Here is a 72,089-nt window from a genome sequence, read left to right on the forward strand (position 1 = left end):
GTCAGAAATACTTCCTGATTGGGGGACATTGGAAGAAAAATGAGCTCAGAAGGGATGATTTAAGAATAGAGTCATGGGGTTGGGGTTGTGGCTCAGTGGTAGAGCGCTTGCCTTGCATGTGTGAGGCACTGGGTTCAACCTCAGCACAGGTAAGAATAAATAAATAAAACAAAGGTATGTGTCCATATACAACTAAAAAAATTGAAAAACAAAACAAAAAAATGGGTACAATCATGGACCCACTGAATCTGAGGAGACTTTGAGACATCTAACTCCAAGAAGATGAGTTGGTTGACCTATTAGACATACAGGACTAAAGCTCTGGGCTGAAGGTATATATTTAGGAGTTACTATGATGAGGATAATAATGAAGCCTTGAGACTGAAGAGATGGTCAAATTTTGCATGAGTTCCCATTAAGCCATATTGTTACAATTCTGTACTTGCATAGAGAACCTTTTTTTTTTTTTTTTTTTTTTTTTTTTGTGGTGCTGGGGATTGATCCCAGGGCCTTGTGATTGCAAGGCAAGCACTCTACCAACTGAGTTTATCCCCAGCCCTGCACAGATAACTTTTAAGACAAAAGTCCATGATTATAATTTCATTTTTATTCAATTTCATCATGTTAGAGGATCAGGAGATGAATGGCATCTTTTTTTTTTTTTTTAAGGATTTTCATTCTCCTTTACTTTCCTTCTCCTGTTTCCAGTCTCATATCTTCCAGGAGAAACTGATTAGCATGTCATGAATCTCTCTAACTGATCCATTAAGAACAACTTGAAACCAACCAAGATACGGAATGTGTCCTTAATACCCCACTTGTGACCTCTCTCAAGAGTGGCATTGATAGAGGCAAGCCCACTTCATGTCAATGATATCAACGGTTAAAAGTTCATTCAATTTTACTATTCAACAGTCCATCTTGTCTCCTAAGGAGAGCAAAAAGAACTTTTAAAATTGCTTATGTCGGGAAACTTAAGAAACATGACAAGAATAACACTTAAATCCTGTGTTCAAATTGTAGTTCTATTACTTACCTGGCTTGTGACTTTTGGTAAGTTGCTTAAACTCTCTGGATTACAGTTTCCATTTGTAGTTGTAAAATATTGATCACAATATCTGCCCAACAGATTTATAGAAAGGAGTAAATGAAATGATATATGAAAAATATCTGGCATACATGAAATAAATGCTAAATTATGTTTGTCTTTTCCAAATCCATGTGCATCTAATTTGCTACCAGAGTTTATTTATTTATTATTTATTTCTTTGCAGTATTGGGGATCAAATCTAGGGTCTTCCACATGCCAGGCTAATGCTATACAAGTAAGCTACATCCCCAGTCCCAAACTTCTCTCTTTTGATAGATAGTGGGCCTAAGAAAGGACTGTTATCTCATTCCAGCCAATAATAGGGATGCAGGTAATTGTGTATATGTGAAATTGGTCATGAGATGGACCAAAAGAGTTGTTCAGGGATAAACTTTCAGAATATTAAGGGCAGCAATAAGGCAATAGGAAAAATATTGGTTGAGAGTAAAACTAAACTTAACAAAGTTTATTCTTGTTCAAATATTAGGAAATTAATAGACACGTACCTTTATTATCAGTTTGATGCTGAAATAGTTATCAAGCTAAATGTCTTAGGCACCAAGAAAAATAAGTCACTTATGAAAATTTGCACAACAGTATATATGGATAGGAAGCTTCAGCTGGAATTTTACTAAAATCTAGTCTTTTTCTTAGAATGTAGGCTCTGGGGAAAACAAGGTGTAAGAAAATAAAGAGCATATACAATCTTTGGAATCAGAAAGACCTGAAGTGGAAGTGTAACTTTTTCAAAACAGGGTTGCCTTTAGCAAGCTTCATCATGTATCTGCCCTCAGTTTTCTCATCTATCCAATGTGGAAATGAATGCCAATTTCCTAAGGTTGTTGAGCAGGTTAAGTGGTTTCCCATATGCAAACTACTTAATACAATATAAGCATTCAATAAATGCTGGCTCCACTTCCCAGAACCTACTGGCAAAGCACGATAAACAATGGGGAAAGGAAAGCATTATCTTGTCCAACCGAACTGCACTCAATTTGCTTTTAAAACACACTCAGATTCCTTTCTATCTTTCCTGTCCAGCCTGGGCTTTCACAAACCCATTATTTTGCCTCACTATTCACTCTAGTCAAAAGAAGATACAAAATGGTATCTATTTTTAAACACTTACTAAAAGGTGTAGAAAGGAAAATCCATTTCTAGTGATGTCATGCCTAATCCAATGACACTTGTAAATAAAACATGGGTCTCATTCTTTGATTGCAGTTGTTCTTAGAAGTCACTTAATTTAAATATACATTCATATTAATCAATGTGATACATGCATGTGGTAACAAAGCAAATAGGATCTAGGATGAAAAGCAAACATGATTCTCCCATTCTCTTCTCACCCTCAACCCTATATCCTGGAGGCAAACTCTCACAATTGTTTCTGTTTTAATTTTTGGTGACCATTTCCCAAACTCTAGCTATTATCTATGTTTCAATTCATTAACATTAGACAGTGTCTAATGAATCTCTTATATGAGTGCTTGAAACTTAGATCATTTACCTCTACTCTTCTGAATATATATTATTATTATTAGTTGTATAAGTCATCTTTATTTTTAAATTTGTGGGGGGGCAGTCCCAGGGATTGAACTCAGAGGCCCTCCACCACTGAGCCACATCCTCAGCCCTATTTTGTATTTTATTTGGAGACAGTGTCTCACTGAGTTGTTTAGCACCTTGCTTTTGCTGAGGCTGGCTTTGAACTTGCAATACTCCTGCCTCAGCCTCCTGAGCCTCTGAGATTACAGATATAAATTATCTTTAAATACTATGTTTAAACCTTTATTTCTTATTCCATTAGCTCTTGGAGTATTTCTTGCAGTCTTACTTGCTAATGACATAATGTAACATAAGCTCCAAAAGGTTCAGACTTTTGTCTGTTTGTTCCTTTCTGTTTCCCAAGAGCATAGAACAACACCTGCATCCAGTAGCTTCTCAGTATATATTTGTCAAGTGAATGAATGAAATCACATTACTGATATCATTCTATATGCTATACTTTTAATTTTTCATAATGTAGTCGTTGATATTCGCATATTGTCCTGCAAATACAATGAAGGCTTCCATGTTTTGTCTGCATTCAAGGTAGGACTAGGAGTCTTTGCTTTCCACAAACATTGTTCTGTTTAAAGAGGGACCAGCTGGTGTTTCACTTTATATGTCGGTTTGGGGCAGAGGAACTGAAGAGCAACATCAACAGCAGCAGCAGTTCATTAGACACCTCAAGCAATTATGATTTTTTTAGGGCAGACTATATAATTTTATTCATTTTTTTTTTTGTTCTTTTTATATATACATGACAGCAGAGTATATTTTAACATATTATACATACGTGGAGTAGAACTTATTTTAATTAGGATTCCATTCTTGTGGCTATATATGATGTGGGGTTACAAATTCTAGTTTTCATTCCTTGCTTTTGACTCTGAAGCCAGAGACTTTCTGGGATTCTGTAGAGCAGATCAGTTCTTGTCTTCCTGTAGCTCCTTATTATTTATAAAACTGACTTCCTTAGCCTGTTTCATTTGCTAAGATATTCTTGTTCATTTTCATTCTCCCAGAAGTTTACTAAAACCATTTGTTTGCTGATTCATCCTGAATTTTATTTACTATAATGTTATTGGTTTATCTTTGAGTTTCTTTAACTTTTATTTTAGTAGATGTTAAAATGAAAACTTGTACCTCATCTGCCATCTTGAACCAAAAATAGAACTAATTTTTAAAATGTTTTATTCAATTTTTATGTATGGGACAGGAACTGATGGGATACATGTGATTGTTATAGAAATGTTTTTGCCTTATTACTCAGAATCTAATTTCTCACATAAACTATAATACATTCAATAAGGTATTGTTGATTCTCTTAACTTTTCTTTCTTGTTTTTAACTCAATTCTGAGATTTTCGTTAATTCCATGTTGCATATTTTAAGTCACATTACATTCTTGTTTTAACCAAAATTCAGTTAAAAAGAAGAAGATAATAAAAAGTAAAATCTTTCACTGCTATGAACACACACACACACACACACACACACACACACTCACACACTGTGGATGAGCACAGATCCTCATAGAGAATGAAGAAGAGAAAGGAAGAGAGAGGCGAGAGTGTTGAACAGGAAACTATGTCCTGGCTTCTTCCCTATCTGGACACAGAGTTAGTGTATTGATCCAGGCAATATGTTTCAAAGGGAATGGGTCTAGAGGATTCTAGAAAAAATATCCACAGACTACAAGCAATCATCATTATATTTGTATCTGAAGAAAAAAAGCAGTTCTCTTACTCTACTCACTCATCTAACAAGCATTACTCTGGAAGAAGTAATGTGATTGATTCTGCCACATCCTCTTTTGCCTGTATTACATCTTCTGAGGACTACAACAAATCTAAGAAGTAGGTAATACAGGATACTCTTGTCATTTGAAGATTTAACATTGGAGAATTGGGCCATTTTCCAATAACCCCAGAAGTACAAGACTTGTAATTTTCTAAAGCATTTATTTGAAGCTGACGCCAATTTGGAAGCTGAAGTAATGGAGCAAATTATTAACCAGTGAGCAAGATGGAACCTCTATTTCAAATTGAGTGTGCTCTATTTTATCTTTTTTTTTTTTTTTTGTGGTGCTGGGGATTGAACCCTTGGCCTTGTGCTTCCTAGGCAAGCACGCTACCAACTGAGCTTATCCCCAGACCCTCTATTTATCTTTCTTTCCATCTCTGGTAAACTTCCAGAAATTCTCCAGTACTATTTCTTGCATTTCAGGATTTCCATGTTTCAGTATTAACCTGTAAGTATTTCAAGGGTCTGTTATATCAAGAAATAAAGTAATGCAACATTGTTCACCAGAGGAAAAAAAAAATGGCAACCTGGGATTTACTACCATTGTTCTGGTCTCCAAAACTTCTTTCTCTCTTAGCTCACATACTGAACTTCCTCTAATACTGAAGCCAGAACTGCAATGAAAACTGCTATCCCTCAGAAACCTAAGCCTCCATGAGGAAGTTGCACACCTCCGGAGGGCTAAACATGCTTCAGGCTATCAAAGAATTCCTCCAGTCAGTCTGGTAACTAAGAGGCATAGTTACAAAGCGAACTCCTGATGCCACATGGGATGAGAAGAGCAAACACAGACCATTCAATCATATCAAACGATTAACTTAATAACTGGTGGAGAGGTGCAACCTTAAGATAATATGAATTCATTGTGAAAACTTGAAAAAGAAACCAAAATTGAGTTGAGAAACAATGATGTAAGTTTTGCCAAACTCAGAGTTCATGACTCAGGCAGCCCATGGTTTGCCAACTTCATAATAACTTGGAGGAGTTTTACACAACTCTATTGTTCTAGTTCATAAGGCAAAATTAGAAGTGTTCCAGATGTTTTCAGCAACCAGTAAACCAGTAACTTTGTGCCTGGGCAATATTTAGTCCATGACCAAATCTGCCTCTCCCTTCAAAATTTCTCACCAATGTGTTTCCATCAAAACCAGTGAACTCTGTTTTAGTAACAGGAAGTTTCCTCATAATATTTTTAATGATCTTTATAAGAATAATCCTTCCATAAAACCACAAACATACAAAAATTTGCTTTCTCTAATTGAGACTCCTACTTTGTGTCACATAGTTTGTATGATATGGATGTGGACTTAGTTCTGTTCTTTTTTCTAAGAAAAGAGGTTCAAAACATTTTTTTTTTTAAAAACTAAATCTGGGTCCTGAGCAGGTGAATTAACCTTTAAATAAAAATTATAATTATTTTGAAGATACCTAGGCCAGAGAATTCATGGGATAACATGCTAGTGTTTTCTCCTAAAGAAAACAGTACAAAGAAAAAATAAAATTGAATTCAAATCATATATAACATCTCATTAGCTTTATATGACACCTCAGAGTTACCAAGTATCTTCACATCCTTATCTTCACATCAAGTATCTTCATTTAATCCTTAAAGGGTATTCTAAGATATTATTCTCTTATTTAATCTATTGAATAACTTGCCTGGGGTTACACAGATGTGTTATGACCAAAGCCATCTCCAGGAACATACTATTCCTTCACTGAGGACAAACCTGGTGCCCACACTAAGTGCCGGAATTAAAACCATGAAGAAGGCAATATATTTCTTCACACTGTGTTTTCAATGTGTGTACACATATTCTCAGTAAAATATTTAATGCTTGGAGCAAGATAGAAAACAATCTTTTTGCCAGCAGACAAGAATCTCCATCCAGGCATGATTCCAATTCAGCCTATCTGACCTGCTTCAGCTTTGACCTGTACAGATCATAAATCATGGTGAAAAGACTGCCGTCATTGTGCCAATTCTTTCTTTGCCAGATCTATTAAAGTTGCCAACACAACTGAAATGCAACCCGCTCCATCAGATTGTTGCCATGAGGACAGTTAATGTCACTTTCATTGTGCCAGGTTGCATCTGTGCCCAAACTCCTCTTAGGAAAAAGCAGAGACACCTTGAAGTTGCAGTAACCAATAGGAAAACATGGCATGAAAGAGGTCACATGTGACCACAGATGGGTTAGACATCAATGAAAAATTATTCTGCTCATTTATGAAATGGAGTATAATGAGATAAACTAGTATTTACTCTGATAACCCCCAAGTCCAAATATTGTTAAAGACAAATTTGGCAAAGACAAATTAAGTTGTTTGATTAGTGAAGAGGTATTCCAGCAGACATGAAAAATGTTACAGATGACCTAATCTGTGTCACCTTTGTTTCTCCACATCCCCCACCTGCCTGTCTCTGCATGGAGACACCTCCCTCTAGGTGTATTCAGGCATAGGCTTAGGGCTTACCTTTCCTGAACTATATACCCAGGAGTTTCTCTTCCTACTCCTTTGAGCTCTGGCATCTGGCATGGCTCACTGTGAAGCTGGGAACCATCTAGAACATACAATCACAGTCCTCTTTGATGGACTGGGAGACAATCCTGGAGTACTCAAGTGGGCCTCTTATAATCACAAGGGTCTTCAATAAGGGAAAGGAAGCGGGGAAGTCAGAGAAAGAGATGGGACCAAGGAAAGAGAGGGTAAAAGAGATTTGAAACGGCCATGCTGATGGCTTTGAAAGTGAAACCATAAGCCAAGGAATACAGGCAGCCTCTAGAAAGCAGAAAAGGTAAGAAGTTGTGTTCTCTCCTTGAGAAGTGAAGCCCTGTCAATGCCTTGATTTTAACACAGTTGAAATTATGAACTTCTGACCTTAAGAACTGTTAAGATCATTAATTTGTGTTGCTTAAGCCTTGTCTTATAATTTGTTACAAGTCATAGGAAGCTAATAGTTTCCAAAGTTTAAAATAAGAAGATCTGATTTCTTTCTTAAAATCTAATTTTCTGGCTTCTCGGAATATTGAGAAACCTGTCCATCTTGGCTCACTTTCAATGGCAAAAATTGGCTGGGCAGCAGCTACTCTTTTAGAAAGAGAACAGCATCTATAGTCTTCCACCATTCCTACCTTCCCTGTGGGCTGAGCTGCATAAGGGAGAGGGGTGGGCTATTATCAGTTGCACTGTTGTGACTTATGGCTGACTGACATCACTCAATACTCTCTCATCACTAGCAGCCACACCACCCTTCCCTACCCTTTGGCTGATTTGAACAGTTGCCTAAATGGAGAGCCATTTGAAATTTAAAAACCTACCAATGGAAGGCCATTGCCCTTATCTCCACTTCTGAAAATCATTGGACAGAGAATTGGAATGAATCAGGGAGATGAGTGTGTCCATAGACAAATGGGAAGAACAGACAGGATGTGCATATATGAGGCACCATATGTGCTTGGTTCAGACAATTTATCAGTGTTTCATAGATTATTTGTAGTAGTCATCCACACAAATTTGAAATCTATAGAATATCATCCATTTGAAAGCCCTGGATTTTTGTTTTTCATTTTGTTTTAGTTTGAGGAAAAAGGAGCAATATTTGGCCAGTAAGAAAACTCCATAATGTTTCATAAAATTATATTTTAAGTCCAGTGGATTTAAAAACCAGGATCTGGGTTGTTTGTTCAAGGAAGAAAATCTTTGGCCATAGAACAGCCTCTAGAACACACCTCCTAAAGGTCTTGTAAATAGAGATGCATACTGCTGAAAGCACTTAAAGGGGGCTGAAAATAAGAAATTTCTGCCATGGAAACCACCCACTCAGCAACTTGACTATTAAAAAATATTTCCACTGCATAGAGAGAATCATTTGCCAAGCCAAAAACACCAATGCTGATTTATAAATGTCTACAGTTATACAAAAAGCCACTTTATAAAATAGCAGCTGGAATTTGTTCCCAATAACATTGAATATCAAAAGACAGCACTAACAGTCCGTTTCCAGAAATCATAATCATTTCCTCAGTTAAAAACACTTATTCAGAGTCTTCACTTGTTAATAGGCACTTTTACCTGGCTTTACTTTTATGAAACTCCTTGATGGTCCAATGGTACAACCTGCCAATCCTTGTGGATGGGCCAATTCTATTATTAGATTTGTTTAAAAGACTAAGCATCCAGAAGAGCAGCAGAATTTATTCTAAACTGTCTTTCAATGTATATTTTAGTCAAAGAACTGCTTTCTCTGGGAAATGAAGTAGATTGGAAAATGAGGCAATTTTAAATTGTTTACATGAATACATTTTTTCTAAGAGTGAGCTGTTACTGTCCTTCTGTGGTACATGAGATTGTGTTTTGCTCCAGCTGAGGAAACACACTGGGAATTGATTGTTTAGGGACATTATTTTGCCTGGGCCACTGCCATCACAAAGTAACACAACTTGGTGGTTTACAGAACAGAAATTTACTGCCTTTCAGTTCTAGGGGCTATAAGTTCAAGATTAAAAAGTCAGCAGAGTTGGGTTCTTGTTGGGTTCTTCTGAGGGTTGTGAAAGAGAATCTACTTCATACTTGTCTGTTAGCTTCTGGTGGTTTGCTGGACACCTTGGGCATTCCTTGGCTGCTACTGCACCCCAGTCTCTGATTTCATCTTCACTTGGTGACCTACTGGGTGCTCCTGTGTCTAAATCCACCATTTTTATAAGGACACTAGTAATAATGCTTTAGAAGTCGACCCTGCTCCAGCATGACCTAGTCTTAACTAATTACATCTGCCACATTGCTATTTTTTAATTAGGTCACATCTGAGCTCCAGCAGAGTAGTACATCAACATGTGAATTTTGTGGGGACACAAGTCAGCTTTGTTAGAACTAAATCTGTGTTTGGTATCACTTGGACTAAACCCAGACTATAAGAAAAAAAAGTTGTAAACTTATGTTTTTCTCTTATTTTTCCCTTTTAGGCAATGCATATACCATTCTATCCTTGAAATTTGGAGGAAGGATGCCTACTTACAAATGGTAGCTATGGAAACTTTGTTCAATTTTAGACATTGTAATTAGATTTTAATACAACCTGATTTCCAAGAATCAGAAATGGATCAAGAAATATTATTTATTAAGAGCTAAAATAAAAAGATGAGAGCCTTTTGGGTAGGTTAATATTTCTTAAAATAGAAATACCTTGGTTCAGGAGAGGTGTAGCCCTTCTCCCCCATTGCCTTGTAACCCTTGCTATTGTTGGTTTCCTCCTTGAAGGCTTTGATTCCTGTGCCCATTTGGGATTCTCCTCCTGCTTTATTCTCACCTTCCGTGACCTTCAGAGACCGTACTTCTTTTTTCAACCACGATCAGCTTTCCTCCATCTTATACACCAAAACCAGTTCACTTTTCCTGCTCTCTCCAGGGCAGTTGATTCTAAGTTACTATATCTAGCCTTGATTTCTTGACCTAGTTACAAACTCATGTTTTGGTTTTGTTTTGTTTTTTGTTTGTTTGTTTTTTTCAATTATTTGCCCCAGAAATTCAGTAGAACTAAAACTGAATGCTGGTCATCCTTCTTGAACCATTTTCTCTCTACCACATTGTTTCTGTTCATTTGTTCTTGTGCTGTCCTTGGCTTGGGAACCTTGTGGCCGTCACGTCTTTTCCCTGGTTCTCTTAATCCAGTCTTTCTAGAAAGTTCATTGTCTCTACTTCCAATAAGCAAATTGTATTTCTTTGACTTCTTATCTAAAGTTCCCCTTCGTTTTCACCAGGGTGGCTTCAATTATTCCCTGTTACCCTAGCTTCTCTCTGCTCCATTCCAAAGTATACCCTGTTTTCATCCACTTTTGGCTTCCAAATGTTCAGGTGGAAAACCATTGGTTCCCCCATTCTCTATAAAGTTAAGCTAAGACATAAATTTTCAACTGATGTTTGGGAGCTCTATATTATGGTTCTCCTTAGCTTTCCTTTTCTCCTGTCAGAGCTCTACAGGTATCCTCTTCTTTGACCAAACTAGACTGCTTTCTTTCTTTCTGTTTCTTGCTTTTCTTTTTCCTTTTCCTAAGGGATTTGACAGAAATTATTTTTTTCAAACTGTGCTTTCTTTAAGTGTGAAGACAACAAGATCTAGGATGTTTAGCCTTTTACTTCGTTCTTTTTATCCCACTTAACACAAGCCCTAATAGGAGGATGGTTCTTAGTGTCTTTTCAACAAATGTCCTAATTGCCTTTCCTAGTGAGGTTGCTTTAGATTTATCAGTATTTGTTTTGCTCACCACATTCCACACTCCAAAAAAGTAAGGATTCTACTTTATTCATCTCTATAGACCCTGCCAATGGTTTGTTCTTGACCTTGATTAGTCAATAAAACAAATACTATTAATTTAAAATTTGTATTTGAAGAACCAATTTAACATACCAAGAAATTATGCTATATATCCTTCTGTGGTACATGAGATTGTGAGGTGCACCAGCTGAGGAACATTGGGAACTATAAACTTCCCAGCTAATTTATGAGCAGAAGGTTGGAAATATTAATTGATATTAAATACCTATGTTGTTAAGTTTACATTAATCACTAGATTACATAACCTTATCTTTGAAACATCATAACTCTTACAGATGTTGCATGGACTGAATATTTGGGAAGGGATGGAAAACAGCAGAAGGAAATTTAGCACACCCATCAGCTCTGTTGTGAAGGGAAGGGGAAGAAAAAAATCCCAAATCTTAATCTCATGAACTTTCTCATAGACAAAATTTTCATACATAGCTATTTCTATTGTTCTTTAGTACAAGATTTCTTACAAGAGACAAAGGTTTAGTTTTGTCTCCTAATTACTTAAATTGAATATCCAATAGTTGGTCATCTTAGATTTCATAAGCTTATAAGCTCATAAATTGATAATAAATCATCCCCATCTATTTTTATTTATCTTGGAGACTGAGATCACCTACTACAGAGGAATGGCATACTCCTTTCTCTAACATATTAATATATTTTGGATCTTCTCTCAACTTGTGTGATAGGCATGTTCAATGATGATCACACTAAACTGTGCCTTTTTTTTTTTTTTTTGTCCTGAGAATGGAACCCAGGGATGCTTTATGTCTGAACTACATCCCCAGCTCTCTTTATTTTTTATTTTGGGTCAGGGTCTCCCTAAGTTCTTGAGGGCCTCACTACGTTGCTGAGACTGTGCTCAAACTTGTGATGCTCTTGCCTCAGCCTCCTGAGTTGCCAGGATTACGGTTGTGCACCCAGCTCATGCTGATAAATTCAGAAAAACTTGAAACTGTAATAGTGTTTTCAGAATATCCTACTTGATACAAATGCAGTTTTTAAATATGGGGTTTTTGCCTTGCAACTGTTAGAAGAAAACAGAGTTGATGCTGCATCACATAGGTGTAGGTATCAACTTCCTCAACAAGACCTCTAAAGTTCAAGAAATAAAACCAAGAATCAACAAGTGGGATGCCATCAAGTTCAAAAACTTCTGTACAGCAAAGGAAACTATTAAAAACATGAAAAGTGAGCCTATAGAATGGGAGAAAATCTTTGCCAGCTGTTCCTCTGTTAGAGGATGAATACCCAGAACATATAAAGAACTCAAAAAAACTCAATACCAAAACAAAACAAAACAAAACCCAAATAACCCAATCAATAAGTGGGCAAAAAAACTAAATAGACATTTCTCAAAAGAAGAAACACAAATGGCCCACAAGTACATGAAAAAATTTTCAGCATCTCTAGCAATCAGGGAAATGCAAATCAAAACTACACTCAGATTTCATCTCACTCCAGTCAGAATGGCAATTATCAAGAACACAATAATAAATGCTGGCAAGGATGTTGAGGAAAAGGTACACTTATACATTGGTGGGACTGCAAATTAGTACAATCATTCTGGAAAGCAGTATGGAGATTCCTCAAAAAACTAGGAATGGAACCACCATATGACCCAGCTATCCCACTCTTTGGTATTTATCCAAAATAATTAAAATCAGTATACTATAGTAATAGAGTCACTACAATGTTTACAGCAGCACAATTCACAATAGCCAATTTATGGACTCATCTGAGGTGCCCATCAATAGATGAATAGAGCCGGAAGATGTGGTATACAGACACAGTGGAGTTTTATTCAGCCCGCTCGTCGGGCCACAAGAGCAAGAAGCAGCGCGAGCCGCTTGAAGCAAACCAGGCTAGGAAGCGGCGGTTTTCGGTAGACTCAAAATCAAAGGGCAAATGTTTTCTTTCATATGTGGAAACTAAAGCAAAATAAGGGAAAGGAAATTTCACCTTTATGTGTATAAAGAAAGTACCAACCGAAATCCATAAATATATAAAGAATGCAAGGAAGATCTGTAGAATAGAGGGAGGAGAATAGTGGGAAGAGAAGAGGAGAGGAAAAGGGCAGGAGGAATAGGAATTGATAAATATCATTTTCAGGAAATGTCCATTAAATTAGAGATTATTGAGAATTTATTATGGAAAGAACAATTTTGTAGATCCTACTGCATAAATTGAAGTCACCACTAGATGAAAGGACTTTTTGGTTCTTTGGAGATGATATTGACATTCAGGGCACCTGCTGTTTTTCATGAAGGGCAGTCAAAACCAAACCAGTTCTGGGCGCTCAGATTAGCTCAAGGTTTCAGAGGCAGAGCTATGGAGGCAGATGCCTAGGCTCAAATCCCAGGTCCACCCACTATTAGCTGCGTAACCTCTCAGAGGTGTTTAACCCTTCCAGTATCACGTTCTCATCTGTGAAAATAAAGATGAAAGTGTTTATCAAGCAGAGGCCTACAGGTAGAAAGTACAGACTGTTTGTTTACCAGACATTCTTGTATTTTTTGCATAATTTTGTGAGAGTTATTTATCAAAATTATTCTAACTTCCAAAAAGTAATGATAATATAATTACATATGCATTCTGTAATATTATATAATGATATTATATTTTTAAAATATCCTATACTCTTCAATAAGAATCTATGTATTTTAATAGGTAAATCTTTAAGTCTGTTTCCTTTTTTAAAAAGGAAACATTATGATCTGATAGAATACATGGTAGTGTCTCTGTCTTCTTGTATTTGCTAACATTAGCTTTGTGGCATAATATATGGTCTATTTTAGAGAAGGATCCATGTGCTGCTGAGAAGAAAGTGTATTTGCTCTTGGTTGGATGGTATATTCTATAAATGTCCGTTAAGTCTAAATTATTGATTGTGTTATTGAGATCTATGGTTTCTTTGTTCAATTTTTGTCTGGAAGATCTGTCCAGTGGTGAGAGAGGCGTGTTAAAATCACCTAGTATTATTGTGTTATGGTCTATTTGGTTTCTGAAATTGAGAAGGATTTGTTTGACATACATGGATGAGCCACTGTTTGGGGCATAGATGTTTATGATTGTTATATCTTGCTGATTTATGCTTCCCTTAAGCAGTATGAAATGACCTTCTTTATCCCTTCTGACTAACTTTGGCTTGAAATCCACATTATCTGAAATGAGGATGGATACTCCAGCTTTTTTGCTGAGTCCATGTGCATGGTATGTTTTTCCCCATCCTTTCACCTTTAGTCTATGGGTATCTTTTTCTATGAGGTGAGTCTCTTGCAGGCAACATATTGTTGGATCTTTCTTTTTAATCCAATCTGCCAGTCTATGTCTTTTGATTGATGAATTCAGGCCATTAACATTCAGGGTTATTATAGAGATATGATTTGGTTTCCCGGTCATTTGGTTCATTTTTTAAATTTTATTTATTTATTTGTTTGACACAACTTGTACTTCAGATAGAGCACTAATCTCCAGAATCTATAAAGAACTCAAAAAACTTTACTCCAAGAATTCTAATAATCCAGTGGACAAATGGGCTAAGGAAATGAATAGACACTTCACAGAAGAAGATCTACAAGCAATCAACAAACATATGGAAAAATGTTCAACATCTCTAGTAATAAGAGAAATGCAAATCAAAACCACCCTAAGATTCCATCTCACCCCAATTAGAATGGCGATTATCAAGAATACGAGCAACAACAGGTGTTGGCGAGGATGTGGGGAGAAAGGTACACTCATACATTGCTGGTGGGGCTGCAAATTAGTGCAGCCACTCTGGAAAGCAGTGTGCAGATTCCTTAGAAAACTTGGAATGGACCCTCCATTTGACCCAGCTATCCCACTCCTTGGCCTATACCCAAAGGACTTAAAATCAGCATACTACAGAGACACAGCCACATCAATGTTCATAGCTGCTCAATTCACAATAGCCAGACTGTGGAACCAACCTAGATGCCCTTCAATTGATGAGTGGATAAAGAAACTGTGGTATATATATACAATGGAATATTACTCAGCCATAGAGAATGATAAAATTATGGCATTTGCAGGCAAATGGATGAAATTGGAGAATATCATGCTAAGTGAGACAAGCCAATCTCAAAAAGCCAAAGGACGAATGATATCGCTAATAAGTGGAGGATGACACATAATGGGGGGGAGGGAAGGGTTAGTGTTAGGGTTAGAGTTAGGGTTAGGGAGGGGGGCAAGTATGGAGGAAGGAAGTACTGTATAGAGGGTAAAGAGGGGTGGGAGGGGTGGGGGGAAGGGAAAAAATAACAGAATGAATCAAACAACATTACTCTATGTAAATTTATGATTACACAAATGGTATGCCTTTATGCCATGTACAAACAGAGAAACAACATGTATCCCATTTGTTTACAATAAAAAAAATAAATAAATAAATAAAATAAAAATAAAAATAAAAAAATAAAAAGGAAACAGTTGTAGGTACACATAATACCTTTATTTTTTTATTTTTATGTGGTGCTGAGGATCACAAAATCAGGGCCTCATGCATGCTAGGTAAGCACTCTACCACTGAGCTGCAACCCCAGCCAAAGCCTGTTCCCTTCTAATTATGTATCACACATTGCTTTTGTAGAAATAAATGTCCATTTATTTCATTACTTTTGGGATGTACTCATTGATACTTACATGATAAATATCCTGTTGGTATCATTCTCAGCTTTTATCAGTAGATACTGAACATGATTAGAATGCTTTTGAAATTTCCCTCATTTTGATTTGCCTTAGACAATTATTCTGAGATGTCAGAGTCGGATCTTTGCAGTTTTGAGAGGGAATATTTTGTTCTTCAGAATCATTTACTATTTTCTAATATTCTTTGTTTTAATCTAAGCATTGTCCTGTTTCTCATTTAAACCAAATGGTTGTTAGATAACTCAAAACAGTATGATTTGGTTGTTGTTTTCTTCCTGATTATAGAAGCATCATCATTCTTTTGTCTTCATGGTGACTTATGTGATAACAGTACATACAATCTGTTAAAATAATCACTTATTTCCAGTGGAGGGAGATACAAATATCTTCTCAACTTGGTTTTTGAGTTTGTAATCTTGTCTTAAACTCTTGTGTTGATTCTAAATGAAACATGCCCATATGTGATTTCAAGAATTTCTGTCTAAGGAAATATTGTATGAAAATTTTCAAAATGAAGAAAGTTCATCTAGACTTGAATATGTAAGCAAGATAACACAGAGTGTACTAAGTGATTATTAACTTTGCTTTTTTATAAAGGTGTGTGAACTTGAGTGTTGCCTATTACTATACAAGTACAAATAAAAGTGGCTTAGATTTGTGGGGAAAAAAGATGGAAACGTTTTTTTCTCATAAATTTATTGTGAACATTAAGTAATACTGTACATAAACTTCCAGCTCCAAAGGTATCACTCAAGCTATTTTAGTATTTACTCATAGCAGTCAGTTATTCTGTCAAATTTAGCTTAACAACTATGCTTTCCCCAAATCCCAACTAAGTTATTTGGATTTCTGTGACTTCTTAAAAGCAGTTTCATTGAGATAGAATTTGCATACCAAACATTTCACCCATTTAAGTTGTATAGGTTAATGACTTTCACTATATTCTCAGAGTTGTAACCATTGCCACAATTTTGTTTTACAGCACTTTTTTTCTTCTTTTTTTTTTTTTTTTTTTTTTTTTTTTTTTTTTGCATAGTAATTTCTTTTTATGGTATTCCATTTCCCTTTTAGAATTCTCCCTACCGTTCCTATAAGGCTATGCTGAATACCATAAGAAACTTTATTACTGGAAATGCCAGTTTTGGGGAAGTGCATTCATTTATGTAACAGGACGATGATACCAGATGAACTCTGTCTTCCTACCTGTTTCCAGGAAGTCTAATCAAGCAGGCTAGTAGGACAGAGAAAAAGCAATAGCTTCATTATTATTTCAACAGCTAATTATATTTTGTTGTCTGCCCTGAAAATGGAATAAGTCTCCTTACCCAAATACATGTAAGTTTTCTAGAGGCTTGGAAGAAGAGCAGGTGCAACCCTATTCTCCTAGATAGGGTAGAAAATAGTAATAGAAAATAATAATAAAAACCATGAATCTCTAATACCCTGAAGAACTCTGGATTAAAAGTACCTTGAGGTCCATTCTGGGAGGAGTGAGGAGTGTATTGATAGTTATTTTTTCCACTAGCTAAGCACAGATTGACTAAATCCAGCTATTCATGACTTGACATTTGAGGGAGAGGGCTCTGTTTCATGTTAGCTTGGACAGGGCACAGAATCTGAGCACCTGGACAGGAAACTAAACCCTAGCAATGGTATTCCAAGGCCACAATCTTGAAGTTGAGGTGGGATGGGTTGAAAAAAGATTAAATGGCAAATGAAGGAAACTGGAATTCCTTAAACTTGCTCAGTTCAAACCAGCCACAAACACTTATGTATCCACATTCAACTTCTTTGGTTCTTATATATGGATTGAAAACACAGTAGACTTTGGATTTTTTTAAGTCAATAGGTTCATAACGAACTGAATACACATATTATAAACAATCACCAGAATTTCTTTGGACTAATTCAGGCAACAGCTGTATAAATATTTCTTGCATTGGCTGCCTGCCCTGCTCAAGTTCTTCACACACACACAAAAAAGACCACATTTTTTTTCTAGTTTAGTTCACTCCTTGTATCTCATGTGGATTGACTAAAAAACATTATTTCTAAAACAAGGAATGTTCCAAGCATAACTATGACTACTGGCAGCTAAAGATACATCTCTAAATTATTTTTCTTTTCTGTCTAGCTGATTCCTATTCATCTTTCACGATTTAGCTTAGAATACTCAGCATCTACTTCACACTCATTAGGATGGCCATTATCAAAACACAGAAAACGAGAAGCATTGGCAAGGATGTGGAAAAATTAGAATCCTTTTACATCTCTTTTGAGAATATAAAATGATGCAGTTGCTTTGGAAAACAGGATGGTGATTCCTCAAACAAGACTTACCATATAATTTGGCAATCCCACTTCCAGTTATACTCACAAAAGAATTTAAATAACTGTTCAAATATACATGCACACCCACGTTTATATATAGAAACATTATTCATAATAACCAAAAGGTGAAAGCAGCACAAGTGTTCACTGAGTAAAGAACAGATTAACAAAATCAGCGTATGCATGGTACAGAATAAATAATCAGCCGCAAAAGGAAGGAAATTCTGACCTATGCTACAACATGAATGGACCATGGAGAATCATGCCAGTGAAAAATTCATTTCTAAGAGGACATACTGCATTGTTCCTCTTATATAGGGTAACTATGGTATTCACATTCATAGAGACAAAAATGAAAATGGTGATCACCAGGGTCTAGGAGTTGAGGAAACTGGAGCACTGGTATTGAATGGACACAAAGTTTCAGTTTTAGAAGTTGAAAAGTTTTAGAAGTGGATGGTGGTGATGGTTGCACAACAATATGGACAAGGCCACTGCATTATATACTTTCAAAAAAATGGTTAAAGTAGTAATTTTATGTCACATACATTTTGCTACAACTAATACATTTTTAGAAAGATAAAAAATTCAGTATCAAGGAATAATCTTTTAAACAAACCTTAAATCTTTATTAATGTTTAAATTATTAAAATTTGAATTTGAATAAACAGTAAAACATACTATTTAGTGGAAAGAAAAGTTAAAAATCATGAAGTCAAGTTTTCCTAATAGGATCTTTCCTCTAAAAGGGCAATTCAAAATCTCAATGGGCTTGTTAAGAAGTGACAAAATGGCAAGTGAAGGAAAGCTCTGGAAGAATTAAAATGCTAGGAGAATGAAGAAAATCCTGAATAATTAAAAGAACTTGTCCACACATATGTCACAAAGCTAGGACTGGTACTGACCTATGAATTTCTAGACTCTAGTGGTTACAGCAGAATAAAGGTTAGAAATGATTCCACATGTGAATTTTGTGTCCAATAATAGCTACTATTTAGTAAGTTTCTATTGTTTGCAATATATTATTTTAAGCCCTTACATATGCTAATGTGTAAGTACTGAAAACAGTTCCAAGAGATGGATACCGTTACCCCTGTTTTACATATGGGAAAACATTTTTGGCTAGTTCATAAGCAATAAAAACAGAATTTGGACCTACAAAGCCTAACTCCATGATTTTTCTTTTCTGTTAATTGATGTACAGTATTTTAAGTCAACAGGAGAACACAGGTGACTAACAGAAACCCTACTTCACCTTTATATCACAGTTAATTCTAGGTGCTTAAATAATATGAATAAAATGGTGAAAGTACCAGAGAAAAACACTGACTTAAAACATTTTAATGTGGAGAAGTCTTTTTACAGCCCATGCAAAAGTCAAAATCAAAGTTGAAAATACTGCTAGACCTGACTCAGAGAGCATTTTAAAACCACAGGTAAAGTCAATAAACAAAGAGGTAAAATAATCATAGTGCATATGACAGGAAGATGTTAACACCCCAATTGATAAAGATCTTTTCTTTATATATCAATCAGATGGTGATAAACTTGCCAACAGAAAGCATGCACGGGTAATTCATAAAAACAAGAAAAGTAGTAAAAAATGTGAAAAGATGTTTAAACTTTACTATTGATTAAAGAAATGCACGTTGGAATAGAAACAATTTTTTATCCCAAAAATATAATAAATTGATAAAAATCCAGTGTTGACAAAGATGAAGAAAGACATGGATTGGAATTGGCACAGAACTTCTGGAGAGCAAGTTAGCATTTGTGCCTCAAAATTTCACATGCATATAATGTGTGGTCTAGCCATCCTCCTAGGGACTTACCTGTGAAGATCATTGACAGCTACATATGTACAAAAAGATGTACATAATTATGTTAATCACAGTATTATTTACAATGGCACAAAGTTGAAAACAACCTTCTTATCCTTTTATAAGGGACTAACTAAATAAAGGACAAAATGTAATAGAATACCATATAGCCTTGAAAATTGTGACATAATTAAAAATTCAGGTCACCACATGACAAAGTCAAGAAATGTTTTCATGTGTTTGCCCATCCTCAATAAATACCAATAAATGTCCCAAATATCTGATTTATTTTGTTTTTCCTGTTCCATGTTCAGTGACTGGTGTATAGCAGGCACTTGATGACACACACTATTTGGGAATTCAAATGAACATTTTCTAGAAAGATATGCTGTAGGGGACAATATCTGTGAACTTATTTATTTATTTACAGTACTGAGAATTGAAACCAGGGGTTCTGTACTACTGAACTACATCCTCATTCCCTTTTATTTTATTTTGAGACAGAGTCTCAAGTTGCCCAGGCTAGCCTCAAACTTGGGATCCCCCTGCCTGAGCCTTCCATCATGTGGATTTTATAATAAGATATGTCTTATTCCAATGGTTTTAAGATCTGTGGAGAAATGCAAAGTAATCATCTTTTTATGGATCTATCTACCTCCAAGCAAGATACAGAAGCTCAATCAATAAATGCCCCTCTGAATCCATTTGCAAGTAGTACTTCTAAGTCTGGCCTTGACAAAGACACTTTTTTGCTACTGGGAACATGTCTTCTTTTCTGGAACTCTCATTTCCTACATCTGCAAGATGGAAATGAGAATAATTCATCAAGCAATAAGCATTACATCCAATGTCTATGCTGATGAGGAATAGCTAGCAGAGGATTCACTCAAGGGCTCTGCTTTAGGTCTGCTTCATTTCAGCTCTCAACTTTCCAGTGAACTCTGTTTTCACAGAAAAAAAGAATGTTTTGCACTGAACTATACTAAGAATATTTCACAATAAGCTCCTCTTATCAGTTCATTAACTTCTCATGTGATGTTTTCTTTTAGCCACATCACAAATTATATTCTCGGGTAAGTGCTTTTGAACTGTGTAGTAACAGACATGAATGTGGTAGAAATGGTCTCTAATTAGTAACTATTAGATATTAACATGAAATATAAAATAACATGAGAAAGGAACCCTTTCAATGAAAAAAGTTGGCAGACCTAACTTCCATAGCTAAACTGTTAATATATTCATAAACATCTTAGGGCCCAGTACTAGTTTTGTGGTATTAATGGTTGTACTGCTGCTTTTAAAAATTCAAATAGGCAGAATGGTATTAAATGAAAAGTTTCCCCCTCCTCACACCAACTAGAGATATCACTTGGCGTTATTTCCATTTTTAGATTTTTGGGCAGTTGCCTTATCTTTAGATTGTCTCCCTGTGTTTTAAGGTAGGGTGTGATTTCCACATGCTCCTCCAGCCAATGAAAGCACTAGCTTGTAACGATCTCATGAAAACTGTGACTCTTATTCTATAAATGTCGACACTGACAGGTCAGTTCATGTCTTTCTGAATGTTTATTTAGTTAATCTTTTGAAATTAAGCTTAAAAGTTCTATAAAATGTTACATTACACGTCACCATTTTGAATTCAATATATTGTCTAAAACTGTTTCTAAGACCTGTGTGCATTGCTAAGCATTTATTTACTAAAAAAAAAAAAAAAAAAAAAATTAAAAATACCAAAAGTCCAAAAGTTTAAGAAATGTAGGACCTGGGAGAGACGAAAGGGAGATAAAACAAAGAGAATAATTAGAATTGAGAAGAGTGAAAAAAGAAGATTTAAATAACCTACAAGCTACAGTCAATGTATTTGTGTATGACAAAAAAGTATGATTTATAATACATTCACACATGTTTATATTATACTTAAATGAACATATATATGTTCTAAGACAATACAATCTTTTCCTTCCTCTGTAAGCAAATACACTTCACTTTCTAAAGAAAGCAAACTTACATTTTTAGTCAATCCAATGACCATTAACACATCACAATAGTAGATCATGAAAAAGTCTCCTCATACCTTCTAAAACCTGTATTGTTGCAAATTAACATTATAAGTTGTTCTCTCAATACTGAATCATTGGGCTCATTAAGAATTACATTGAAGAAGAAATAGCTTGTTAATAAACATATAGAAACAAACTAAGATCTGCTAGAGTGGTTTGTGGTCAACAAACTACATCTAATTTTCAGTACTGAAAATACATATTTCATGATTTAGCAACCTAAGAGCCCAAAGATAGATAGTAATTCATGTCAATTATTCCCTGCTTTCTCCCTACCCCTCTCCCAAGTTGTGCTGGTTACTGTATACTTTTTAGTTTCTTTATTGCCTTTCATCATTTCGAATAATAAGCCTAAATTTTCTTAAATATTTTCATTAATTTTAGACAGTGTCCTTTCTTCTCTATTAAACTGGAAAATAAGAACCCCACCATATCCTTCACCTCCAATTGCCAGGTTTTGTCAACTATGACTTTTTTTTTTCTCCTCTATCAATTATATATTTATTTATTTTTATTATTTAAACAAGTGGGATACATGTTGTTTCTCTATTTGTGCACGGAGTCAAGGCATACCATTTGTGTAATCATAAATTTACATAGGGTAATGTTGTTTGATTAATTCTGTTGTTAATTTTCCCTTCCCCCCACCCCTCCCACCCCTCTTTTCCCTCTATACAGTCCTTCCTTCCTCCATTCTTACCATCCTCCTTATCCCTAACCATAAACCTAACCCTAACCCTAACGCTAACCCCTCCCACCCCCCATTATATGTCCTCATCTGCTTATCAGCGAGATCATTCGTCCTTTAGTTTTTTGAGATTGGCTTATCTCACTTAGCATGATATTCTCCAATTTTATCCATTTGCCTGCAAATGCCATAATTTTATCATTCTTCGTGGCGGAGTAATATTCCATTGTATATATATGCCACAGTTTCTTTATCCATTCATCAACTGAAGGGCATCTAGGTTGGTTCCACAATCTGGCTATGGTGAATTGAGCAGCTATGAACATTGATGTGGCTATATCTCTGTAGTATGCTGATTTTAAGTCCTTTGGGTATAGGCCAGGGAGTGGGATAGCTGGGTCAAATGGTGGTTCTATTCCAAGCTTTCTGAGGAATCTCCATACTGCTTTCCAGAGTGGCTGCACTAATTTGCAAACCCACCAGCAATATATGAGTGTACCTTTTTCCCCACATCCTCTCCAACACCTATTGTTGCTTGTGTTCTTGATAATCGCCATTCTAATTGGGGAGAGATGGAATCTTAGGGTAGTTTTGATTTGCATTTCTCTTATTACTAGAGATGTTGAACATTTTTTCATATACCTGTTGATTGCTTGTACATCTTCTTCTGTGAAGTGTCTGTTCATTTCCTTAGCCCATTTGTTGATTGGATTATTTGTATTCTTGGTGTAGAGATTTTTGAGTTCTTTATAGATTCTGGAAATTAGCGCTCTATCTGAAGTATGAGTGGCAAAGATTTTCTCCCACTCTGTAGGCTCTCTCTTCATGTTACTGATAGTTTCCTTTGCTGAGAGAAAGCTTTTTAGTTTGAATCTATCCCAGTTGTTGATTCTTGCTTTTATTTCTTGTGCTATGGGAGTTCTGTTAAGGAAGTCTGATCTTAAGCCAACAAGTTGAAGATTTGGACCTACTTTTTATTCTATAAGATGCAGGGTCTCTGGTCTGATTCCGAGGTTCTTGATCCATTTTAAGTTGAGTTTTGTGCAGGGTGAGAGATAGGGGTTTAATTTCATTCTATTGCATATGGTTTTCCAGTTTTCCCAGCACCATTTGTTGAAGAGGCTATCTTTTCTCCATTGCACATTTTTGGCCCCTTTGTCTAGTATGAGAAAATTGTATTTATTTGGGTTTGTGTCCAGGTCCTCTATTCTGTACCATTGATCTACCTTTCTATTTTGGTACCAATACCATGCCGTTTTTGTTACTATTGCTTTGTAGTAGAGTTGAAGATCTGGTATTGCAATAGCCCCTGCTTCGCTCTTTCTACTGAGGATTGCTTTAGCTATTTTGGGTTTCTTATTCTTCCAGATGAATTTCATAATTGCTTGCTCTATTTCTATAAGGTACATCATTGGGATTTTAATTGGAATTGCATTGAATCTGTATAGCACTTTTGGTAGTATGGCCATTTTGACAATATTAATTCTGCCTATCCAAGAACATGGGAGATCTTTCCATCTTCTAAGGTTTTCTTTAATTTCTTTCTTTAGTGTTCTGTAGTTCTCATTGTAGAGGTCTTTCACCTCTTTTGTGAGATTGATTCCCAAGTATTTTATTTTTTTCGATGCTGTTGTGAATGGGGTAGTTTTCCTAATTTCTCTTTCTGAAGATTCATCACTTATGTATAAAAATGCATTGGATTTATGAGCATTGATCTTGTAACCTGCTACTTTACTGAATTCACATATGAGTTCTAAGAGTTTTCTAGTGGAATTTCCAGGTTCCTCTAAATATATAATCATTTCATCAGCGAAGAGGAATAGTTTGAGTTCTTCTTTTCCTATTTGTATCCCTTTAATTTCTTTGGTTTGTCTAATTGCTCTGGCTAGAGTCTCAAGAATGATGTTGAATAGAAGTGGTGAAAGAGGGCATCCCTGCCTTGTTCCAGTTTTTAGGGGGAATTCTTTAAGTTTTTCACCATTAAGAATGATATTGGCCATGGGCTTTGCGTAGATGGCCTTTACAATGTTAAGGAATGTTCCCACTACCCCAATTTTTTCCAGTGTTTTGAGCATGAAGGGGTGCTGTATTTTATTGAATGCTTTTACTGCATCCATTGAAATAATCATGTGATTCTTAACTTTAAGTCTGTTGATATGGTGAATGACATTTATTGATTTACAGATGTTGAACCAACCTTGCATCCCTGGGATAAAACCCACTTGATCGTGGTGCATTATCTTTTTAATATATTTTTGTATGCGATTTGCTAAAATTTTGTTGAGAATTTTTGCGTCGATGTTCATTAAGGATATTGGTCTGAAATTTTCTTTCCTCTGTGTCTTTTTCCTTTTGATGTGTCTCTGTCTGGTTTAGGTATCAGGGTGATATTGGCTTCATAGAATGAGTTTGGGAGGGTTCCCTCCTCTACTATTTCATGGAATACTTTGAGGAGTATTGGAATGAGCTCTTCTTTAAAGGTTTTGTAGAACTCGACTGAGAACCCATCTGGTCCCGGACGTTTCTTTGTTGGTAGGCTTTTGATAACCTCTTCTATTTCATTGCTTGAAATTGATTTATTTAAGTTGTATATATCCTCCTGGTTCAGTTTAGGTAATTCATATGTCTCTAGAAACTTGTTGATGGCTTTGAGGTTTTCTATTTTGTTGGAGTATAGATTTTCAAAATAGCTTGTAATTATGTTTTGTATTTTACTCGTGTCTGTTGTGATATTTCCTTGTTCATTCCAAATTTTAGTTATTTGAGTTTTCTCCCTCTTTTTCTTTGTTAGTGTGGCTAAAGGTTTATCAATTTTGTTTATTTTTTCAAAAAACCAACTATTTATTTTGTTAATTTTTCCGATTGTTTCTTTTGTTTCAATTTCATTGATTTCGGCTCTGATTTTAACTATTTCCTGTCTTCTACTACTTTTGGTGTTGGTCTGCTCCTCTTTTTCTAGGGCTTTGAGCTATAATGTTAAGTTGTTTATTTGTTGATTTCTACTTCTTTTGTTGAATGCACCCCATGAAATAAATCTTCCTCTAAGTACTGCTTTCATAGTGTCCCAGAGACTTTGATATGATGTGTCTTTGCTCTCGTTTACTTCTAAGAATTTTCTTATTTCCCTCCTGGTGTCTTCAGTTATCCATTCATCATATAATAGTGTGTTATTTAATCTCCAGGTATTGGAGAAGTTTCTGTTTTTTATTCTGTCATTTATTTCTAATTTCAATCCATTATGATCTGATAGAGTACAAGGTAGTATCTCTGTCTTCTTGTATTTGCTAACAGTAGCTTTGTGGCATAAAATATGGTCTATTTTAGAGAAGGATTCATGTGCTGCCGAGAAGAAAGTGTATTCGTTCTTTGTTGGATGGTATATTCTATATAGGTCGGTCAAGTCTAAATTGTTGATTGTGTTATTGAGATCTATGGTTTCTTTATTCAATTTTTGTTTGGACGATCTATCCAGCGGTGAGAGAGGTGTGTTAAAATCACCTAGTATTATTGTGTTGTGGTAAATTTGATTTCTGGAATTGAGAAGGATTTGTTTGATGTACATGAATGAGCCAATGTTCGGGGCATAGATATTTATGATAGTTATGTCTTGCTGATTTATGCTTCCCTTAAGCAGTATGTAATGTCCTTCTTTATCCCTTCTGACTAGTTTTGGCTTGAAGTCCACATTATCTGAAATGAGGATGGATACTTCAGCTTTTTTTGCCATGTCCATATGCATGGTATGTTTTTTCCCATCCTTTCACCCTTAGTCTATGGGTATCTCTTTCTATGAGATGAGTCTCTTGCAGGCAGCATATTGTTGGATCTTTCTTTTTAATCCAATCTGCCAGTCTATGTCTTTTGATTGATGAGTTCAGGCCATTAACATTCAGAGTTATTATTGTGATATGATTTGTATTCCCAGTCATTTGACTCATTTTTGTTTTTTGACATTATTTGGTTTCTCCTTTATTTGGCTATTCCTTTAGGCTAGTTCCTCCCGTTGCTGATTTGCATCGTTGTTTTTCCTCTCTTCCTCATGGAATATTTTGCTGAGAATGTTCTGTAATGCTGCCTTTCTTTTTGTAAATTCCTTTAGCTTTTGTTTATCATGGAAGGATCTTATTTCATCATCAAATCTGAAAGTAAGTTTTGCTGGGTATAAGATTCTTGGTTGGCATCCGTTTTCTTTCAGGGCTTGGTAAATGTTGTTCCAGGCCCTTCTACCTTTTAGAGTCTGGATTGAAAAATCTGCTGATATTCTTATTTTTCTCCCCCGAATGTAATTTGATTCTTTTGTCTTGCGGCCTTTAAAATTCTGTCTTTATTTTGCATGTTAGGTATTTTCATAATAATGTGCCTTGGTGTGGGTCTGTTGTAATTTTGTATATTTGGAGTCCTATAAGCCTCTTGTACTTGGTTTTTCATTTCATTCTTCAGATTTGGGAAATTTTCTGATATTATTTCATTGAATAGATTGTTCATTCCTTTGGTTTGTTTCTCTAAGCCTTCCTCAATCCCAATAATTCTTAAATTTGGCCTTTTCATGATATCCCATAATTCTTGTAGATTCTGTTCATGATTTCTTACCATCTTCTCTGTTTGGTCAACTTTGGTTTCAAGATTAAATATTTTTTCTTCAATATCTGAGGTTTTGTCTTCCAGGTGTTCTATCCTATTGGTTATGCTTTCTATGGAGTTTTTAACTTGGTTTATTGTTTCCTTCATTTCAAGGATTTCTGTTTGTTTGTTTGTTTGTTTGTTTTTTTTCAGTATCTCTAACTCTTTATTGAAATGATCTCTTGCTTCCCGTATTTGGTCTTTTAACTGTTGATTGATGCGGTCATTTAATGCCTGCATTTGCTCTTTCATCTCCTTGTTTGCTTCCCTGATTGTTTTAATTATGTACATTCTGAACTCCCTTTCTGACATTTCTTCTGCTGTGCTGTCATTGGGTTTTATTGATATAGCATCTGGGTTTGTTTGGGACATTTTCTTCCCTTGTTTTCTCATATTGGTCAGATGTCAGTGGGACTCTGTGATATTGCAGATTTCCTCTATTGGCTTATAGTGTCCCTGTAGTTTTCCAGTGTATCACCTCCCAGCCTTCAGTAGCCTGAAGTCTTGGAGTAACTTGATAATGCAGTGCTTCCGAAGGAAGCTACCCCTAGCTCACTACTGGTTCCAGGGTTTGGAGCTGGCTCTGTGTGGAAAGGCTCTCACTGGAGGGCCTGCTCTGAGAAGCAGTGCCGTGTGGGAGGAGGCCACCTCCGGGGTGCGCAGGGCTGCCTGGGGAAGACTGTAGCTGCCCTGCCCTACTCTAATAAACCGCCCGAATCCGGGCCTGCCACCTGGGCCGAGCTTCACCAAGTGGGGAAGACTCACCCCGTGGCTCTGTTTTAGTCTGAGTCTCTCAATGCCTCCCCTTCTTGAATCCTGGATTCTGGAGTGACTGGAGATGCAGTCACCCTCTAGTCCGCCATCTTGGATCGCCCTGTGGAAAAAGCCTGGGGCCAGAGGGGGCAAGGCCGCCTGGTGAGGTCTCTGGCTGCCCTGCCCTGGTCTCAGAGGCTGCTTGCGGGTCGGAGGTCTCCACTGGCTTGGGGACTTGTGGCTGGCTCTGTGTAGAAAGGTTCTCACTGGGCGGTCTGCTCCGAGAAGCTAGCCTAGAAAGGCGCTTCCCACCAGAGGGAGCCGGGCTGCTTGGGGAAGTCCCTGGCTGCCCTGTTCTGGTCCCTGAAGCAACCTGTGGGCCAGAGCTCGCCGTGCTGGCTCAGGGACTTGGAGCTGGTTCTGTGCAGAAAGGCTCTCACTGGGGGGCCTGCTCCATGAAGCTGGACAGGCTTGCCGTGTGGGAGGAGCCCACCGCTGGAGTGCTCAGGGCTGCCTGGGGGAGACTCTAGCTGCCCTGACTTACTCTAATAAGCCGCCTGAATCTGGGCCTGCCGCCAGGGCCGAGCTTCACCAAGTGGGGGAGACTCACCCGTGGCTCTATTTTAGTCTGAGTCTCTCAATGCCTCCCCTTCTTGAATCCTGGGTTCTGGAGCGACTGGAGATGCAGTCACCCTCTAGTCCGCCATCTTGGATCCTCAACTATGACTTTTAAGCCATCAGTGTTGATAGCATTTACAGCATAAAAGTTTTATGAAGTCTCAAGGTTTTTTTTTTTTTTTAATAATTAAAGCCTTGTTTTTTTTTTTTTCATTTTTTTTTTTTTTTAAATAAAGTCCTGCCTCTTAGTAAAGTCTTATTATTTTTAGGCATGGGTTTTTTTTTAGTCTCTTTTTATAAAGACTCATCTTAGTTTTATTAAGTATTTTGAACTTGGTTTAGAAGTCAATTATAAAAATTAGAAACAATCAGAACATATACTGTTATTACGTTGATATTATTCATTGCAAAATCAAGCACAATCATCCCTCAGTATGCACAAAGTATTGAAAACCCCTGAAAATATCAAATGCATGGATGCGCAAGTCCCTTATACAAAATAGTATAGTTCTGTGTTTGCATATAACATACACAATCCTTTTCTATATTTTGTGTAAATGCTGTGTAAAAAGTTGTTATACTTCATTGCTTAGGGAATGGCAAGAAAAAAGTCTGTACATGTTCAGTAGAGATGAAAGTCCCCCACCCTGAACATTTTCAATCCACAGTCACAGATGACCAACTGTAGCTTGATTGAACTTCAGGAGAAAGAAATGTAACCCTTGTAAATTAGTACAACCACTGTGGAAATCAGTATGGAGTTTCCTCAAAAGATGAGGCACGGAACCACCATATGACCCTGCTATACCACTCATTGGTGTTTATCCTAAAGAATTAGTCATCTTAGTACAGCAATGTACACATAATAACCAAACTATGTAACCAATCGAGATACCCATCAATTCATGAATGGATAGATAAAAAGTGGCATTTATGTACGATGGAGTTTTGTTCAGCCATAAAAAAGAAGGAAATTTGACATTTGCCGGAAGATGGGTGGAATTTGTGTTAAGTGAAACAAGCCAAACTAAGAAAGTCAAAGGTTGTATGTTTTCCCTCATATGTGGAAGCCAAAGGGGAGAAAGGAAAAGAAAGTTTGTGGTGGTGAAGAAATCTCATGAAAATCAAAGGGAGATCAGTAGAGTAGAGGAGGTAGGAGGGTAGGAAAAGGGGAAATACTGGGGAGTGATATTGGTTAAATTATATTGTTACATTGTGTGCAGGTACAAACATGTGACAACAAATTCCACCATTGGGTACAACTAGATTGCACCAATAAGAAAATGGGAAAAAAGAAAAGTAATCCTGTTCAAGGTAAACTGTGCCACTCAAAGGAAATGATTTAAGCATTGAAATAAACCTGTCTTTCTTTCACTTCAACAATCCCTCAGCATCAAGTTTGTTTCATATATGTAATATAATTTTCTTGTACAAGTTTGTGGGTTTTCCCCTGAAGTTTTCAGTTGTTTTTCTTCCCCCATTAAGAAAGAGACACATGAACCTCTTGTCATATCATCAAAGCAATCCAGCTCCTCCTCCTCCTGTACGCCTTTCCAATTCTTCTTGGTTTCTTACTTCCTCTGCTTGATTTCTCAATAGAAAGATAATTTGATACCCTAGATTGATCTTTAAGATTATTTTTTTCCCGCTCAGTTTATCTTTGTCTTTTATTCTAAGTCCAAACTTTTATTGACTATGAAGAGGCATTGATATTTTAATTTCTACTTTATCTTTTTTCATAAAACCTCATACTTAATTTATATGTTCCATCCCTTTTTGATCTCTGAGAATAAGAGCTAGAACTTTTAATTTTTTTTCTTCCATGGGTTATCTTTTTATTATTATTGTTAATTTTTGGTCTATCACTTTGTTCACCTTAGTTCCACTCTCTGGTGCTGTGGGTTTCCCAAGATATCTGACTATCTTTTATTAGCTTGTCCATATTTATGAAAGGACTGGGTTGATGAATTCAGTTAGCTCATATGAATTTCCTCCACTGCTGAGTGTGTTGTATTTTTTAACAGATCTCACTCAGGGAGGGCTTCTGTTTAAATGAGCAAGTCATGCCACCAGAAAGGCTTTTAAGATGGGCAGACAACACACAGGTGATCAGATTTCCACTTTCGGTATCCGAACAGGAAAGCTTTGCTCTGGTGGACCACACTCTAACTAGGAGTATTAGCTCCCTCCAGACTAATTATTCACTTTCCATCGTCGCCATGTCAGATGCATTGCACACAAGTCTGCATGAGTCTGCATGGAGAGACGGGACCAACCATTCTGTATACGATAATTCTGCTCGCTTCCCCAACTAGTTCACTAGTTTAAGCTTCTCCAGGAAGGCTGGTTTGCCCCTGTGTTGAGAATTTGTACTAGGGTTTAAAGGTCAATATCCTCTCATCTGCTTTCAAACATGACACATTTGCATAAGAATAAATCAGGTAATAAGTTATATTGGAAGATAGTAAGTTGGAACATAAGTTATATTGGAATAATAAGTTATATTGGAACAACGAATATCTACCTTGGAATTTAAGAAACAATGTTTATTGGGGCTATATGTTAGGTGTACTGGGCTAAAAATGCTAATCCTCTATGCGATGTTACTATTTCCACTGTATAAATGGAGAACAGAAGTTCAGAGAAGTTCCACAGTTTGCCCTAAAGCAGTAATTGACAAGACTAAATTTTGAACTCAGTCCTTTCAGCAAACTAACCATTTTCCCTATATCAGCTCATTATAGATATAAGGAAAATCCCCAAATATATTTCTTAAGTGTTGAACAGGACCAACCAAAGTATTTAAAAAATGTATGAAAGCCAGGATAATTGAAAAAACTTTAACTCCTTGGAAACACAGAAATATTCATGTTCAATGATTAATAATTATATACATTTCCCTGTGTAAGTTATCACAAAATAGGCCCCTTGAGAACATTAAGGATTTTGGGCACTTCCCAATAGAAAAGACTCACTATTGTGCAGTATAGAGGAAAGAAGAGAACCTTTAGAGACATAATGGCCTTATATTCTGTTCTACCTCTTACTAGCTGGGTAAGTACATGGCATTTATTATAAGAGTTGACTTCTCATCTATAAAGCACAGGTAATATGTTCTTTACTGAGTTATGGTAAGGATTAAATGAACAAAGTATGTTTAATTAATAAAATATTAGTTCCTTCCTACTATAACATATTTTACTTAAATATCTTAGAATTAACAAAAAGAAAATGTGCATCTATTTGGTAAATACATAATGCTAAATTAAATCTATCATTGGACAAAGATTCTTTCTAGAATATTTACACATTAAGCTCAAATATTATACCGGGTATGACTTAAAATGTGATACGCCTTGCTTATTAGAGATCATTTATTATAAGGGCTTTGAAAATCAGTTCTTCAAACATGGATCTCTCAAAGTATTTTAATTATGATAAGGCATCTATCCTTTTAGATCTTCAATCTATGACTAGAGCAACTTTTGTATTATCATCACTGCAACTGTATCTGTGAATTAAGGACAGACAACCATCACCTAAGACAATGGTGAATTTAATTACTTCAAAAACTTTGCAGTGCACTTTTCTCCCCATAAAATGCAATAAGGAAAATGGTCAAATGGAAAATATATACTAACTTGAGTAGAGGCCAGGGTAAAGGACGTGGGCAAAAGCACTGACTTGTACTTTGAACTCCCATTTGTCCATTCTTTAGATAAAATACTTGCACCCTTTTGGACTTGGAAAATGTAAACAAGTCTCCTTATAAGGAAAAAAAGTCACTTAACGTGTAAAGTTTGACTGAACAGAGCCGGTTTGAACTTGTGACAAATGCTTGTGTTGTCACAAGGTTCTAACATTTCAACTCTATTCTTGAACTGCTATCTTGTAAAACAAAAATGTTCTGATAGCAAAGATTATTCTCAAAGGTGGATCAAGAGGAAGAAAGAAGACATTATGAAAGGACAAGCAATGTTTAACTATTGTTATTACAAGTTTGAAGTAAGTATCATTGGTGGAGAGGTCAATTCAGTGGTTTTTTTTTTTTTTTTTTTTTTTTTTTTTTGGTTTGAGCTGAAAAGAATCCTAAACTACGTTTATCTCTTTATTTATTTGGGTACTGGGGATTGAACTCAGTGGTCCTCAACCACTGAGCCACATCCTCAGCCCTATTTTGTATTTTATTTAGAGACAGGGTCTCACTGAGTTGCTTAGCACCTCGCTTTTGCTGAGGTTGGCTTTGAACTCATGATCTTTATAATAAAAAATAATAAATCCCAAAGTGTTCACACTTGCAACTTCTGAGGATTCAGGAAGTGGGATGAGAAGAGAAGACTTTTAAAATTCTGTAAAATTCTGTGCATTTTTTAAAAACAGGAGTGAACTATGTAATTCAGGAAAACTTTGAGGTTTTCTAAAATTATCTGCATTCTGTAACCCAACAGTACAAACACATGGAATAAAAAATCTATATGGTAAAATTCTCATTGACATCATATGACAAGTAATAAATGTATTGATTATTTGATCTTAAGTGATCTCCAATAAAGGATAATTTGAAATTTTTCATCACAAATGTTTGCTCAGTTCTTTCTTTACTCCTAACTTTGCAATTCTTGTGCATATCCCCCTCTACTTATACACTGACTGCCTTTATTCAAATAACTTTCTCTTGTTTACAAACCATTCCTTTAGAGAAAAACTGAAAAAAGAAAAAAAAAAAAAAGTGGTCTATGGATGGCTCATAGGCAGCCCACAGATGAAGTTTGTTCACCTAGCCAAGTATTTGTGGCATTTTCAAATTAGTTGCCAGCATTCAAGAAATTGGGAGATTTCTCACAAACTTCTATATTCCTAGTTGAAAGATCAAATGATCTTGCAACACAGGGACCACATACACTGTGTCAAGTGGAATTGGACCATCCTTGGCCTAGGTGCACACTCTTCAGCTGACCAGACCCCCAACCACAACTTAACGGCCAACAGGGTTTTCAGTGCCAGGCACCACTGAGTATGCTTCTTGACCTGTGTATACCTTACAGGAAAGTAACTTCTTTTATAAAGAGTAGGGGATAAAGAAAGGAATATCAAGCAAGTCAGGTATCTTGCCAAGAACAGGGGCAGTCATACTTCTTTGGAAATGGGAGTTTATTCCCATATTTAATATTGCAAACAAAGGAGTCTGTGCTGAAAGAACCAACTTAATAACCACGAAGAGAAGCCTGCATGGAACAAAGAGAACATGAAAAAAATAGAATCGAACTGCTTTTAAGAGGAAACAAAATAAGGGATACTTCTGAAAATGTCATTGCATACTAAAATTATATTTTCCTATTTCTAATCTACTTTTCTCATTTGTTTCCTAATTGACCTGTAAGTATTTAAGTTTGTCTTCCTATTTAAAAGTGCACCCAGAGGCAATTCTCCACCCCCAGCACACAGGGTCATATACCCCTGCCCTATTTCTAAGCCCTGGGGCAGTAGATAGCAAAAGCTGTCTGGACCTGCTGTGATTCTTCTCTGCTTTCCTCTTCCTGCTCTGAGCAATAGTGTGCAAAGATAAAAATAGTCACTATAAAAATTCCTATTGACTCTCAACTCCATGCTCCTTCCTCTTACACAGGGCTTCTCCCTGTAGGCCCATAGTCTGGCAAAATGCCCACACTAAGAGCTGAGACCTTTCTTTGCTAATATGGTTCTATTCATTTTACAAAATTACAGGCCTTCAGTTTTAGCTGCAAGCACTCAGGGCAACTCAGCCCCTATGGGAGGAAGCAGAGGACCTGTTCAAGGTCACTGCAAAACCAAGTAGAGGCATCTATGGTCTGAGTGAATGCCACGATCAGATCAGCTAACAGGGATTTGCCAAAAGCTTCCCACGGAGAGCCGGGATCAGTTATGTCTGAAGCAAATCTGGATCCCTAGGACTGACCACTGTATGTGATAATAGATCAAGCCTTCAATGTTTGCTGCATATAGAATATGTCTCTCCTCCCACTGAAGTTATCAGACTCATTGCCTAGGTTCAATTTCTAGTAATACCATTTGAAAGATTTCAAAATGTGCTTCCATCTGTCTTCTCTTATTTGATTCAATCAGGGAAGTTGCGTTTATAGTATCATCTCTAATTTACAGAAGGGGAAATGGAACTTGAGAGCTTAGTGTGACTTTTTCAAGATCAAAGAATGCATGATGGGCCCCATGTTTACTGCATTCTTCTCCAGGCCACCATGAACTAGAGACAAGAATTACAAAACTCTAGCTCTTTATAAAGAAAAACACATTATCCAAAACAGATGTTCTGTAACAAAAGCAATATTAAATAATTGGAGGACACGATTCAGTAGAAATTAAGACTTTAAAAATGTTTTTATATAGAAATATTTTACAAAGATTTTACAACATAGTAAATCATGTCATCCTGTAGAAAGATGAAGAAAAAGATTAAACCTCAAGACAAAAGAAAGTGCTCATAACAACGTATTGCAGTCTCCATGAAAAGTGCATAAAGGGTTAAGGCAAAGTACCATGTCGGTACTGGCGATGCTGAGAACTGACTTGTAAAACAGTTTTTAAAAGTATATACAAACATCTTTTTCCTCTATTCGTTTCAAAGATATTTGAAAGGGAAACTCTTATGAACATTCTTGCTCTAGAACAATGTAAATAGAACTCCTGGGCATAAAACAGTAAAAGTAAAAATATTCTGAGTGTATAAAAAGTAACTTGAATGATTCTAAAATAAAACCTGTCTAAATGAGGGCCCTCTTTCTATATGTAACCAGCCAGGCTGAAGGCTTACTCTCTCATAGATAAGAAACATCATTCATCATAGCGGCACTGGTGAAATTAGGATCTCACCCTTGCATGTAGCTTTCAGCTTCTCGTTTCTAAGGCTAACCTACTGACATATTTAAAATCCTTGTTACTGCATTATGAATCTACTTTGCAGTTATGCTTCTACCTGCAGCTTACATGACAGTCATTCTACGTAGAGCTACATATGCTTAATATATATTTTGCCCTATCTGATAATAAAAAGACAAGGGTGCTCTCAAAAATTAAACCATAAAGCTTATTAAAGAATTCTAGTTAAGTATTCTGTTTTCAGTTTTCCACATACATTAAATCCCTTAAGACCAAAAGGATTGATAAGGATAATACTGGTTATCTTCATACTTGGAGAAGAGCTTGTTTTTAAACTATAACTGAGAATTAAGATTTTAAAAAAGTAAATTGGCCAGACTCAAACTTGAGTGAATTTTAGAGAAAATTGATCTATCTGAATTCTAGTACAGAAAATAAATACCGACCAAAGAATAACATAATTCACATGATTAACTACTATTTTTTTGGTAAAATTTTATCTATTCATAAGTAGAGGGGAATTCAGTTTTATTATTAGAGTCTCCCATACTTCAACTGAAGTATGGGAATTTATATATTAATACTGTATATATGTATTCATATATACAGTATTGATCATAGCCGTGCCTTAAGGAATTTCTTCTCAATTTCATCTTTTTCAATTTTTCTCCATGACTAAATGAAAGGGAAATTAACCAGCTCATTTCTGCTGATTTAAGTTTCTTAAATAGCTCTAAGGCCTCAAGGTACAGCTGTGGTAAAACCAAAGAGAAACACCCAGGCATTTATTGGAATTCTGAAGTACAAAATAGCACATGTGCTCTATACACTCTAGTAACAGGGATAGCAACTGTTAAAACTGTCTTACACAACAGATGTATTAGTTTGGTTTTCATCTGTAACTTCTTTTTCATCAGGACCACAAACAAAGAGCTGGTTGCCCAGAGTTTTCTGGGCAAATCGGAAATACATAATGTGGCCCATTGCCACAAAGGAGACTGAAATCAATACGAGCAAGCCAAAAGCTTCAGGATTCGGAGCCAGGATGACCATGATGAAATGCAGAAGATCAAGAAGATAGTTCATGGAGTTCTGTACACCATTTATTATGCCTCTCTCAGATTCAATTACGTTTTCTTGTAGCAACTGTGTTACAGTTAAATCAAAGGACCAAAGACCTGTATAATAAAAGATATTTTTAATGACAGAATTTTAATTTATAGTCATACAGCTTAGATTTATAAATAAAATTCTGTGGACATGTACAAAATACACATTTTAGTCCTAATGCCTTTAAGTCAACTCATATATACAGTATTAATCATAGTCTTGCCTTAAGGAATTTCTTCTCACTAATAAATATTGAGTTATTCATGGATTCAAGAAATGATTTTTATAGCCACCAGACAAAAATAAATATACTCTCCAGGCTTCTTAATTCTGTTTGTCTGTGATCATTTGTACTACAAAAGTAAAACTCTGAAATAAAGGACATAAACTCTCTAAATACCAGTATTTTTACAACTTAAAAAAAAACCTAAGACATTGTCATGGTTAAAGGGCAAGGGAACTTTAAACCATTGTTACATTTACTGCTTGGGTTCTACAGCCCTTACAATAAAGCTGTCTTGCTGGAATATTAATGTCTTTGATAAATTAATGAACTGCTTTGTGTCACAAGATAAATATGACTTCATTTCAAGAACAAATTCAGAGTTATTCATCAGCACTCTATTAATGATTACTTAAACTATACTTTGTAAGAAGTCTTTACATTATGTTTCCTTCCAGGGCTATAAAATCCATTTATGTGGCAAAGTATATATAATAAATACTCATCAGCTAGAGAACTCCTTTGAAGGATTTTTTTTTTAATAATTACTAAGTCTTAAAAAAAAAAACTATCTTTCTTATGCTATCCAAAATAAATATTCTCTAAATTACAGTTCTTTTGGTAGAGTTATAACAATATAAAAATTCTAAATTACTAGATGACAGTATAATTATTTTAGTAATATCTTTTAAAATTAAATTACACTTAGAGAGTAATTATTAAGGGCTGGGGGTATAGTTCAGAGGAAGAACATTTGCCTAGCATGCAGAAAGTCCTGATCCCCAGTACCACCAAAAGAAAAAAAGAGTAATACTTAGAGGCTAGGGGCAGGAATTTCAAGTCCTAACTATGTTTGAAGTATTAAACTATAAAATAAAAATTTCATGTTTAAAGCCTAGATTCTATACATAAACAGTTGACTTTGCTTAAATTAACACCCAGGAAATACTTCACATCACTGGTGAATTCTCTGTACCAACTTTCCAAAAAGATACTTTAAATTCATTAATTAATATATATATACATATATATTATATATACATACACACATACGTATATAAAGAAATTTCTTACCGATTCTAGCAGCAATGACGCCTGCAAACAGCAGACTGACAGAGATTATGGGCACAGATCTCGGACTCATCTCTAGGATAGTACTAGCAGTATCAGACCTGTTTGACACATGCATTTCAGTTGTAAAGATGGTTTCAGGTATTTTTGTAGTTGTGGACAGTGGCTCTCCTTGCATGAACCTAGAACGGATATCTTCAAAAGGAGAAACAGACAGATCCAAGGGGCTTCCAGGCATGAACACGGAGATCACACACAAGATCAAACAGGAAAGCTGTGCCAATCCTGAGATCAGGCCAGTCCGAACCAGGCCACATTTTCGACGTAGCCAAGTAAAAGCCACAGTTCCCATTATTCCAGTAATAGCTGATGCTCCCATCAAAATACTGAGGATGGAGCCACTCAGCCCCTGAGTGTAGGCGTACCCTGTGGTGATGCAGTCGAAGCCCAGGACAGTCATATAAAGAAAAGCAAGACCCATGCCAGCCAGAAACACAGGCTGGTTGTAGTAGGAGACCCATCCGTCTCGGAAGGTGCGGAAGGGCTCAGCCATCTGGGAGGCACAGGTGGGCTCTTGCTCACATTCAAGCTCATGGATGTTGGGGTCTTTCTCACCCATCAGATGAGTTCCCTCCAGGGGTTTTGGCTCAGTATCTGTTAATAAAAGATATCATAATTTGGGAGTGGGGGAGAGAAAGTGAAGGGAGAAAGCCAATTATCTTAGCACTTTCTTCTCCTATTCCTTTTCTGTGGGTTACCTTGAGTGCTGCATTAAAGTATATATTTTCTTATACTAGTAATCTAAAAATTCCAGCCATGTAACAATTACCAAGTACCATTTTTGTTAAATAAACAAAATGACATTGAGCTCTCCTTTTCTCTCTTTCTCGTAGAAATCATACTCTCACCAAAGTAAATAGCAGGAAAACTCATCAGATAAAATATAAAAAAATTTTGGGGAAAATTCAGGATCTTATTTTCTAGGGCTCCGTTTAGATTCCATTTACCCAGTAGCCCAACTTCCCCTTCCCTGGGGAAATGCCCTTCACATGCTAACTCCCTTCCACTGCCTTACAAATGGCCATGAACTCCTCTCTTCAGTGACTCCAAGGAATTATCTTTTTTTTTCCCCTCTGAAGACATTTCTATACCTCATTTCTATACCTCATATTTGCCCAACCACCCCTCAACTTATTGCCCCTCTGTACCCATTGCTCACATCAAGAGAAAGGGCTAGGGATCTTCGGTTTCAAACCAGAGTTGTTCCCTAGAACCTTTAAAAAAAAAGTCTGATTTTGGCCTTGTACCTAAGTCGTATATTTAACCTCATCCAGGCCTTCACTGGGAATAAAAATCTGACCCAAATCCAAAATAGTTTTGATCTTCACCAGCATTTAAGGTCTGAACATGAGACTAAAGAACCACCATTGTGTTCAGCTTACCTTTTTGTAGATTCAGCTGTTTCAATTCAGCTTCCTCTACTTTAAGAGCAGCTTTCACAGCTAGAGCAGGGGTTTTCTGGTAAACCTTCCAGAGCAGAAAGTACTCCACACACATGGACACCAAATTCCATCCAGAAATAAAACCACAGCCGATGACTGGGGAGCCAAATGTCATAATCTGGCCAACAGCCATGGGGGCCAAGATGTTGGTCAGCTGGTCAATCCTTCGAATGGTGGCATTCATATCTATAGGCACAGGTGGAGGAGGAGGGAAGAATTCAAACTCATCAAGAGAGACTGGCCATTTGCATGATACAGTAGTAAACCAAGAGCATCGATTTCTAAAATGCAAGTTTCTAAAAGTACTCTGTGAGCAAATTATTTGCTAGAAAAAGTTGCCTCATTAAAGTTGCCTCAAGAAATATTATCTCCTCGGAATGACAGAATTAGTCCAACATGAGCTTTTAATATGAATACAACAGTGACTATATTTGTTTTTTTGACAAATATTTATTAAATGCCTGTCATAAGCTAGGCACCACTCTCCATACCATAAAGAAAACAAGACTTATTTTTCCTTGTCTTCATGAAGTTTGCCTTCTCATAGGAAAAGAAAAACAATAAATCAATAAGCATATATAAACATGGCACACATCACATGTTCATTAAATACTGTGGTAAGGTTGAAAAAGGGCATTACAGAAAAATGCCAATAAGGTGATATCAGGGGAAGGACTTGCTGGGAAAAAAATATTTAAAGGAAGCAAAAGAGTGAGCCACGTGGATATCAAGAAAAAGAACATTCTAGACCCAGGGAAATACAAATGTCCTAGGACAGAAGGAGCAGGCCCAGAGGGTTAGTGGTCTAAGAAAGAGCTCATCAGGGCTGAGGCAGGAAAGATGAGGTCAGAGGGTGAGGGGTGACAGGCCCAATCATGTACAGACCTGTGAACATTATATGAAATTTGACCTTTCCTTTGAGTTAGAGGCCCTTTGGGAGGTGTTGAACACAGAGAGGCATAGTCTGACATATTTTTAAAGGTTTATATTGGCTGCTGTGTTAAGCAAATACTACAGAGTGAGAGTGAGGGAGGTGGTAGACAAAAGCCGAGGCAAGGCCACATGTGGGAGATGATGGAGGGGCAGAGCAGGATAGTTAACAGTGCAAATGTGGAGAAAAAGATACAGTGTATGCTTTAAAGGTAGAATCAGGAGAAAGGGCTAACAGATTAGATATGCATTGTGAGAGAATGAGAGGAATCTGGATGATGCAAGGTTTTGTTTTTTTCTGAGCGGCCATTTACTGAGAAACAAGATTTCAGAGGAATAAAGCCAAATGTTTGGTTTTGGGGGTGCTGATTTTACAGGCCTACTAACATTCAGGAGGCCATATCAAGAGGCAAACAGTTAAATATGTGAGGCTGGAGTTACAGGCAAGAAATATGAGCCAGATTTGGAAGTCATCAGCTTGTTGAAACCATGTCAGAGAACTGAGCACTGGGTGCACCAATGGGTGGAGGCAGAAGGTGAGAAGGAACTAGCGAAGAGGAGAAAAACCAGGGGAGTGTGGTATCTCAGAAGCCCAAAGTGACAGCGTTGCAAAGTGGAGGGAGAAATTAAGTGCTGCCGATAGGGCACAAGATGAGCACTCAGAGGAAGCACAAGGCTGGTCACATGAAAAACATCAGGGACCTCAAAAGAGTAGAGCAGGAAGGGCAAGTGCTTGATTACAGCTGTTTTAAGAGACTAGTGCCAACTCCAGGAGACACCATTTATTTTAGATTTTCAATGTGTCCCACACCCTGGAAGTACAGTGGGAAGGCCGTCTCCTGGCCTTATGGAAAGCAAGGTTCTGACCAAAGAAAAGAATTAAAAACAAGACACTTCGATAAGTTTTGCTGAGAAGAGAAAGGAATGGGATGGCAAAGGAGAAAGTGTGGTGAAGACTGACTTGTTAAGAAGATAATCGGAGCATGTTCAAGTGCTGAAATGATACAGTAGATGAGAAGGGAAGGAATCTGAATCTACTGCCTAAGTGGAAGAGCTGGTCTTAGATAGGGTCACAAACAATTCATCAATGGAACCGAGAGTGAGTCACCTATGACAGGTAGGAAGAGAGAAGTGATGGTGGAAGCTCAGGGGGGCTGTCTTCTCATTTCTTATATCAGCAAAATACAAAGCAAGATCATCAGTGAAAGTGAGGAAGGGGAAGAAGGTCCTGGATATGTGAGGACAGGGGAGAAAATAAGAAATAGTCCTCTAGGAAAGTGGGAGAATGAAGGGACCAGAGAAAATAGTTTGACCATCTAGCAGCATGAAAGGACCAACTTCAATCCTCTGTTTAACAACTTCAGGTGAGAACACTGAGCAAGGTCAAGTGTTTTTCTCCAGTCATGCTCTACAGTGGGGAGCTGAACTTAACCAGCTTCTTTTCTTTATTTGGGTAACAGGCATTGAACTCAGGGGCACTCAACCACTGAGGCACATCCCAACCCTCTTATGTATTTATTTAGAGACAGGGTCTCACTGAGGCTGGCTTTGAACTGGCAATTCTCCTGTCTCAGCCTCCCATTTAACCAACTTCTTACAGAATGAAAGGGATAGAAAGAGAGGGGAACAAGAGAATTGAGGGGCTACCCAGGAGGTGATCATATGATCATGAATGACCTTGGAAATTAAACTAGGTCAGAAAGGCAGATAAGACAGAGGTCATAAACAGAGGAAAAGAAGTGGAATTGATGACTTGCAAGTGACAACAGGTTGGAGAATTGTTGGGGCTGGGGTAGTGAAAAAGCGAGCTACAAGGTAAGAGTTGGTACTTTAAGATATGGAAGTTTAAGATGGAGGTTATGGAAGGGAGGCCATGGGAATGCATAGTCGTGTCAAAGTAGAGAACAAGAAGAATAAAGAACAGGAGGTTAAGAAAATCACCTACTTTCTCATTCTCTACCTCAGAGAGCAGAGTGAAAATTAACATGATAAGTGTTTTACAATCATTTGGGTCACTACAGAAAAAGTACCTGTGACTAAGAACATTAACAGAAAATTGCCTTTATCCCTTCTCTAGTTATTTCTGGTGTTCAATTACTTTCTAATTAGTCCTATGAGTATATAATGCTTACATGATAACGGGAGAACTTTGGCATACTTCACCTTTCACTTGAAAGGCAAAGGCAGCACTCATTAATCTCACACGTGACGGTCTTTGCAGAGGCTTTACTATCTTCCACCTGCCCCCACTAGCAAGTTTCCAATGCACATGCCAGCAGAGAAGTGTGGGATTGACCCAAATGACTCAATGAGCTGAATCCAAAAGCAAGTAATTGAAGAAAATATACAGTTGGATCTTAAAGCTCCATTACAATAACAAGCAAATTATTTTGACTTAAATTACGTTATTCTTTTCACTACATCCATCCCCCATGCTCCAGGAGCATCCCATCATCACCAATTCCTATCTGTTATATGATACTTAGGAAGTCAAAAATGCTTAGGTGTTAGAACAAATGTAGTGTTAGACAACAGCTTTTATTTTTCTGAAGCAGAGTAAATTAAATAACAAATTTAAAATTTAATATTTTAAAAAATATATATTTTTTAAAAAAAAATAAAGACCTAATTATTTCATTGGTAACTGCCTAGAAAAAGAATTTATCTTCTAAATGTGCAAACCTATGCTCCTTACAGAATTATATTTATTCTTATATAAACATTTAGATATGTGCTCATTTGATTAAAATTTCATTGTTTTGGGGTATAGCTGTGGCACAGAACGTGCCATTAAATAACTACTTTCATTATAAAGGGTATATTACATCTCATAGAAGAATAATTTTAAAAAAAAGAATTTGCTAGGCAAATAGCAGCTAGTATGTTGTCCATCTCAAACATGAAATCACATGAATTCACATATAGAATTTATCTGACAGCCCATACCAGATCCAAGCTAACCAGCTCATTTTCCTTTATGGTTGGTGAGAAAAACCTCAGAAGATATTAATAAAGAGAAATCCACAAGGGAACAAGGAAGAAAGTAAGGCAATGGATGAATTCAAAGTCTGGGAAAAGGAGTGAATTTCAAACAGGTTAGATAGACTACTTGGCACAAAAGAATGTTTTAACCAAACTCTAAATCAAGTACCTGGCAAGTACCTTAGTTAACAGATACATGTGTGAAAAACAATGCCCCTTCTGTAGCTTTCTAGAGGGTTTCTCCTATTCTTTACTCTTGATGATACAGTTCGCACACAGGTGAAGCCGTCCATCCCAGTGTCCTATCTGGGTTTCTAAGTCTTTGCCAGCAACTTCAAAAATTAGTCTGTACTTTTATGTACACATAAATCATTCCTGACTGGACTAGGTGGGTCCGTGCAGACACAGCCTCACAGGGACACAAGGCAGCAGCTGCAGTCCCCGAGGACTCCACCTTCTCTTATCTCTGTTCTATTTTTCCTTTATGAACCTCTTTATTTCTCTGTTCTTCTTTAACTGTGCCTAATAAGAAACTCCAGAAGGCTAGAAAATAGACTGGCCTAGACTCTCCCACCCTGCAACAGTCATATATAAAGAGGGACAGATGAGAAATTGTCAGTCTTATTTTTGTGGTTGTTGTTCTAGAACATCACTTATAATGAGAAAGACCCACACAACTTTGAGGGATTTTTGTATTTGTTTTTTATGTATACATATTAGGACCAGTTAAATATTCTGAGTCTCTTTCCCTTTAATAGACTTTAGTTTCTTTCATAGAATTTAGAGAGTCAAAATGAGTTAAGAAATCCAGATTAGCAAAATAAAAAATTATAAGGCATCCTTCCCCCAAAATGTATTCTAATACTAAATGTGATTTTCAAAATATATCTTTTTGCACCCCTAGAATTTTAAAATATGGAACATATTTTACATGCTTGAAGAACATGTGAAAAAAGGGGGAAAAAGGGCATAGCCTTATCTTCTAGGTCAATGGGACAAAAAGATATGTGGAACTATTCCTTATTATGAATGATCACAGGAAAAAAAGTCAAGGAGAATGTCCTGTGGTGCAGACTCACTCTTGCTATACTCGTCCTAGTATCATGCACCATCCTCTGAAATCACTGTGGTTTTTCTATCTGGATCATAATATTGTTACCACAAAGCGATGATTCAAGCAAATTCTTCTTCTAGACCTCCATAGACTTTGTCCTCTTTCAGTCACCGACTTTTTTTTTCTTTTAATCACAAGGTCCCGTCAAACAAAGCTACTTGCTAATCCAGCACATAATCTTGCCTTCTGTGTCCCGAAATAAGCCACTTAAGTCATCAAGAATGGCTTTCTTGTCTGTCAGGATGGTTAAGCAATGTGTTTTGTGATACTCATTATCTTAATGACCAGCAGAGTTGATTCAGCTGATCTAACGAGTACACAGGTATACCCTTCTTCCTCTACCCTGTGTAATTATCAATTCAATTTGTGTCTGTGTCATAGGAGAGGAAGGAAGAAAATATCAAGTAAGGAGGGCATTCCAAGCCCAAGCAATGTTGATGCGAGAGGACTCACAGCATTGTGAGTACTCCGCATCTTAATTTAGCCAACTGTATGTTTCCAATGGAATAGGATTGTAAGGTATTAAAAATTGTGTTCTGTCCAATATTGTTTTAGTATTTGACAGCAGTTGCATTATATCCTACATATATTACAGACTGTAACTTTAATATAGAAGAAACTAACTAACTTCTAGAGTCTGTCCTCCAACTAAGTTGTTTCCATTTCATCTGGAGAAAAATAGTGTCCATAGTATGATCCTTAATAACAGTGATAACATCCACAGATAGGACTGGTAAAATAACATGTCAAATTCTCATTGTTATATATATTAAATATTTGGAAACAGTTCACCAAATTCAAAAATAAGAAAAAGAAAAGTTTAAGAAGGATCTTCCATTTACCAGTTTGCATAGAATGAGAGTAGTTAACCTTTAAATTACCCCCAAAACAGTTAAATAAATCTTAGCACTAAGATTTGACAATAAGTTTAAAAACAACTAGGCATTCAATTTATTGTTTTAAAACATACCCAGAACAACAACAAAAAGGCGTCTACTATTATTTATTTCCACTGATTTAAAGTGAATCCTAATATACCATTTAATTGAAAAAGAAAATCAAATTACCTGCTAATTTGCTTCTGTCTTCTCCTGCAACAACAACAATCCAATCCCTTTGGATTGTGATTGCAGTAGCAGTACTGGCCAAATTTGCAATATTTGCAATAGTTATAATCAGGATATAGCAGGAAGTCTAAGGGATTACGGAAAAAAAAAAAAATGGAGTTAAAATGTTAGTTTACCACACTAATGCCTACCTCACCATAATTTAAAATGGTCTTTTGTGACCACATAATACATTTTTATTTTAGCTTCATTTATAAGAAATTTTACTTTGGGTGCATGAAACAATTAAATACCAGTGGTCAAGTTAAAGAGCACAATGTCCTAATCTATAATCATCTATAGTATGTATAATATAAAAAAACATAATAGTCACATGAACATTTATGTGACTTAGTTATTAAGAGACTGGTGACATAGTTAAGAGAAAATGGTAACATGTCTCCCTCAAACATCTCCACTGAAAAGACACCCTTTCAAGGGGTGTCACCTTTTTTTTTCTATCAAGCTACCATGAAATCATAGTGTCAGAACTTGTACAGATGGTATCTTCAAAGAGAAATAACAATTATTATCCAGGGGCACAATTAGGACTGATTAATATGTACATAGGGACAACATTTCTTATATAATGTAAATAACAGAGTAAGATACAATAAAACTGAAAACTGAATTATATAACATACTCTTAGAAATACCATTAAAAACTAATAGGATGTAGTTTAAATTCAAACAATGCTTAAAGAGAACTTGTTGTGGGCCAAAACAACAGTAACCAAATGGGATATTACTGTAGACATGGGATGAATATTAAAAAAGAACACTCCCTAACTTTGAAGGGTTTTTATCTTCACCACTAACAGATATCCAGTGTTCTACCATCAAGAATCCCATTGGGAACTTACAAGGACCCATCCATGGTACATGGTCAGCAGCTCGGTTTTGTGTAAGAAGACCATCATCGGGTGATGCCACACAGGATGACTGAAACATTCTGTACCACCAGTGAAGTCTGGGCCACTGTAAGGAGGAAGAAACAGAGCGTTCACAACAGCAGCATGTCCTCGTCAGGCTGTTTTTATCCACACATCACTGACCCACTACATTAATGCACATGCCTAATTATTGTAAGACAAAAGGAAACCTTTCCAAAGAAAATTCTGTCTCAATTATTCTCAATTTAACCCCAAAGATCATAGCAGACCAGTGAAATGTGCAAACAAAAAGTACCCACAATTTTTTCTGTTGAAGTCATTCATAATACATTTTCATTTAATTCATTCTCTTGAAAGCTTACTGTCATAAACAGAACTATGATTTGGATAAGATCTATCTCTCTCTGCCCTTTATTGCTTAAGCTGAAACAAGAACATGTAGGAGGTTATGAGGAGGTGAAGGAGGTCTAGTATGCTCCAGGTCTGGGGTTCAATTCCCCAGCATTACAAAAACAATGGTTAAGGGAAGTTATAGAATTCATGATCTCCTACATGGTAGGGTTACTCTGGTAAGATGAGATGGACAAATAGGGGAAAAAATGCAAAAATTTGCCATGAATAAAACAGCAATGAATTTATTTAACATAGTAATGTTGTTTGCCACTGTTAAGAAATTCTAGGCTCCACCTTTCATCACAAAAAATGTCAACTCTCTTAGAATGATGCATTTCTGTAGATAGGTGCTGGAGAAGGGCAGGCAAGGATGCCTGGTAGTCTCTTTTCTGCCACTTACTAGGTAGACGATTGAAGGAGGATATTTAAGGTCCCTTATACCTACATCTAGAAGATGAGGATGGTTATATCAGTCTTCCTCACTTTACAGGGTCATAATGATGCTCAATAAAATATTTATGACAGCACTTTGAAATATCTAAGGTGTAATTACAGCTCTTCTTATTTGGAATAATAAAGCTCATCCTGACTTGTAAGGTCATAGCAAAGAGTCAAAACAAACAACTGCTCTCTCAACATGGTCTGAAATAAAATCCCAACATATAAGTCAATAATTCATTCATTGCACAAGAATTAAATGTCACCTGAATGAGATTCTTAGCTTGCAGGACCCAAAAGACCAGAAGAAAAATATGTGAACAGATAATTATAACCATGTAATTCCAAAAGCAGAGGAACAAACAAAGCCTCATGGAAGCACAAAGGAAAAAATGATGACTCAGCCTAGAGATGTTAGAGAAAATTTCCATGAAGGGTGACAAATGAGTTGATTATATAAAATAAGTGTGGGGACTGAGATTCCCACCATGTTCTTCTTCATCCAACTCAACGTCCTTTCCCAAGCTATGACTGCAGTGCTCAACATTCATAAGGCTGAAGGGTTCTATGTATAATCAAACCTATTTTTGTATGTATAATTATGTAAATAATTAAGATTCTTTTTCTAGAATACATGTTTTTTTTTCGATACACGTTGTGGTCTACATATTCTCAAAACAGAAAAATTTTCATCTTGACCACTTTACTAGTAGCATCAAGCCTCACAATGTGATAATTCTCTTGCTCTGGGTCTATAAGTAATAACCTTGAACTGAAATAAACTAATGATACCTCAATCTTTCCCCAGACATGGGGAAGGTCTAAGACAGACATGGTCTGGTCTAGGCATTATCAACTGAGCAATTCAAGACTATTAACCCTGAATGATTATCCACAGTGCCCTTATATTCTAAATAACTAACTGCTCAATTACTTTTTCCCTTTCCTGCATAAAATAAAATCTCTTCCATCTATTGTCTATAATAAAGTGAATATATTATTATTTCTTCTTTCCCTAAAAATTCATCATTACACTCTTCATGATACAGGCTCAGCTCTTCTCCCTTGATGTCAATATTTAGTTTTCAATTTCCTTACACAAACTTTTAGATGAGAACCAGTAAACTAGAGGACAGATGTTTAAAGCTATCCCCAGGAACATTACACTAAAGGAACTCCAGTTCACATCATGGTTAGAAAGGAAGCCAGAGTTAAGCAACTTTTAATGTTTAACGTGGTTACCAGAAAGTGGCTACAGTGTTAATTATTAACATCTTAAATTTATGAACTGCGAAAAAGACAAAAAAATTTAAAAAAAATAAACTAATAGATCAACATGCTGGCATCTCAGTTTTATGCAGGAGCCCCAGGACCCTGACTCGTAAGTGCTGCTGCTGAACACCCGTCCCTAGGTGTGGCATGCATTAGTAGTTAGTTAACAGTGATTTCTCTTAGTTTGTTGTTTGCTTTCTTACAGAAGCTCAGAGCTGGTCCCATGAGCAGTGGGGCTTCATTGTGTAAGGACACTCACCTTTAAGTCTGGCATTCTTATCCACCCAGTCACCAATAATGGCTCCCAGGACCAGAAACAGATCCTGCCACCACCAAGCCCATAGACTGCAGTCAAGAGGAGGCTATTTTCCATAGAGCTCCACCAGAAACACAGACACTGCAAAGTGCCACATCCGATCTCCCTGGAAGAAGAGAAAATGTTGTGACCAAATATTTTGGTTTCAAGCCATTGTATTCAGGGAGTTGTTTTCTTATCAAAAGGTCACTTTTCTGGCTACATCACAAGACTTCAAGTCAATAATTACTCTATGGATTAAATATTGGTCAGATGTTAAAACTGTTCACCCCAATACAATGGAAAATATTCCTATCCAGTTACTAAGTAAACTCAAAAAAAGCATGATATTAATAAAACACATTCTTATTATTCCAGAAAAAATGCAGTGTCCAGACCCCTAAGATGGGTTTTTGACACAAAAACTGTTCTCTTGTGTGTTATGTGATTTTCCTATCTTGATTTGAGAGGCATTAAAGTAGTCTACTGTGGAACCAGAGCTAAATTACACTATAGTGCATAAACACTGGAATACTTTCAATGTTAAGAAAAAGTCAGTACCCTAATTTGTAAAATGATGGGAATGAACTACGTGATCTCTAAAGATTCTTTTACCTCTAACATTCTAAAACATACACCCTATTCCAGAATCATAAAGCTGCAGAGCAATCAGAAAGATAAATCGGTAAGGGCAAATTCTGGCACACACAAACAAAGATGACAACATAAATGTCTAAGTAGTTATTTTAACATTTTAATACAGAAGGGTTTTGAAAGCAGGAAAAAAATCACTTTTTTTTCATAAAGGTTCAGAGTATATAGGAAATTCTGGAATTTATTGCTACAAACTGTGGTATAAGTTTAATAGAAACGTGCAAATCAGTCAGGCAAATTAACATAAGAAATCTTTGAGGGACTTCATTATAAGAATTTAACTCCAACCCTGATTTCTGGGGTTCGCCAGACAAGAAGGGACAACATTCTTCCATGACATGACCTATCTGACAAAATCTACTTCAGGACACTAAATTTCCAGGCTGAGCCTTCTTTCAGATTGACCCTAGGTCAAAGAATTTACATTCCTAAAACTTTCCAAAGTGCTGTCAACATTCTCATGATACATTTCATTTACTGGAAGCAAATTATTTTATTTTAAATTATTATTTTTAAATAATCAAATTATTTAAAAATTTTTAATAAAGCCAAGGCAACAATCTTAAATATCCAAAACCTAAGCTGATACCTGCTAGCAATCGATACAATAAATTTCTATATAGATCAGTAGGTCTCCACCTGGGGGTGATTTTATTCTCCAGGGATTATCTGTCAATGTCTGGAATTATTCTGGTGGTCACAACTACAGGAAGATAGCGGGGAATACCACTGACATCTACAATGCATAAGATGGTCCTCCCACAAGAAAGAGTTTTCTGGTCTAAAACATCAATAGAGCAGAGGAAGAGAAACCATGGTGTAAAAGATCATAAACAAATTTTGAGCCACAACTCAAGATTAGCATACGATTAGGACCCAGGTGGATGAAGTAGAAATTGCTCTAGTTACCCCAATTTCCAAAGGGTTTAGGTTTTAGGAAGCAATAGATTCTATATTCACAAAAACCCAAGAACTGGGTAAAGTCTAAGTAAACACTGACCAAGTACCCACCCATTCCTTCCTTGTTCAAGTCTACCTATTCATTCTGTGCTTCCATTTTCTGCCCTCCTACTTGACTCTCACCATACTTGATGATTTGTTTAAATATCTCTCTGTTCCACTGGATCTGAGAATAAATGACTGTGGTCATAAAGCACTTAATAAATACCTATGGGGCAGCTACTGTGTACCCCACGCTACTGCAGTCACTAGAGCTTCAGCAGTGCACAAAATAACAGTCATGCTTTCATGTGGCTCACATTCCAATGAGCAGACACCAAAGACAAATCTAGCACAGGTCAGGTGGTAGTAAATACTATGAGGAAAAATAACATAGGACGGGGCTGGAAGCTAGCATTTTATATGAAATAGACTTACATGAGCAAAGAAGTAAGGCTACAGGAAGGGAGGACTGGAAAAATGGAGGCATACTGGGGTACAAATGGGGAGAGCACAATATGATAATGACATAAGATATGACCACACTGGTTCCTCTTTTTCATTGCCTTACCCTGCTATTTTTTCATAATTACTTTTTTAAAGTCCATACTTAATTACAAACTCCTTTAAACAAAAGTCTGCTCTTCTCACACTGTTTTGTACTCTGACTAGCACAGAGCACAATAGCATTGATCCCATAAGCATATAGAAATGAAGTCAGAAATAAAAAACACTCAATCTCACATAAATCTAACTGAGATAACTTTCTACCTGAAAGGCCCCTATGTTCAATGTGTAGGAAATCATGATTTGGTAGAGTTGACAGGGGAATAGATGATAAGCATACATATACATAAACATACGTACTTTATTGTATTAGCATTAGACAGTGTGCCACACAAGAGATAAAGCATAAGAAGTGAATTACTTTGCATTAGAGAGCATTCCTCTTTTGCACTCCTTTGCAGTGAAAAGTAAAGTTCATTAAACATTTACATGTTTGTAGTTGATATTATTTTTTTAATCTAACTTTCTCATAAGAACTCCCTTAGCTCAGCTTACCATAAGGTTGGGACAACCATCTGCCACCTTTCTTGTGGAGCTTTATAAAAAATCCTGACAAAAAAAAATTCTCCTGGAACAACCACAGCTTCCCTAATGTTTTTGGCAAATCTAACACCTAATCTATCAACCAAAGGTCACATAAACCTTAAATTTAATGCGTATTTGGAAAAGAGGCACTTTATTTCTCTAGGAGTTAGGTCCAGACCAGAAGCTATACTATTTCCATTACCTGTTACTGCTCTTTTTAATACTTAATAGTTACTGAATTAAATTGGAAAACTATTAGTTCAAATCTACTGAGGTTTATTTCACTAGGTTTTACTTAGACTCATTGGCTATTGGAACTGAAACAAACTTACACCAGTTCTACTTTGTTTACATAATTTGCAGAGTCATCCCTGCATAAGCATCTGGGAAGATAGGAACTTGCTTCTCCAAAAAGTCTTCTATGAATTGTTATTTCCTAGAGGGCCAATAACCCATCTTAATAATTTACCAAGGCCACAGGGTATAGATTTCCTCATAAATGGTTTCCATTCATGTCCTAAAGATGATCCAAGAGAAGTTTTCAATTTAAAAATAAATTAATATTAAAATTTTACTTTCGAAAATTCTCTTTATGAGGCATGCACAGAATATATCCAGATTTATCGCTTTTAAACCATAAAAACAATTGTTAAGTTTTTAAAGATTCTAATGATCATTAAACAAATATCCAATACCCTTTGTAGATCATTCTTTTTGGGGCCCGGGGGGCAGGGGGACTAAGGAAGGAACCCAAAAGAAACAACTGGGATTCTTCCAAAACCACATAGGAAGTCAGAGGGAAAACTGTGAATCAGTTGTTGATTTTCACTGGAGATGGAGCTTTTTAGGATAGCTTGCAATGCCTACACGTAACATAACCACAGATTGTTATCTTTAAAGACCAGAATTTTTGTCACTCAAGTATTTGATCTTGGGGTCATGTATATTTAAACAAATCTTATAGTTAAGATTCTATGATTAGCCTCTCAGTTGCTCCATCATTCTATTGTATTTTCATAGTGCTGCATGCTGGAACCACATCTTAACAAAAGAAAAAACCAGAATATCTGAAAATGTGAAAGATCAGAAGGTGTATGAGACATCTTTCATGCTTCATAGCAGATATTACCATTTACCAAGTATACTAATGCAATATACAATATACAAATAATGCAAGTACTCCATACCTGTTAATCCGTCTTTGGATGGTTGACAATCTACATGAAATATGACAATAATTAAATATCATTTACTAACATCAATGGGAAATGCCTTTGAGGAAAATAACTTTTTCATTAAAACACCTGTCTTTGAAAGATGTATTTCCTTAGCTGCATGACAAAACTGGAAGTGGACTTAATACAACTGGCTGGAATGAAAGTAAACAAGAAACTGTGCAACAATGTTGTACGAATCACTGTACATTCTCACTTACCCAAGTAGAGAGAGAATGACCAAGGTAGAGAAGGAATTTTGCAGAGGTCAAGTAGTTTGCTAAGGATCCTGCAAATAAACACAAGGGAAATACAAAAAGCATACTTTGTCACTCCAATGAGCTTAGGTAAAATATACTTGTTTTACTTAAACATGATATTAAAACTATTTTATGAGATGAACCTGTACATTTATCAAATCACCTACAAACTACTGCATTTAGTTTAGTTCATCTCATTCACTTAAATTCAGCATGACCTGTTGGTCAATAACTGCCTATCTTCCCAGTCAGTGAAGAAATTGTTTCAACATTCTTTAACTTCATTTTTTTTTTAACGCAAGGCAATCCAAACTGAACAACCTACTCCACCCTTGCCTGTGTGCAAGTCCCATTTTCTCACACGATGAATTTCTTATTTAACTCCCATCAAAATAGAAGTCAAAGGTGCTTTTACAAAAGCACCTTGGTTAACAACGAAGCCACATTCCTCCAAAACCTAAGTAGTGTTGCTGCCTCCAAAGTTCCACCTGAGTGTCCACCATATTCACTTGGTCAACACAACTCACCACAGCATCCTTCCCGACGGTTTTGCTCTCTTGCCCTGGTCATGACACCAGGTCCTCTCCTCCTGCTTGGTCTTTAACTACTCCAGCCGCCGCCGCTGCTCTTGCTGAGGTGCTTACCAGGAGTGCGAGGAACAGGAGGCAGCACCGCTAAAAACACAACAGCCTTGTCCAACAAGACCCCAACGACTACTGCAGCAAGGAACAAAAAAAACTACCGGGGGTCTTCTTTAAATCTTCTTTCCAAACTTAGCTAACACTGTAGCTGAAGTTGGAAAGGCAAAGCCTTATGGAACCAGGTGGGAGGCTCAACAGGCCGTGCAGACCCTGAGCCAGCTCCAGCCGCCGCCGCCACCGCCGCCGCGGGCCCGGCCCAGCACTTATACGGAGCCGGGGGCGGAGCTCCCTCGCCGCTCGCGGGGCCGCCTCCTCCCCTTCAGGGACACCCGGGCGTCCCCGCGGCCGCGGCTGAGCTCCCGCCAACCCCGTGCGCCGCGCCGCCCTCCACGCCCTTCCCAGGAGTCGCCCGCAGGGGCGCAAGTGTCCAGCTCGCCAGAAACCACCTGCGCGGCCTGCGGGGACCTCCGCTGCGGCCGGCTCCACTCGCCAGGTTTTCCCGCTCTCCGGGAAGCCGCGAGAGGGCATCCGGGTGGCCCGGGAGTGGGAAAGGGACGCGGGGGTGGACACAGCGGGGTCGGCGTGGAGACGTTTTGCCCAAGACCAAGCGACGGGGTCTGGAGGGACAGGCTCCGCAGTAGGTACGAGGCTATTCAGGGGAGAGGCAGGCCGCGCACGGACCCTGCTCGAAGCTACAGCCCGAGCTGGCGGGGGCAGGGAGGTCCTTTTTATTTTTATTTAAGAAAATAAATTTTAATATAGATATCTAAATAAATATAACCCATGTCACACAGGTCCCTTTCCTGGCCTTCCCATTCCGGCCCCCCGCGGCAGAGAATGTTTTTCCTTCCCGGGACAGCATAGCAGGGCTTCCCTCCAAACAGCAGAATCAAAGGGCAGGAAGGGGGCTCAAAGATCAGAGGAGTAAATGGAGGCCTGGAAAGTTGAACTACTACAGCGAGCTGCGGACCTACCCCCAGCCCAGAACTCGGCTGCCCAAATCCGTTCTGGAGATAAAGCAAGGAGGCAGCAGCCCAGCAAGCCCTTCACCATCCTCTCTTCTTGACTCCTGCACCCTCTCACCCTGCCACTCTTCTCTACTCCAAATATTCCAGCATCGGACAGGCAGTTACCAGGAATACCGGTTATCCCAGTTGACTCCTTGAGTACGTCCGGTCTAGATAAAGTCGTTCGTTGGCCTCCTGGAGGGGCAGGAGAATGACTCTAAAGAACACCAGGTGTAAGCCTCTGTTGACCTCGGTTTACTCCAGCTGTGTGAAAACCCCTAGGGCATACCTGCCCCTTTTACCAGCGTGTTGATTACCATACCTTTATCGGTCTTGACCAAACCCCAGGAGTGATCTTAAACATTGAAACTCCTACCAGATCCCACACTTGGAGCACCGGCGGGCAGGCGGACTGACACCTAGAAGTGAAGGGAACCAACTCATAAATATATGCCCAGTATCAGGACTCTAAATCAGAAGCCCCAAAGGTCTAAGGGCGGGGTGCAGCTGGATTCAGTTGGGATGTGGTCTGGAGGTTAGAGATAGGAAACTTACAGTTTACTGCTATTACCAGCTATTTCCCTCTTGAGCCCTCTTTTTTCCCTTTCTTTCACACCTTTCAAGTTCCTTCCGTTCACTTGTTTGACTAATATATCCATATGTCCTTGAGAAGTAAACCAAAGCACATTCAAGGTGAGGAACTTAGGAAAGAGGGAACTGGTAAACTCTCACATTATGCTGATTTTTTATTAGAGATGAATTTGTTGATAGGTCCTCAAGCAAGGCACAAAGGATAAGGATACTTTGCACATTTGCCACAGATGCCTCCCTAACAAGAACCCCCAAGTGGTTTATATTAATTATTGCATGCCATAAGAAGTGTAGAGCTATACCAAATTTCAGCTGGTTAAAAAAAAAAAACTTACTTACCAGCAACACTGCCTGAGAAGTATTTGTGGAAATAGTAGCTGAGTCAGTATGTTCTTCAAAATGTAATGTGGAATTTCTCTTTTCCATTATCACTAGAAAGTCCCCAGAGGCAAAAACTGAGAGCACGGTGAAAAGAACAGATGGAAGACGACAATAAAGCAAGTAGGAAGGATACTGCAGGAAGACAAGCAAGATCAGAAACATTAAAACCAGTGAGATGTGTATAGACAAATTATATTAGTTGGGGCTCATGAAATGTGTATAGCCAAATTATATTAGTTGGGGCTCATGAAATGGAAAAGAGTTGAAAATGAAAATGGAATAAAACCCCTCAAAATACATGCAAAATCCAAAATGACAGAAATTTCCTGGCCTTGACTGGAGATTGCAAAGCACTGCTTAAATCACAAGACCCTCCTGACTCTTCTTCCTTCCAAAGAAACATTTGACTAGTTGAAAATTAAAATTTCTTCCAAAAGTAATTTGTATTTTTCCTACAACACAAAATACACAACTTTCCTGTCAATGTAATCATAACTAAGAAAGCCATGCAAGCTTGAAGTATTTACAAAAAGAAAAAATGCCTGAAAGACCATTTTACGATTGTTTTCAGTATTTTCAAAAGGTTAACCAACCTTTTAAAAACTCCAGCCAGAATCAAATGAATATTCTAGTTTAAAATTTCTAGAAAGTGTTTATGGTTGGGAAATAAAAAGGGTTCCATTATTTTATTTTTAAGTTGCATTTCCACTTACCCTAGAGGACCCTCAGTTTCCTCTGCTGTATCTGATGTTCTTACCAGGACAAAGGCAGAATAAAAATGATCACTACTCCACTGCTCTCAAGAAAAAAAAAGTAATAGGGTTATCACCAACTATTACAGGAAAAGCACAGATCCAAGACAGAGCTTCTATTGGGTGTGGAACTTTTTACCCTAACTTAGGAACTGTAAAGCCGCATTTCTATTTAAAAGCCATTCTCGATGTCATAGGCAAAATTCTGGAACCGTTTGGTATTTTAATAATCTAAGACTGACTGGACCCTTGATAAATCCAAGTTCAGATGCCTTTTATAAGTTATAGACATCTAATTGAAAGATGATCCAGGGAAGGGTCTATCCTCCCAGGCCTTCATTTTGTTTGATTATTGCAAATAGATTTGACCTTGAAAAGTTCTTCTTGAATACTGAGCACACTCTCTTCTCATGCATTCTCTACACACATTCTCCTCTCTCTCTCTCTCTCTCTCTCTCTCTCTCTCTCTTCTCTCTCTCTCTCTTTCTCCCCCACCCCACACAATACAAAGACATACAGCAGTAGCCTATTTCTAGTTAAAAAATTAAATGCAGAATCAGAAGATTTCAAAAGAATACCTTCCAAATCTATACCTACAGAAACTTGGTTTTTGTCAGGGACTGGGTGGACGACAGAACAGTTAATCACCACTTACTGGGTACAAGGTCTTCTGAGGTAATGAACATGAACATGTTCTGAAATTAGACAGTTGTGCAATAGTGAATGTACAAAAAGTCACCAAATTGTATACTTTAAAATTCCTTAAATGATGGATTTTATGTTATGTGAATTTTGCCTCAGTTTTTAAAAAGAAATACATTCTTAAGAGGAAAGTTTACCATTTTCATGTGGTCTCAGGAGGTCTTAATCAAAGAGAATAGAAAAAAGGAAGACAAAAATCAAATTTGGTTCATCACACTGACTAGAAACTTCAACTGTAACTAAAGTTAATATTTTCTCCATATACAGTCAGAAAATACAAAAATTTATTTAATAAATGTTTGATTTCTCAACTTTTGCCATAATTATTTTGCTGTCTAAACTAACTCATGTTACAATGTAAGTCCCTTCTCTTATGTTCTGTTTTCAGGAAGCAGAAGACACACAACAAACCCTTTTCGTAGTCTCCAGTTACTACTCAGCCTTGCATTCCTTGGACTGTTTAAACCAAAATAGGTTTATCAGTTACCCAGTAATTTTAATTGGTGTTCTTGGCACCTTTTCCAGCAGCACAGTTGCTTGCAAGCCCATCACAGAAAAGAACGCACAGGTCTCAGATCTCTTAGAGACCTTATTCATCCAAGCAAAGAATTCCTGTTATATGTTCTCACAGCCTCAATCTTCTGTCTCAGACACTCCACAACTGAGTGACTATTTCCAAGTAATACCTTGAGGCTGATTCAACTAAGCTGGCCATATACTTACATTCAGGAAGTTTGCATTGTGGGCTACCAGCAAAAGTTTCAGAGTTCCTAATGTTTCATTTAGGGTACAGTCCACATATCCAATGCAAGGGTCCCTGTTTTCCAACTCCCTCTTGACCTCTTATTAGTGGTATGGGCATTATACCTGCTCTTCTGTTTTATAGTTTATTTCTTTTTATTTCAGTGCTTTATTTCCATACTGCTGATTTTTCTTTCCCACATCTTATAAATGCCTAATTATCATAGCATGTCAACGATGAGTACAAGATAATAAAAGACAATGGAGTTTCATAGCCATGAAACCCAGACCAAACCCTAGTCTTGGATCTTTGAATTTGTGCTCACACAGACCAATAATGTATCAAGGAAAATGCCTTTAAAGCCAGAGAGAGAGAGAGAGAGAGAGAGAGAGAGAGAGAGAGAGAGAGAGAGAGTATTGAGAGAGAAGAGAAAATCTTTTTCATGTGACCTAACATGTAACAAAACCATATATTTGGAGCGCTGCATGAATGGCAGATATGAAATAAGGTACTTATCAGATATTATCTCATTTCATCTTCACAACACCCCTATGAGGTAATACTGTTATTATCCCCATTGTACATGGAAGTTAGATAACTCACTCAAGGTCACTCAGCTAGAGAGAGGTAAAACTACAATTCAAACCTAGAATTGTCCGAATGCAAGACCCTTGCTCTTTCTGCTTGTTATTCTGCCTTTCACAGTCTAATAAGCTTGGGACAATACAGGTCACCAATAAGCATAATTATATCTTTTCTTCCTGTTGGCTAAAAATGACAGGGACTTGGGCACCAATAGGGTCTTGGAAGTAACTTATACTTGATAATGGAGGCTGGCAAAAATCTAGCTGGTGAGATGGAACACTATAATACTAGGAGTTGTTGGAGAATTTCAGTGAAGATCAGCCCCACTTTTCATAACCTTATATGCCTATAAGGTAGATAAAACAACATTAAGTAGTTGTAGTTGGTAAAAAGTTGAGTTTTATGTTTTTGGATATGACTAAGTCAAAATTAAAGATTTGGGGGATTTTACATTTTTATATTTAGAGTATTTACTGTTGAATTTTGAAACCAGTATTAAAAAATGTGGGAGGTGAGGCTTAATAAAAATGTTTTGCTACCTCAAAAATAGCCAAGAGGAATTTCTTGGCACTGCAGAAGGAATTAGATAGACCTTTTGAAAGGGACATGATCATATTGAGGAGGTTTTCTACAAAACTATTTATAAAGCAGTATTATATACAGATTTATGATTAGGTGGAGGAGATGGGTTTTATGGTATAAGAGGCAATATAGTTTTAAGAATAATTTTTCGTATGTCCTGAGAGGAGTGATAATTAGCATTTGCATAGGTCTTTTAAGTTTTCAATGTGCTTTTAAGTTTTCTCACTTAATCCTCTAACAACTATACGATGTCTTTGATTATGTATAGTACACATAAACTCAACCCCAGTGTTCCATTGCCTGAGTGTGCACATACACATGTCTGTGCTTGTGTGTGTATGTGTGGGTTTGATGGTAGAAAAGGTTTTTGTGATAAAGGATTGTGATGAGGAAGGGGTATTATGGTTTTGGAAACAGGGAAATAAACTTAAGGGGCTTAAAAATAAAGTGAACAAAAGAAGGAGGGTTTGGAATAAAAATAATCAACATGGTGCAGCCAAGGTTCAAATTAGAATCGAGGCACAGAGTTCCATAATTATGATGAGTTTAACTTGAATTTTTAAATATTTTCTTCATAAGGAGCATATATTACTTTTATAATGAGCATGTTACTTACATTTCCGGAAACAAAAAGATTAATTTGAACCCTCTGAGATTTTCATTCCTTAAATATCCAGAGGCTTTTTTGTATAAATTTATGCCATTTCAACCTTTGGATAGGCCTGCCTGCAAATTTTCTTCATGGACAGTTTTCTATAAACACTAAATTAAACTTTAAAAATTCTGAGATGAAATAATAGTTCTGAAAGAAATCTCAGTCTATCTTTTTACCACATATAGGTATTATTTCATTGAAGAGGAAAATGGGAGATGATTTTGTATCTTTCATTGTGCACTTGAATTGATTTCATTATTATACCTCTAGGAAATTGTGAGGTATTCATTAATAAATGTATGAACTTTGTTTATTTTCAGAGTACTTCATTTATCTACTGGATCCACATATTCATAATCAGAAAAAAATAATATCACCAGGTAAGGTACCTTGGTTTGATAACTATTTGAGTGCTTCTGCATCTTATTTCTGAATTGTTTAGTCCAACTGTTACCTGAAATGTAACAATGAATACCTGAAGTTTTGCATCCTGGAAAACATCACATTTTTGTGTGTAGAGATTATACCTATAGAGTTGCACAAAATAAACAATATTTGCTGCTTGAATTGATTGGAAAAATATTTTTGAGTTTACTCATCTCAAAAAATGTGTCCATAAATTTTTCAGGTTTCATTTGATTTTGGAAGTTCAGCTTAGGTTAGCTTCAACTTCTTCAAGGATTGTTTTCTTAAGTTTACCTGATCCTCCCTCAAGTCTGACTTTGAGTTTCCCATTTTCCATCTACACCCTTATCTTCTGATAGACAGTGATGGCCAATTATTGGGCCGTGGCCTGCTCAGCACTTCATTCCTTGTGGTCATGAGGTGCGCTTTTGTATAATCTATTTTGTATTCTCCTCAGCATTAAGATAGATCCATCCTTTAAAAAAAACATAATGCAATCCTTGGAAGTCACATTAGAAAACATTAATGTTTTGACTAATTTAAAATTGCAAATGAAAAACATCTAGACTATAATTTTCATCGTACAAGGATGTAGGGGATCATTAAATGAGTTTAGTTGTTTCTTCTTAGTACCAATTACTTTAGACATGTCTAATTTGTTTTCCTTCTTACATGGGCAATCCCTTGCCTTTAAAGTAAATGTGGGCCGATGTAGAGTGATGATTAATTGTGTGTCGGCCCTTCACAAGGTGGATCATCTGAGCTAAAGTTGAACGGTAAGGTTAAAATGGATTAGGAAAAGTTCACATTTGTGTCCCAGGAATCCTGTTGAACTACTTTTTTAAAAATTGTCTCATTTTACAAGCAGTTGACCAGCTCAAACAAGACTGTAATTATAGCAAATTCAATGTATTCATCTAACTATTATGAGCTTATACTGAACTGGTAATTGGGTATTTAGGAAATCATTTCTCACTAAAACCTCACAAACTGCATTAAATTGGTTTCTATCTTTGATTTTGCTGTCTGGATCCAGGGAAAATCTAGTACATTTCCTCTTTTTAAACTGTCCATAATTTTTTGAAGTATGATTATATGACATTTTCTTCTGATTTCTCATGTTCATGTATTTCAGTGGCTGCTTGGCTCACTTATATCATTTGTCTCAAAATTGTTTTGCAAATCATAACAGTATATAAAAGTACTGTGGGTAAATATATCCTCCCAAAATGCCTTAACTCTACCTTTTGGTCAAGGTAACTAGCTTGTGTCTTCATATAGAAGATCAAAATAACTAACACTTTCAGTTCTCTGCCAAACATGTAGTTTGGCAACCCAACTAAATCTAAAATTTCAGTCATAGATATAAACTGCCAGTTCAACACACAAGAAAGTGGGTAATCATTTCATAAACCTTTTGTGTTTGTAAAGATCACTTGTCAAAACAGCTCTCCAAAATCAAAGCCTCTGGCACAAGAGTTCTCTGTGTTTCTCCTTTGCTGGCAAAGCAATAAACCTATTTTTTTTTTTTCTCAAAAAAAAAAAAAATTCTCCCCAATAAAATTCCTTTTTACATAATGTCCAGGTTAACTGAGTGTCAATATTGTTCAAACTGCATAACCCAATCACCCTCTCAAGGGAAAAGACATTTCTCCACTAGAATCCAGTAGTTTTGAAATTGAAGAGTTGGGGAGAAGAGTTGTTACTAGTAGCAGTAATGTGTGGCATAGTTTTCCGATATTTGTTTTAGGTAATGGGAATCAAATATCAAAAACACTAAAATTGCCTGTTAATTTATGAGTGGGTTTTGCACATTTTTGAGGATTTGTGCCAGGTAATGTAACAAGTCACTATCATCAGACAATTGCTTAACCACTCTAGTAATATTAAACATTTATTCAATATAAAAGTGAAGTTTACAGGATGTAAGATTTTCCTGGTAACATTGGAACAAGTCCACAGAATGCAGGATGGGTGTCAACCTCACAGTTTCCTATTTAATAGATTACATAAAATCTGAAGATTTCAAATTTGGGTTTTTTTTTTCCTTTTACCTATTCTCCCTCTTTTTTTAGAACTTATTTTCAACACTTATTACACTACAGTTGCTTGTTAAATCCTAGGAATTTATGTAAAATAAAGTCATTTCTGAACCTGTGCTCTTGAAGCCTATCTCCATGAACTGTCAACTGGCTGGTAGTGGATTGTTTAATTGGTTAGTGGGTTCACTTGTTTACTTTTGATTATTGACTTTTTCTTTATAATTTTTAGGTGAGACACAGATCTAAGGGATAGGTCTTATTGCACATTGAGTGTTTAAAAATGGCATCTGAGGATCATAACTATTATAAGTTGGATAATGTTCCCTCAAAATCACATGTTGAACTTGAAACCCCTAGCATCTCAGAATGTGACCTTACTTGGAAAAAGGATCAGTACAGGTGTAATTAGTTAAGCATAGATCATACTGAAGTAGGTGGGCCCTAATCCAATGTAACTGTTATCCTCATATAAGGGAAAAATAGATAAAGACACACACACAGGAAAGACACCATGTGAAGGTGAAGGCAGAAATACACAAACCCAGGAATGCAAAGATTTCCAGAAAACCATTAGGATTTAGCAGAGAAGCATGGAACAGGTTCTCCTTTATGTCCACTGGAAGGAGTCAACCCTGCCAACACCTTGATCTTTGACTTCTAGCCTCCAGAACTACAATAGTTTTCTGTTGTTATAAGCCACCAAGTGGAGGTACCTTGTTAGAACAGCCTTAACAAACTAGTAGAGCAATTAATGATACTTCCTCAGGAAAAAAATAAGTTTTGACTTCTCCCAAGCATTGATGTTTTTTAGGCTCAAACATAATCAAAGAGAAAGTGATTGTGATCACTGAAGCCAACCACTCATCTTATTTCTACTCTTTTTTTCATTTTTTTGGTAGTGCTGGAGGTTGAACCGAGGGCCTCATGTATACTAGTGAAGTGCTATATCACTGAGCTAACCACAGCTCCATCTGTCACTCTTACTACCAGCAGTATACTATAATAAAAAAATTATTTGGAAACAATTTGAATTTTGGTTATTGGTTATGCATCCTAAATATTAGATATTGTAGAAAGAACATTATGTGACAGTGATATTGGGTATAAAATAAGTAATCAAGGAAAAATTATAGTATCTAATTATGAAAATAAATTTCAGCATTACAACTGAAGTGCTAACACTTTTATATACAAATACCACATTAACGCCTTTAAACCCAAAGAAAGGAAAAGGCAGAATTTATGTTCAATAACAAGAAAAATGGGAGTGGTTAAAAAGTAATGATTTAAATTTTTTTCTTTCCCCTTTCATAAAGTCAATAAGGGGAAAATGCCAATGTTTTCTTTCTGCTCTAGGGGTTAGAGATTAGAATATAATGTAGAACAATGTGTGGTAATTTCTCAGGTGACTAGAAGCTCCAAAGTGATAGTCTAAACTCTAGGACCAAAACTGGAAAAAAAAAATCCAGGACTTGTTATAATTTAAAAAAAATCGCTAACACACAGCACTTGCCTGCCACTTCTCCAAGTACATGTGCTAATTCGTTTAACTCTCACAGTAAACCCCATGAAGTAAGCATGACTATTGTGCCTATTTTACAGACAAAGAAATTGAAGTTTATGCCCCCAGGAAGTTTTTACCAAGTTTTTGAACCTGGAAACTAAGAAACTAAAACCTTGACTGGTAATTGATCCCTTAATGTGCTCTACCTTTGGATACCTGACTTAAACAGTTTAACCCATCATACTACCATGTAAAGTAAGAAGCTGTACTGTGTCAGCAACTCCATGGACAACTCAATTATATCTTGAAAATTAGAATTGCAAACAAAATTATCATCATAAGCAAAATTATGTCTTCTTGGAGCAACTATGAGTGAATGATTTCCCAACTTGTTATCTACCTAGGATCCACAAAGAGTATATACAGTGTAAAATAGCTTAACTATTTAGGCTATACGGATTGCATGAAATATTGTGATCACATTATTTTATTGTTTGAGAAGTAGTATTATAGTCCTCAAATGCCTTTTACTTTAACAAGTAAATGCTAGAAACTCACATTACAAGCAATTAAGCCTCTATCCACAGTGTAAGAAAGAGCCTTCACAGTTCCTTGAAACCACTGTAACTTCAAATTGTATAATTAAAAGTTAAATTTGAGGTGCCATCCTTCCTTTTATAATTCTCCATATTTTTAACAGATAAACTGAAAGTAAACACCAACAACATGTAAGCACAGAATAGTTCTCTACATTTAGTATTTATCTTTGGCCAGCAAGATTTATTTAGATTCTGTTCCTCTAGTTAGAACAAGATTTTTTAAGAGCTAAAGCCACGGACTTTGACCATCGTATTCTGTTATATTATCAGTGTTAAATAAACATAAATTAATCAAAATAGCAATGAAAGAACAGGTAGTCAGAAAAACATGAGGCATGGTTTACCAATCTTTGTATAAAAAGTAGTTTTTATTCTCCATAAACCTTGAGACAACTAAAGAGGTTGGAAGAAGAAGTGAAGCTGGGATGGAGTATACCTTCCACAAGGTTCTGAGGGGAGCCAAGGAAGGCACATCTTTACTGCCTGTCAACAGCATTTCCACAGCTTCTACAAGATGGTAGGCCCTGCACAGATGTGGGATTTACAGAAGTGAACCCGACAAACAGGCCCCTGTCTCCTCCATCTACCATGAAAAATTCATTGGGATAAACAATCCCTTAAACTCCCAAAGGGGAAAAGTGGAAGGACGGATGGAAAACTGACAGCTGCTGAGCACACACTCTTACAAGGCTGTGGACTTTCCTCAGATGCTCTTGCACTCGGCTGCTTGCAGGTCTCACACACAAGAATTTTGAGCACAGACAAGACTTGTGGATAACAGGCAAGACTTTTTCTCAGAACTGAAAAATTCCTAATTTCCCCCCTGCCTTAAGTCCTGAATAGATCAGGTTATAATATAGACTGAAATCAATTGTCTAGAAAAATAGCAACCATAGAAATACATAGACTCTTCTAATGGAGCAGTTTGGGTACATAGAAGACACTCAATGTTTTTAAATGAATGATTAATAATTTTAAAATGTTAATTTTAAAATTAATAATTTTTAAATGTTGAAAATCAGTTAATTTAACATCTAGTATATGACATGAAGTTTGGAGGCTTTATACAAGAAACACGACACACCCACACTAAGATATAAGGCCAAAATACATTCTGGGACACATGTAACTATATAATTATCTCTTAACTATTCCTGCTAATAGGGACTGGTGGTAAAGACGATCCAAAATATCTTTCAAAAATCATTTTAATTGTGTGATAGATAAAGTCTAGTATCAACATGTGATACAAACAGTTGATGAACAATAAGTGCTACCTCAGAATTGCGGTTGGTAGCTGACACGCTCATTCTTTCAAGAAGTTTGTGTTCAGTGGATGGAAACTGAAGAGATATAATGCATCCCCAAATAAGTTAGGGTCTAAGGGAATATAGAAAATGAGAAATATCAATTTCTAACATTAGGAATCTGTCTCAGGGACAGCAATTTAACAAGTGATCATTGGAGTATCTCACAGAAAAGGGAAAAGCAGTTTTCTAAGAACTTTTGATCTTCAAAGTCGGAAATTAACATAACATAAATTTAGTACAGGTAGACAACCTGGAGGCATACCAGGTGGCCAGAGCCAACTGGATTAGAACCAACTAAATCCAGAGTACAGGAGCATTTATTATTTCAATTTTAAAAAGGAAAGAAAGCACATTTCATTTGTTAATAATTTAATGTGTGAAAACTTCCAAAAGGGAAAATCTGCACATTAGCATCAAAATATTAATAATTACATGCACACACACACTCTTGTATTTTTATTGCTTGATAAAAATTAGTCTAAACAAAGCTAGTTCTAAAACATAATTATTGGGTATATTTCGTGAGAAATTCCTAAACTGGAGCCAGGGTAAAGCCTAAGAGACTGCATTCAGAATTAACTACATGGCCAACTCCCAGGAATAGGTGAATATAGAACGACTGTGAGCTTTTAGAAGGCAGAAACTAAGTTTTTATTCATTTTCAGAAAACCAGCACCTATTATAGTGCTTGATACATAGTCACCACCCAATAGATGTTGGTTAATTAACAAATGTGCTCCTTTAGGATTATAAGCATAGACAGTTATCTAGGGTAGGAATAAGTCACAGATTAAAATTCGAATTGTGTTGGTAACTCTTTCTGCGGACTTGGAATCAGTTCCTGTTCATTTGGTCACCTAGGTAAGAAGCTACCTTTTGGGTGCTTAATGTATCTAAGGTTCACTTATGAAAGTGCCAAATTACTATTACTAAATGAAAACTTGTTCTTTATATACTTAATGAAGATGTCTTTCATGCTTATACTTGAGCCCACTTCCAATCATGGCAAATTATTCCTAATACTTTTTTAAAACTCAACACATTTTTAAAATCCTAATATATGCATATTTAATTTTAAAAATTTAGTTCTAATTAGCTATACATGACAGTAGAATGCATTTTGATACATTGTTAACAAATGGAGCACAACTTCTCTTTTCTCTGAATAAAACTTAACACATTTTAAGGATAAAAACTATATTACTAGCTATCATTTGTTATTACTTTTACCCATTCCCAGATGGCTTCACTGTGATTCCAACTTTTAAAGTCTTTGCCTCATCTCTTAACTTTTTTAGTACAAATGAAATATTTAAATTAAAAGAGTTATGAGGTAAAAAGAAATAATGCAGTAGACCCTCAGACCTCACTGTTTAGTTCAAGGGCAGTATGATTTGACTCTGCTTATTGTACCCCAAACTCAGGTAAATCTGAAGGAATCTTTTTTCATTGTCCTAAGAATTGCTATGCCTGGCCATCACTAGCCCTGGGACATGGATCAGTTCTGGGACATAGGTAGCCCAACCACAAGGGAACATCCATATTCAATGAAATAAACCTGAGTCCTCAGGAATTCCCAAAACCCTTGCTTTTTCCAGCCCAGGAGAAGCCAGGGCGGATACTGAATATGGCACTCTCAATGATCCCCACCACCTCTGCTGCTTATATCTAGGTCCGTCACAGGTACAGGAATGACACCAAATTCCTGGTGGCCTTCTGAGGGTCCCCTGTTACTGTGGCACACTATGATCCAGTTAGCAATTAGTAAAATCCTAATGAATTCACAAATAATAAAAAGAGGAAAATGCTAGGAGCACACCAAACAAAGGAAGACTGATAATAAATTTTAACAAATGGTTATGCTAACACAATACTTCTGAAGAAGTATACTAGTATTGTTTTCCCAGGTCAGAACCTCAAATACAACAATGGCATTTAGAAACTTAAACACTCATTATATTAAAAGAAGATGAACATATGAGGAACTGAAAAGTAAATGCTGGAGGATACTTTTGTGGCAGTATGACAAGGAATAAGTATGAACATCATTTCATAAAAATTAAAAATAAAATATTTTAAAATTGATCAAAATAAAAATCAACTACCCCAATCTTTATCTTCACTTCCTTCTAAGAATAATCTCCCCTAAAGTATATTTCCAAAAGACAAAAAATTAATAAATTCTTATTCTGAAATCTACTCACACATAACAATTTTGTTATTGTTAACTTCAGTGCTTACACAATGTTTACTACTACAATCAATAATGGTGGAGTGACTTCTCTGTAAGAGTTCTCTCAGCCACCATGGTTACCAGGGATACTAAAATGCAGATTATAATCCATGAGGGATTATACTCCTGGTGGTTTTTCTTTGATTTCTAGCACACTTTAATACAGAGGCAGAAGAAGGGACAGAATCACTTTCCCCAAGTTTCCAGACTCAACTAGAGGTGGCCATTGACAGTTTTGGCCAGTGAGGTCCAAGAAGTCTGCTGGAGCTGTTCAGGCAAAGCTTTGCTTTGGGAGATCAGGAACCCAAGATGTCAGCACCTGCCTCTTGCTTCCTCCTGCACTGGGTGCTGCAGGGCCCCCTGGACCTCTGGCAGCCTTCTTGCCAACAAGAGCATCACAATGCTTCTGGTCCTGCCAACCCTGAGCTGCAGAGACACTGTCGCCAGCCGCCTCTTCTCAAATTTTGTGTGAGGGCCGGAGCCAGGTGGCACGCCTCACTGCTGAAGCTGTTTGAGTGCAGCCCTGACAGGTGCCGGGTCCACCATGTCAGGATGCTCAGAGCTGGGGGTCTTCTGGCCGTCTGTCGGTCTGTCTGTCTGCTCAGGGCAGGTTCCCTGGAGCCACTGTGGTTTGGAGCCTAGGGCGCCTGCGGGCTCCTTGCATGGGTGCCACTCTTCTTCTGGAGGTGGGCTCGCCGAAGCAGGGCACACAGCAGCACAGCTGCCGGATGCAGTTGGCCATCCTCCTAGTGACCGCCCTCCAGCCCCTGTGGCCGTCAACCGATTGGCCTGAGGAGGGACCCTGGGAGGAAGAGCTGGGGCCTTGTGCTGCCCATCTGCTGAGGATCCTCCAGGGCCTGGGCCTGGGCTGGTCGGGCCTGCGGGGCACAGGGTCTGGCCTGGCGGCTGGCTGGGAGGGGGCGTTCCCCATGGAAGAAGCGCATCTCACTTAGCATGATATTCTCCCAATTTTATCCATTTGCCTGCAAATGCCATAATTTTATCATTCTTCGTGGCGGAGTAATATTCCATTGTATTATATGCCACAGTTTTCTTATCCATTCATCAACTGAAGGGCATCTAGGTTGGTTCCACAATCTGGCTATGGTGAATTGAGCAGCTATGAACATTGATGTGGCTATATCTCTGTAGTATGCTGATTTTAAGTCCTTTGGGTATAGGCCAGGAGTGGGATAGCTGGGTCAAATGGTGGTTCTATTCCAAGCTTTCTGAGGAATCTCCATACTGCTTTCCAGAGTGGCTGCACTAATTTGCAAACCCACCAGCAATATATGAGTGTACCTTTTTCCCCACATCCTCTCCAACACCTATTGTTGCTTGTGTTCTTGATAATCGCCATTCTAATTGGGGAGAGATGGAATCTTAGGGTAGTTTTGATTTGCATTTCTCTTATTACTAGAGATGTTGAACATTTTTTCATATACCTGTTGATTGCTTGTACATCTTCTTCTGTGAAGTGTCTGTTCATTTCCTTAGCCCATTTGTTGATTGGATTATTTGTATTCTTGGTGTAGAGATTTTTGAGTTCTTTATAGATTCTGGAAATTAGCGCTCTATCTGAAGTATGAGTGGCAAAGATTTTCTCCCACTCTGTAGGCTCTCTCTTCATGTTACTGATAGTTTCCTTTGCTGAGAGAAAGCTTTTAGTTTGAATCTATCCCAGTTGTTGATTCTTGCTTTTCTTTTGTGCTATGGGAGTTCTGTTAAGGAAGTCTGATCTTAAGCCAACAAGTTGAAGATTTGGACCTACTTTTTATTCTATAAGATGCAGGGTCTCTGGTCTGATTCCGAGGTTCTTGATCCATTTTAAGTTGAGTTTTGTGCAGGGTGAGAGATAGGGGTTTAATTTCATTCTATTGCATATGGTTTTCCAGTTTTCCCAGCACCATTTGTTGAAGAGGCTATCTTTTCTCCATTGCACATTTTTGGCCCCTTTGTCTAGTATGAGAAAATTGTATTTATTTGGGTTTGTGTCCAGGTCCTCTATTCTGTACCATTGATCTACCTTTCTATTTTGGTACCAATACCATGCCGTTTTGTTACTATTGCTTTGTAGTAGAGTTGAAGATCTGGTATTGCAATAGCCCCTGCTTCGCTCTTTCTACTGAGGATTGCTTTAGCTATTTTGGGTTTCTTATTCTTCCAGATGAATTTCATAATTGCTTGCTCTATTTCTATAAGGTACATCATTGGGATTTTAATTGGAATTGCATTGAATCTGTATAGCACTTTTGGTAGTATGGCCATTTTGACAATATTAATTCTGCCTATCCAAGAACATGGGAGATCTTTCCATCTTCTAAGGTTTTCTTTAATTTCTTTCTTTAGTGTTCTGTAGTTCTCATTGTAGAGGTCTTTCACCTCTTTTGTGAGATTGATTCCCAAGTATTTTATTTTTTTCGATGCTGTTTGAATGGGGTAGTTTTCCTAATTTCTCTTTCTGAAGATTCATCACTTATGTATAAAAATGCATTGGATTTATGAGCATTGATCTTGTAACCTGCTACTTTACTGAATTCACATATGAGTTCTAAGAGTTTTCTAGTGGAATTTCCAGGTTCCTCTAAATATATAATCATTTCATCAGCGAAGAGGAATAGTTTGAGTTCTTCTTTTCCTATTTGTATCCCTTTAATTTCTTTGGTTTGTCTAATTGCTCTGGCTAGAGTCTCAAGAATGATGTTGAATAGAAGTGGTGAAAGAGGGCATCCCTGCCTTGTTCCAGTTTTTAGGGGGAATTCTTTAAGTTTTTCACCATTAAGAATGATATTGGCCATGGGCTTTGCGTAGATGGCCTTTACAATGTTAAGGAATGTTCCCACTACCCACAATTTTTTCCAGTGTTTTGAGCATGAAGGGGTGCTGTATTTTATTGAATGCTTGTTCTGCATCCATTGAAATAATCATGTGATTCTTAACTTTAAGTCTGTTGATATGGTGAATGACATTTATTGATTTACAGATGTTGAACCAACCTTGCGTCCCTGGGATAAAACCCACTTGATCGTGGTGCACTATCTTTTTAATATATTTTTGTACGCGATTTGCTAAAATTTTGTTGAGATTTTTGCGTCGATGTTCATTAAGGATATTGGTCTGAAATTTTGTTTCCTCTGTGTCTTTTTCCTTTTGATGAGTCTCTGTCTAGTTTAGGTATCAGGGTGATATAGGCTTCATAGAATGAGTTTGGGAGGGTTCCCTCCTCTTCTATTTTATGGAATACTTTGAGAAGTATTGGAATGAGCTCTTCTTTAAAGGTTTTGTAGAACTTGGCTGAGAACCCATCTGGTCCCGGACGTTTCTTTTTGTTGTAGGCTTTTGATAACCTCTTCTATTTCATTGCTTGAAATTGATTTATTTAAGTTGTATATATCCTCCTGGTTCAGTTTAGGTAATTCATATGTCTCTAGAAACTTGTTGATGGCTTTGAGGTTTTCTATTTTGTTGGAGTATAGATTTTCAAAATAGCTTGTAATTATGTTTTGTATTTTACTCGTGTCTGTTGTGATATTTCCTTGTTCATTCCAAATTTTAGTTATTTGAGTTTTCTCCCTCTTTTTCTTTGTTAGTGTGGCTAAAGGTTTATCAATTTTGTTTATTTTTTCAAAAAACCAACTATTTATTTTGTTAATTTTTCCGATTGTTTCTTTTGTTTCAATTTCATTGATTTCGGCTCTGATTTTAACTATTTCCTGTCTTCTACTACTTTTGGTGTTGGTCTGCTCCTCTTTTTCTAGGGCTTTGAGCTATAATGTTAAGTTGTTTATTTGTTGATTTCTACTTCTTTTGTTGAATGCACCCCATGAAATAAATCTTCCTCTAAGTACTGCTTTCATAGTGTCCCAGAGACTTTGATATGATGTGTCTTTGCTCTCGTTTACTTCTAAGAATTTTCTTATTTCCCTCCTGGTGTCTTCAGTTATCCATTCATCATATAATAGTGTGTTATTTAATCTCCAGGTATTGGAGAAGTTTCTGTTTTTTATTCTGTCATTTATTTCTAATTTCAATCCATTATGATCTGATAGAGTACAAGGTAGTATCTCTGTCTTCTTGTATTTGCTAACAGTAGCTTTGTGGCATAAAATATGGTCTATTTTAGAGAAGGATTCATGTGCTGCCGAGAAGAAAGTGTATTCGTTCTTTGTTGGATGGTATATTCTATATAGGTCGGTCAAGTCTAAATTGTTGATTGTGTTATTGAGATCTATGGTTTCTTTATTCAATTTTTGTTTGGACGATCTATCCAGCGGTGAGAGAGGTGTGTTAAAATCACCTAGTATTATTGTGTTGTGGTAAATTTGATTTCTGGAATTGAGAAGGATTTGTTTGATGTACATGAATGAGCCAATGTTCGGGGCATAGATTTTATGATAGTTATGTCTTGCTGATTTATGCTTCCCTTAAGCAGTATGTAATGTCCTTCTTTATCCCTTCTGACTAGTTTTGGCTTGAAGTCCACATTATCTGAAATGAGGATGGATACTTCAGCTTTTTTTGCCATGTCCATATGCATGGTATGTTTTTTCCCATCCTTTCACCCTTAGTCTATGGGTATCTCTTTCTATGAGATGAGTCTCTTGCAGGCAGCATATTGTTGGATCTTTCTTTTTAATCCAATCTGCCAGTCTATGTCTTTTGATTGA

The 72,089-nt window shown here is 36.8% G+C and overlaps 1 protein-coding gene across 1 annotated transcript; it reads right to left on the reverse strand.

The window, feature by feature from the left end:
- Positions 1-35,861: 35,861 nt before the first annotated feature.
- Positions 35,862-53,584, reverse strand: SLC40A1 (solute carrier family 40 member 1). Its single transcript, XM_079133310.1, is given in 12 exon segments — positions 35,862-36,381; positions 37,611-38,261; positions 39,050-39,295; positions 45,203-45,329; positions 46,105-46,163; positions 46,166-46,219; positions 48,497-48,551; positions 48,553-48,576; positions 48,578-48,604; positions 48,606-48,659; positions 52,653-52,720; positions 53,219-53,584. Coding segments are annotated over 12 exon segments (1,722 nt in total). The 5' UTR covers positions 53,262-53,584; the 3' UTR covers positions 35,862-36,067.
- Between the last annotated feature and the right edge of the window lie 18,505 nt (positions 53,585-72,089).

Source organism: Sciurus vulgaris (assembly GCF_902686455.1).
Source record: "Sciurus vulgaris genome assembly, chromosome: 3".
Lineage (NCBI taxonomy): Eukaryota > Metazoa > Chordata > Mammalia > Rodentia > Sciuridae > Sciurus > Sciurus vulgaris.